This window comes from Moschus berezovskii, chromosome 12 (genome assembly GCF_049115385.1).
Source record: "Moschus berezovskii isolate FMDL1 chromosome 12, NW_MosBer_1.0, whole genome shotgun sequence".
Taxonomy (NCBI): domain Eukaryota; kingdom Metazoa; phylum Chordata; class Mammalia; order Artiodactyla; family Moschidae; genus Moschus; species Moschus berezovskii.
In genome coordinates this window covers 97,845,645-97,909,249 of record NC_142471.1, presented here as the reverse complement: position 1 = coordinate 97,909,249, position 63,605 = coordinate 97,845,645, and the positions used below count along the sequence as shown (strand labels likewise).

Below are 63,605 nucleotides of genomic sequence, written 5' to 3'. Positions count from 1 at the left end.
TATTGTGTTACTGTTCATTTCTCCTTTTATGTCTGTTAGTGTTTGTCTTATGTGTTGAGGTACTCCTATGTAGGGTGCATAGGTATTAACAATTGTCATGTCTTCCTCTTGGATTGACCCCTGGGTCATTATGTAGTGTCCTTCCTTATCTCTTGTAATCTTTATTTTAAGGTCCATTTTGTCTGATATGAGGACTGCTACTCCAGCTTTCTTTTGCTTCCCATTTGCAAGGAATATATTTTTCCATCCTCTCACTTTCAATCTATATGTGTCTTTAGGTCTGAGGTGGGCTTCTTGTAGACAGCATGTATAGGGGTCTTGTTTTTGTATCCATTCGGCCAGTCTGTGTCTTTTGGTTGGAACATTTAATACATTTACATTTAAAGTTATTATTGACATATGTGTTCCTATTGCCATTTTCTCAGTTGTTTGCAGTTGATTTTGTAGATCTTTTTTTTTCTCTTGTAGTTCTTGACTATATAAATCCCTTTAAGATTTGTTGTAAAGCTGCTTTGGTGGTACTGAATTTTCTTAAATTTTGCTTGTCTGAAAAGCTTTTTATTTCTCCATCAGTTTTGAATGAAATCCTTGCTGGGTACTATCATCTTGGTTGTAGATTTTTCCCTTTCAACACTTAAAATATATCCTGCCATTCCCTTCTGGCCTGCAGAGTTTCTGCTCAAAGATCAGCTGTTAAGCGTATGAGGTTTTCATTATGTGTTACTTGTTGCTTCTCCCTTGCTGCTTTTAATATTCTTTCTGTGTGTTTAGTCTTTGTTCGTTTGATTAGTATGTGTCTTGGCATGTTTCTCCTTAGGTTTATCCTGTATGGGACTCTTTGTGCCTCTTGGACTTGATTGACTATTTCCTTTTCCACGTTGAGGAAATTTTCAACTATAATCTCTTCAAAAATTTTCTTATACGCTTTCACTTTATATTCTTCTTCTGGGACCCCTATAATTCAAACATTGGTGTGTTTGATATTGTCCCAGAGATCTCTGAGAATATCCTCAGTTCTTTTCACTCTTTTTACTTTATACTGCTCTTCAGACGTTATTTCCACCATTCTATCTTCCGGCTCACTGATTCTTTCTTCTGCTTCAGATATTCTGCTATTGATCCCTTCTAGGGCATTTTTAATTTCAGTAATTGTGTTGTTTGTCACTGTATGTTTATTCTTTAATTCTTCTAGTTCAGTTCAGTCACTCAGTCGTGGCCAACTCTTTGTGACCCCATGAATTACAGCACGCCAGGCCTCCCTATCCATCATCAACTCCCGGAGTCTACCCAAACCCATGTCCATTGAGTCGGTGATGCCATCCAGCCACCTCATCCTCTGTCATTCCCTTCTCCTCCTGCCCACAATCCCTCCAAGCATCAGGGTCTTTTCCAATGAGTCAACTCTTCACATGAGGTCTTTATTAATTGATTCTTTCATTTTCTCCATTTTGTTTTCAAGGTTTGCTATCATCTTTACTATCATTATTCTGAATTATTTTTCAGGTAATTTGTCTATTTCCTCTTTATTTATTTGGACTTCTGTGTTTCTAGTTTGTTCCTCCATTTGTATAGTATTTCTCTGCCTTTTCATTATTTTTTTAACTTTATTGTGCTTGAGGTCTCCTTTTCCCAGGCTTCAAGGTTGAAGTCTTTCTTCCTTTTGGTTTCTGCCCTCCTAAGGTTGGCCCAGTGGTTTGTGTAAGCTTTTTGTAGGTGAGATTTGTGCTGAGTTTTTGTTTGTTTGTTTTTCCTCTGATTGGAAAAGCTAAGTGAGGTGGTAATCCTGTCTGCTGATGACTGGGTTTGTAATTTTGTTTTGTTTGTTGTTTAGATGAGGTATCCTGCACAGGGTGCTACTGGTAGTTGGGTGATGCCAGGTCTTATATTCAGGTGGTTTCCTTTGTTTTAGTTCTCACTATTTGATACTCCCTAGGGTTAGTTCTGGTCCCATCAATTCATGGCAAATAGATGGGGAAACAGTGGAAACAGTGACAGACTTTATTTTGGGGGCTCCAAAATCACTGCAGATGGTGACTGCAGTCATGAAATTAAAAGACGCTTGCTCCTTGGAAGAAAAGTTATAACCAACCTTGATAGCATATTAAAAAGCAAAGACATTACTTTACCAACAGAGGTCCATTTAGTCAAAGCTATGGTTTTTCCAATAGTCATGTATGGATGTGAGAGTTGGACTATAAAGAAAGCTGAATGCCAAAGAATTGATGCTTTTGAACTGTGGTGTTGGAGAAGACTCTTGAGAGTCCCTTAGACCTGAAGGAGATCCAACCAGTCCATCCTAAAGGAAATCAGTTCTGAATATTCACTGGAAGGACTGACGCTGAAGCTGAAACTCCAATACTTTGGCCACCTGATGCAAAGAACTGACTCATTTGATAAGACCTTTATGCTGGGAAAGATTGAAGGCAGGAAGAGAAGGGGACAACAGAGGATGAGATGGTTGGATGATATCACTGACTCAATGGACATGAGTTTGAGTAAACTCCAGGGGATGGTGATGGACAGGGAAGCCTGGCGTGCTGAAGTCCATGGGGTGGCAGGGAGTCAGACACGACTGAGTGGCTGAGCTGAACTGAAGGTTAATTCTCTGGTTGTCTAGGGTCTTGGAGTCAGTGCTCCCACTCAGGGCTTGATCTCTCTTCAAAGACCAGGCTAGGTTCAATCTACCATGAGGAATTACACCCGAAATGAAAGGGCCTTTATTTGAGTTCCAAAAGCCAGTGCACAAAAACACTACAGAGATCTCTGGCTCAGAAGAAACTCTGTATTGTCTGCCACATGGACAGGCCTCCTTGGATTGCAACAGATGACTAGACGGTCTGTCCTTGGCTGTGGTCAGCAGAACTAATAAAGTCAATTTTTTAAAAAATGATAGACATATAAATAAACACTGAACTTAAGAAACAAGAAAAATATCAAAAAGAAAGAAAGAAACTGAAAGGAAATAGGAGACAGCATTTGATGGAGATAAAAAAGCAAAGCAGGAACAGTGATCACAGTGAGGCTTGCCTTAAACCATCATCTGTCTGAGGAAACATCCTGATGCTCACTCAATCCAGGGAAACACAAATCAAAGCCTCATTGGGACACAACTGTACAGCCTAGAATAGCTGACGTTGAAAAGACTGACATCATCAAGTGTTGGAAAGGATGTGGAGCAACTTGACCTCTCACTTGTTGTTGGTGGGGGTGAAATCCAGTAGAATAACTTTGGAATAAGGACTGGAAGTATCTTATAAAACTAAATATATGCCAGTTCTATTTATGGTATATATGTATAAATATATGCCCAAAAAGACTTGTACAAGAATTTTGGAGTGGCTTTATTCATTCACCCAAAAAGCAAACATAGCCCAGTAAGAAAACTGAAAAAACAAACTATTGTGTAGTCATGTCATAGAAGGCTCCTCAGCAATATAAAGAAACAGACTTTAGATGAACACAACAACAGATCTCAAAAACATTTTGATAGATGAAAGAGGCTTTACATCAAAGAATATATGTTGTATGATTCCACTTTATGTGAAATTCTAGAAAATGCAAAACTATCTTATTGTAGAAAAAATGAGAACTGTGGTTCTGTCAGGGGAAGGTATGCGATCTTCCTGTGAAAGAACATGAAGGGACCCTCTGGAGGTGATGGTAACATTCCACAACTTGATAGGTATTGGGTTACACAGCTTTATGCATTTTCAAAGTTCAATGAATATGTTAGATTTTATTATATGCAAATTACACAACAAAAGAAAAATGAATTTTGAATTCTAATTAACACATGTTGAGATACTTAGGAGGAAGTATACTGAAATTTGTAATGTATTTTGAAATGCATCCAAAAAATATAAATTCATGGGTGAATAGACAGAGGGATATAGAAGGTCTGACATGCTAATATAAGTATGGAGTAGGTAACCATTCCCTTCTCCAAGAGACCTTCCCAACCCGGGATCAAACCTGGGTCTCCTGCTTGCAGGCAGATTCTTTACCATCTGAGCCACCAAGGAAGCCTCAGTCTCACTTTACTTCAAAGTAAGTGTAAGTAAACATTAAAGACAAAATCTAACAGTGGATACATGGGTGTTTATTACAAATTCTTTCAACTCTGCTGTATGTTTGAAATTTTCCACAATAAAATTTTGGAAAAAGACAAGTAAAAGCTTCAATATATCTGGTGATTTTTAAATGTATGGAAAAAAAGAAGAACCTGAAAGACAAAGTAATTTTGAAAAAGGAAAATGGAGCTAGAAGAATCGGACGCCCTGACTTTAAGACTATATTACAAAGCTACAGTAATAAAAAATAGTATAGTATGGGCACAAAAACAGAAATATAGATCAATGAAACAGGATAAAAGCTCCATAAGTTAACTCACACACCTATAGTCAACTAATCTATGGTAAGGGAGAAAAGAATATGCCGTGGAGAAAAGATATCCTCTTCAATAAGTTTTGCTGGGAAAACTGGAAAGCTACATGGAAAAGAATAAAATTAGAACATTCTCTAACACTATACACAAAAATAAACTTGAAATGGATCAAAGACTTAAATGTAAGGCCGGACATTATAAAACTTGTAGAGGAAAACATACGCAGAGCACTTGACACAAATCACAGCAATATCTTTTTTGACTCGCCTACCTTAGAGTAATGAAAATAAAAACAAAAATAAAAATGGGGCCTAGTTAAACCTAAAAGTTTCTACACAGCAAAGGAGATCATCAATATAATGAAAAGACAACCAAAGAATGGGAGAAAATATTTGCAAATGATGAAGCCATTTGCAAGGGATTGATCTCCAAAATATACAGCTCTTGCCGCTCTATTAAAAAAAAAATCAAAAAATGGGCAGACGATCTAAACAGACAGCTCTCCAAAGAAGACATGAAAATGAAAGTGCTACTTGCTCAGTTTGACTCTTTGTGACCCCATGGACTGCAGCCCACCAGGATCCTCTGTCCATGGGATTTCCCAGGCAAGAATCCTGGAGTGAGTTGCCATTTCCTTCTCCAGGGGATCTTCCCAACCCGGGGATTGAACCCAGGTCTGTTGCACTGCAGGCAGATTCTTTACCATCTGAGCCACCAGGGAGCCCCATACAGATGGCAAAAAGGCACGTGAAAAGATGCTCAATAGCACTATCAGAGAAATGCAGATCAAAACGACAGTGAGCTCGCCTCACACCAGTCAGAATGGCCGTCATCTAAAGGTTCACAAACAATAAGCGTTGAGGAGGGTGTGAAGAAAAAGGGAACCCTCCTGCACGGTTGGTGGGAATGTCAGTTGGTACTGCCGGTGTGGAGAAGAGTATGAGTGCTTCAGTTATGTCTGACTCTGCAACTCTACAGACTGTCGCCAACCAGGCTCCTCTGTCCATGGGATTCTCCAGGAAAGGATACTGGAGTGGGTTGCCATGCCCTCCTCCAAGGGATCTTCCCAACCCAGGGACTGAACCCATGTCTCCCATGTCTCCTGCATTGCAGGCAGATTCTTTACCACTGAGCCACCAGGGAAGCCCCTGGATAACAGTATGGGGGTTCCTTAAAAAAACTAGAAATAAAACTACTATGTGAGTCAGCAGTCCTGCTAATGGGTACATACCCAGTGAAAACCATAATTCAAAAGGGTACATGCACCCCTGTGTTCATTGCCGCACTATTGACATAGTCAGGACACGGAATCCAAGAGGAAAAGATAAAGAAGATGTGGTATATATGGACACAACGGACTATTACTCAGCCATAAAAAGGAATGACATGTGCTATCTGCAGCAACATGGTTGAACCTAGAGATTATCAGGCACAGACAAATACCACGTGGTATCACTCATGTGTGAAATCTAATTTTTTAAAAAAATACAAATGAACTTATTTACTAAACAGAAGTAGACTTGAAGATATTGAAAACAGACTTCTGGTTACCAAAGGGGAAGTAAGGGGTGATGGGGAGGATAAACCAGGAGCTTGGGATGGGACTCAGGAGATGTCTGAGGAGCCTCACAGCCAAGTTGCCACAGGGGTGGGGGTGTTAGAAGGAAAGGAAGCCACAGCTAAGTAAACAAGCTGTGGAAATAAAAACCATTCGTCTAAAGGACACTGAGAAGGATAAAATGGGTAAAATGAAGCATGAAACAGAGTTCCTGAAATACAAGAGAAACGATGCTTCCACAACTAAATAAGCTCTGACCTCTGAAAACTGATGAACTGCTCCCGATGCTAAGTATTCATGAGCGTTTTTCTTTATTTTCTGTAAGAAGAGGAGGGCAAATACAAGGACCCTTCCCCCAAACACACACACACACACTGGCTCACTGTATCTCACTGTAAGCAGTGAACCCATAGTAGGCAGGGGACGAGCTAAAAGGCTGGAAGAAAATGTGAGGAGCTGTAGGAGCTGCAGATGCATTTATTCTCTCCTGGCTGGTGCAGCCGACGCAGCAGCAGACATAACATAACACAACACACACACCCTCCGGGCCTTTCCAAGTGGAAGTTATATACGCTTACAGAACAAAAGTAGCCCGTGGCCAAGCACATACCTCGTGACACTCATGTGCAGTGCTATAAGTGGCGTCAGCTGTTACGTAATCATTATTTACAATACACGGGGTGAGATCAGAGGACACAGGTTAGGCTGCCTGACTACAGCCGTCTCGGCTAATTTGCTCTTTCCCTACGTTCCACCCCTTCAGGGGTTTCCTGCCTCACAGTCTGCATGATATCCATCTTCTGCTGTACGCCCTCGGCGAGTAACACTGACCTTCGAACCCACAGCCCGCAACAGCAATAGATGCTACAGCAACAAACAGCTACATTCCCAACACAGAGCAAAACCCAACGCCAGGTAGCACCTGGAACTCATGGTGCAGTCCTTGCCCTCAGGGGGCTACAAGAGCCACCCACCGCACAGGAGTACCTTTTCTTCCACGGCCAAGTCTAGTCCACTGTCTGTCCTTGCACAAATCAGCCCACATTTGCATCTTTGTCACCCGGATGGGACCTGCCAACTCGGGCCCCCTTCAGGATCTTCACACTTTCAAAATGGCATCTCACATGCCATCCCTGAGCTTCTCTCAGTAAGGATCCATAAAACCCCCATAGGTGCCAGGCCCACCCCCGTATCCCAGAGTTGCAAAAGCCAAACTGCCAAGGTCTCCCCTTGCTTTTGCCAAAACTGCTTATTCAAGTCGACAAACTCCACCCGAGTATATGGTTGATACATCGTGAACCCAGTCACACTGGGAGCCCCTTGAGGATGTCCCCGCAGGTCACAGGCTACTCACGCTTCCTACCTGCTGCACATCGGGGCTTGCGGCCAGTGGGGACCTGCAGTCTCACAGTGTTCATCATCATCATCCGTCACTGACAGTCTCACTGTCAGAGGTGCTGGGTTCTTGCTCTAACTCCAAGATACGTTGCCCTAGCTCTGCCAAGCGCCTCTGCACACTGCGCACCAGCACAGCATCGCGTAGGGCACGATCCACATTCGCCTTCAGGGCAGTCAGGAAAATCCACCCCACGGTGCCAGAAACAGTCCGTGCCGCCTTGTTCAAGCAGACGACTTTCAGTGCTAGCCGGTGACCCGTCCATCGCCTCTCTGTCTTCCACTGGAGCCCACACCGAGAGGATCGCAGCCACATGGTACCACATGCTATATGGTGGCCCCTGGCTTCCTCCATCCAGTGAAGCCTCAGGCCCTTCTACCTGCTGGGTATCCTGCTGGCTACACCAACTGTCTCACTGTACCTCACTGTGTGCACTGTTACTAAACCCCTGGTAGGCAAGGGACAAGCTAAAAGGCTGGGAGAAAATGGGAGGAGCCGTAGGCGCTGCAGACACGCTTATTTTCTCCCGGCTGGCGCAGCAGCCATTAGCAGCAGACATAATATAACACAACACCACACACCTGCCAGGGTTTTGCAGGTGGAAATTATATATGCTTTCAGAACAAAAGTAGGCTGTGGCCAAGCAAGTACCTGGTGACGCATGTGTACTGTGCTGAAGTGATCTCAGCTGTTATATAATCATTATTTACAAAATGTGGGGTGACAGCAAGAGGGTGTGGAGCGAGAGAGCTTGACCACCACCATCTTTCCCTACACACTCGCACGCACACACACACACACACACGCACACACCCAGGAGCTGGCCTCAGTGTTGAGGCCACATGGTCCCAATAAAAGCATCCCTCCTCCCTACCAGGAAAAAAGGAACTGAGATCTGGAAGAGGACCAAAGCAAATGGAAACCAAAACAGCAGGTCTGCTGCCTGCAAAACATGTCATGGAGGAGGGGATCTCGCCCAGGGCCTGGGGGCATGAGCACGCAGGCCTGGCCCAGAACCTAGTGAGGCAGGGGCCCACGTGTGCAGCGTACGTGTGTGCACGTGTGTTCACAGTGCCCTCACAGCTCTGAGGTATGTGAAGGCTGTCCATTCTGGGCCCGGCGGGGCCCAGTCATCCCGCTACAGGCTTCATACCCTCCCTCGTCGCTGCTGCGTTCCTGTCTGTATCCTGTCGGCACACGGACTAGAGACGAATATATACCTCAGTGCTTCCGCATGTCTTTTAGAGATGTTTATTCTTACATTTCATCTGTTAGCTATTTTGGGCTGTGCTGAGTCTGGCAGAGGCGCGGACTGGGCATCTGCACTATCCAGGGATTCTGTGGTTAATGAACCCATTCCCACGAGCGCAAGGCGGGACTATTAAATCGAGGAAGTTTGATTAACATCAGGAGAGGAGGGGACTGTTAAGGAAGCTTCCAAAGACAAATCTGTCAAAACCAGGAAAACACAGGCTCAACCTGGAGGCGCCCCCGGGCAGAAGAGCCGGTGGAGGAGCGGTGGGCTCCCTCACAGCCCTGTGCATGCCGCACCCACATCGTCGTAGCTGGAGCCCAAGGACGCCTGTAAGGGGGGCTCCTGTCCCACCTGCGGGGGGCCATCTCCCTGCAGCATGACGGGCATGTCCTCTGCAGGCGGGTCACCTGAGGGCCAGAAGAAGCGTGGGTTACCAGGGTCATCAGGTCCCAGGGGCTCCCACACTATGTGCCTGGGCAGGGCCCACCCAGTGGCACAGGGGCGTTGCCCAGGACACCCCGGTCCAGTCTGTCCAAAAGACTCGCTGGAGAAGTTCAGGCCATGTCCTGGAGGGAGAGAGCAAGGCAGGGGCTGCCTGGCTTGTAATGACTGCTCACCAGTCCTCCTGCCCCTGACCCAGTGCATCCTTGGCGGTGGGCTCTGTGCTGGGCTTCTCTGACCCACCCCAGGGGCCTCGGTTCAGGTGCTTAACTCCCCTAGGTTGATTCCAGGTATGCTCAGCCCCCCACCCCTTAGCCACCAGAGCAGAGTGTGTGGGACCCCAGGGATGGCTCAAGACTTGTTGACCTGTTGGCACCTTCTATCACTCCTCCTCATGGGCCAGGAGACTGGCTGGCTTGACTGGGTCTCCTTAGGGCAAAGGAACCCGGGGGCACCCTGGACAGCTAAGAGGGTGTGCAGCCAGCAAACACTGCATGGGCACGGGGAGGGGTGCACACTTGTGTGTCCATGAGTCCTGGAGCCCAGCCCTGCTGCAGCCTGTCCGAACATCCCCCCACAGGCTGCCTGCCACCCTGGGAGCACAAGGCTCCTCCCTGTTGCTCGCAAATTGGTCCCCACCTGCCCCTGAGGACCTGCCCTAGTGTCACCTGGGGGCTGAGGCAGGACCCACCCATCACATCTCTGTACTTTATCTCTGCTCAGCATTTATCCTTGTCTGACCCCAGAGACCTCGTCCTCCTTGCAGCCTTGACAAGACAACCAGGCTGCCAGCACCTGCCAGACACTCACACGCCATCTGTTCATGACAAGCTCTGCCCACCTGCTGCATCATGGACGTGAGTCTCATCAGAAGTGTCTGAGGGCTTTGGGGAAGGTCGTGGTGGCTATGCCTGCCCATCCTGATGGCAGCCTAAAATAGAGGTACAAAGCGCACACACTCACCAGTCAGGGAGGGCCCAGGCCTCAGGTTTGCACCACGTGAGTCCACCCGTTCCTCAAGGATCTGCTCATAGATGACCTCAGAGACTTCCTCGTGCCCTTGGGATTCTGCAAAGGAGCACACTGAGAGACCCCGCCCTGGGAGGTCCTGGAAAAAGAAAAACAGCCTCTATACGGGTGGGGAGCAGCCCAGCCTGCCAGGGCTGCCTCGTGATTAAGGCGGATGTTTGCAGGTAACAGTGTCCTCGAATCAGTCTCCAATTCCAGGCTCAGTGCTCTGGACCCTTGCGACCCTGGAGCTAAGGACACCTGTCTCAGGCCAGGGGCTCACAGTGTCCTCACCTCACGGCACCCAGCACCTCTCCTGTCTGTCCCGGCCCTTCTATCCCAGGCCCCTTCTATCCCAGGCCCCTGTCTATCCCAGGCCCCTGTCTGTCTATCCCAGGCCCCTTCTATCCCAGGCCCCTTCTATCCAAGGTCCCTGTCTATCCCAGGCCCCTGTCTGTCTATCCCAGGCCCCTGTCTGTCTATCCCAGGCCCCTTCTATCCCAGGCCACTTCTATCCAAGGTCCCTGTCTATCCCAGGCCCCTGTCTGTCTATCCCAGGCCCCTGTCTGTCTATCCCAGGCCCCTTCTATCCCAGGCCCCTGTCTATCCCAGGCCCCTGTCTGTCTATCCCAGGCCCCTGTCTGTCTATCCCAGGCCCCTTCTATCCCAGGCCGGGGGCTCACGGTGTCCTCACCGGCCCCAGCACCTCTCCTTTTTGTCCCAGCCCCTTCACAGCTCCAGCTCTGACTCCAAATGGAGGTGTGAACTCCAGTCATGTCCCAGGTCAGCAGCTCTCTGCACCTATGAGTCTGCAATGGCAGCTGGGTGCCCACATAGGGTCAGACAACTCAGAGAGATGGGTTCAGGGTGACAGTGTGGAATCCAGGTCAGATCCATGACAGGGGGCTTGCACAGCCAACGTACAATCCACTGCTTGTCTTTGGGAGCATCAGCCTAAACCCAGACAGCAATAAATAAAACTACCTCTTGCTTCAAATATCAGAAGATTTGCAACAGGAATTTGCCTGCCTCCATCCATCTGTCCTTAAATGTAAAAGGATTCCCAGTGCTGATGGTTATATTTTTAATAGCTTGCTGGACAACTTGTGAGGTCAGCGATTAAGTAACAATTTCCTTTCTAAGCATTTGCCTACTTCTTGATAAGTCTCTGAAAGTGTCCATGACAGCACTACCGTACAAGTTTCAAATAATCACATTCTGAGACTCTCCTCCTTAGACTGTCGATCAATTACAAAGGATGGTGAACACTTGCAGTGTCATCATACCATAGTTACCAGTAGTATAGTGAAGGGCCCAGTAATAACACCTCACGCACTGATCGCCTACACATTTGAACACTGTCTGACTTAACTCTGCAATGGCACTGTGAGGGTGAGGGAGCCACAAGGCCCTGGCGGGGCGGGGCTGGGACTCAGCCCCACACCGTTAGTTTAATGCATCTCTGGTTGAAGCCGGGGTGCTCTGATTCTGCTAATGGCTGAACAGGGGCTGAGACACAGCAGACCTGATATCACGCCCATGCACACCCCCTGTCAGAACCTGAGGGACAGGGACACGTCCTGAGGGGCTGCATCCAGCTGAACCCTTACAGCTGCTAACAGGAGGCTTCAAGTCACCTCTACCCGCCTGGCCTCCTAACAGAACAGTCAGGCAACGTTCTTCCTCTTTTTTGTAGTCCAATCTCTATAATGAATACTGTTCCCTAAACTACACTTTAATGGAAATTCACGAAATGAACAAGGATAAGCATAACAGTTGATAACACAAAGGAGAATTCCTATCACAAGGATGCAAATATTTAAAGTATAGCAAAACTGTCTGAATCATCCTCCAATGCTGCCACTGAAAATCTCAAAAGTGGACAATTTTAGATGAGTGAAATCATCAGTGAACAGAGTGTAAATGCAGCACGAACAGACTTGCCACCGACAGGGTGACCAGAGTCACAATTACTGAGGGAGCTGAGTCACCACCCAGGCTCCACGTTAGCAAAGCCTTCCCCATGTTACAATTTTGCTAAAATTTATTTTTTCTATGTAGTGTTCTTCTCTATAGACGACTCATTATATGTTTAATTACTAAGGAATTAATACCTTTGTATTTTACACAAATAAATTCATAAACAAGGAAACTTCCTTTGTCAGATCCTACAGGCTGGTGGCGGTTTGGAAGAACACTCCTCATCCTATCAAACCTGCCTTTGATCCTGGGGTTCCCGACCCAGGCAGCTTTGCCCCCAGCAGACAGCTGGTCGTGTCTGGAGACACTTCTGGTTGTCATAGCATGGGGGAAGGTGCTGCTCGGCACCCCACAGCACCCAGGATGCCTATGGCAGAGAGTTACTGGCTCCAGACCTCAGTGGTGAAGCCCTGGTCAGCGGGCACACAAACCTCTGGGATTACTGAAGGGGCTCCACACCCTCCCCCTGTCCCCCCACACTGTGTGGGGCACATATGCGACCATCTCCTGCTTTCTCCACTGGGTCTCCTTTCTCACCGGCCTGGGTCCCCAGTGCGCTCCTGAATTCCCAGGACACTTACCCCTGCCCCTCAGCTTCCCAAGCAGGATCCTAGCCACCAGCCCACTGAAGACAAGACCAAGCAGTGACCCCAGGATGATGGTGGCCATGGTGGTAGGCAGGGTCCCCTGTGATCCTGGCAGGGGTGCCAGGCTGGGCTCCACAGGTCCTGCAGGGAGATGACCAGAGGGGAGGAGCATGCTCAGTATGGTGTTCAACTGAAGGCCCTCTTGTGTTCGTGCTGTGGGTGAAGTCCCGGGTGAGAGAGGCACAGAGCTCTGAGGGCCCTGCCTGGGGGGAGCTTAGGGGGCTCAGCTAGGCAGCAGTGATGCCCATGGGAGAGCAGCTTAGAGGTGTGTGTGCATGTGTGTATGTTGTGGGGTGTGTACGCACGTGTGTGTATGTTGTGAGGGTGTGCACGCACGTGTGTGTATGTTGTGAGGGGGTGTGTGCACACATGTATACCTTGTGAGGGGATGTGTGTATGTGTATGTTGTGGGTATGTGTGTGTGTGTATATGTTGTGGGGGTGTGTGTGCGTGTGTATATGTTGCAGGGGTGTTTGGGCATGTGTGTATGTTGTGAGGGTGTATGTGTGTGTATGTCTTGTGGAGGTGTGTGTGCATGTGTGTATGTTGTGGGGTGTGTATGCACGTGTGTGTATGTTGTGAGGGTGTGTGTGCACACATGTATACCTTGTGAGGGGATGTGTGTATGTGCATGTTGTGGGTGTGTGTGTGTGTGTATATGTTGTGAGGGTGTGTGTGTGTATGTGCATGTTGTGGGTGTGTGTGCATGTGTGTATATGTTACAGGGGTGTGTGCATGTGTGTATATGTTACAGGGGTGTGTGCATGTGTTGGGGGGGGTGTGCACATGTGTATGTGTTGTGAGGGTGTGTGTGCACGTGTGTATATGTTGTAGGGGGTTGTGTGCACGTGTGTGACTGGCGTGAAAACTCTACAGATCACTTTGGAGCAAAGGTGAGGTGCAGCTGGTTCTGCTGGAGTTGGAGAAAGGTTTGTGCCAAGATGAGGCAGAGGCCCTGGGTCAGTGCCAGGAAGAGTCCAGAAAGGCAGGCTGACCCCTGGACATCAGCCCAGCTCCAGCGGAAGAGCCACAGAGCAACAGGGCATGACCCCACATGGGCCCTGAGGACGTGCTTCAGGGGAGGGCTGAAGGTAGGAAGACCAGCTAAGAGACTGCGGAAGGTGTCCAGCCAGGGCCGGCTCTGGCCTGACCCTCCTTGAGATCAGGCTTTCCTAAGCCACTCCTCTCCCATCCACTTTTGCAGTAACAAAGAGGGAGTCACACAGGCCTCCAGGTGAAGGCAGATGGGGCAGCCCACCTGTCCTTGGGCCTCTGAGCCACTGGTATTGCCCCAGCAAGACCACTCTGAGGATGGGCAGAGGGAACCTCTCCACAGTGGGCTGCAGCCACACTCCAGCAGGGACAGGAGGGGCATGATGACAGCGGGGCTGCAGCCCCTGCCTGAGCCAGTCCTGAGCTGCCCGGCAACGCCAGGAGCCCACCTGCCAGCGCTCAGGTTTGCAAAGTCCTCAGCCCTGGAACCAGCCCCAAGGTTCCTGCACGGCTACCTTTATCCCCAGAGCAAGTCGGGAATGCCCCCATGGGACATGGACCAACCAGGCCACATGGTTGGCAGCTCAAGAATCCAGCACACACATGCATACACACACAATTTACACACAGACACAGGCACACAGCGCTCACACATTCACACCTTCACCCATCACACTCACACTCACAAGTATATCAAACAGACCCCATGTGTGCCACACTGCCTGGTCCAGGAAAGGCTGCAGGAAAAGGGCCTGGTGAGTTCCCAAGCCCTGCACTGTGGAACTCATGTGCTCTAGAGACCCCACTTGGAAGCCACTTGGAAGCTTCCTAGGAACAGGGGCACAGAACAGTGGGAAGGATCGCTGGCCAGGGTAACAGTCCCACCTGGGTAGGACACTCCCACCCACCGGGTCCCCCTTTCCTCAACTGGTTCCCATCCTTCCCACCTGTCCACTCACCCCATGGAGGGGCAGACGGAGCCCCCCGCCCGGACCACTCACCCCATGGAGGGGCAGATGGAGCACCACCCCCCGCGGACGACTCACCCCATGGAGGGGCAGACGGAGCCCCCCGCCCGGACCACTCACCCCATGGAGGGGCAGATGGAGCCCTCCCCGCCGCGGACCACTCACCCCATGGAGGGGCAGACGGAGCCCACCCCGGACCACTCACCCCATGGAGGGGCAGACGGAGCCCCCCGCGGACCACTCACCCCCATGGAGGGGCAGACGGAGCCCCCCGCGGACCACTCACACCATGGAGGGGCAGACGGAGCCCCCCGCGGACCACTCACCCGCACAGCGCACGCCCGCGTCCTCCTTGTGCGTGCAGTCTCCACGGCCCCACGGCTCCGCCGGGCAGCCCCACAGGGAGGCCTCGCTACCCCAGCACCGCACCTCATCCAGCCACACGGGCCCCGAGCCTGGTCCGAAGGCGGCCCCCGCCAGGGCGTCCACAGCCCGGCCACACCCCAGCTGCCGGCACACGACTTCGGCGTCGGCCAGGTCCCAGGAGTCATCACACACGGTGCCCCAGGAGCCCGAGCGCCAGAGCTCCACGCGGCCCGAGCAGTGGTCCGCACCCCCGCGCAGGCGCAGCTCGCCCTCCTCTGCAAGAGGGGCCTGTGGTCACCGGGAGGCAGGACCCAGATGGGAGAGGATGCGGAGCCAGTGGGCAGGGGGGGAGAGGGGTACCTGGGCAGCTGCCCATCGAGGAGCAATTGAGGGCCTCCCCGGAATCCTGTGTCGTTGTCCCTGATGATCCTGTTGGATTTAAATAGCGGCTCACCAGGTGTAAATGCTCAGAGAAGCTTTAGAACGGAACCTGTGGAGCCCAGTGACCCCACCACCCCCAGCCATGGGTGAATGGCAGCCCCTGTGGATGACCTGTCAGGACACTGAAGCTGCCTCGAGGGCCCCAGAGTCTGCCCGCCTGCAGTAGGTGGCAGGGCCTACCTGCACAGGTGATCCAGACCTCCTCTTCATGGGGGCAAGAGTGCGGGTGCCAGGGGGCTGAGGGGCACTGCCATAGCATGGAGCTCCGCAGCCGGCGGCACTGGATGTTGTCCACCCAGGAGGTGCCCAGGCTAGTGTGCACCGGCCTGTTCTCCAGCCAGCCCTGCTCCCCACAGTCCAGCTGCTGGCAGATGACGGACAAGGAGGCGTCCTTCAGGGCGTGACTGCACACGGCCCCCCACGTTCCATTGTGGAACACGTCCAACCAGCCAGCACAGGGCCCAGCGCCACCTCGCAGCCTCAGGGCCACTGACTCTGGAAGACAAGCCACTCGGGTCAGAGAATCTCTGAACAAGGAGGCCACAACCAGGGGCTCCAGCACCAAGACCCACGCCAAGCTAGGGCATCTGACATCCAGCTCACATCCCCATCCATCCCCACCCAAAGACGGGAGCAGCTGCCCACAGGGAGCCAATTTAAGCCCCAGCTCCAACACTGCAGTCCCCAGTAACTCCACTGACTGTAGAAATCTGTCCCTGGAAATCACTCAACTACAGAATAACCCTTTAAACAACTGCAAAAATCCAGCAACATAAAAGGAATCAGCCTGATCTCCGAGTCTGTCACTGGCCCTGGCTGGTCAGCGCCCAGGTAGTGGCTCGTCATCCTGTAACGGCGAGAGCCCAGGAACAAGGGGTGTGTTCAGCTGACTATAACATGACCACACAGTGGAGCAGGACACAACCTTCTAAAAATAAGTCAAAAGGGCCCGTGATACATCAAATATACATACCTGGGATAAACCGAGGAGTTGCGACATGAATTTCATCTGACAGGATCGTAACTAAGTAAAATAAGCTTAGAAAATAAATGGCAGGAATTACATCTGTGACAGAATAAAAGCGGCCAGTCAGATCCCCACCTGTCCCTGCCCCCTCACGGAGTCTACTCCCAGCCCTGGATTCGGGCTGACCTCTGACCTTCCACCAACCAAATGCACGGGGCCAGAGTGACCGGTGCCCACTCCACGCCTGGGCCTCATGAGCGCCTGCCTGCCTCTGATCTCCCCTGGGAACCCCGCTGCTGCCAGGCGGAATAGGGACAGCAGAGTCCCCACCCCTGCCAACAGCCAGGCCCCCGGCAGAGGCCTCTCCGCCAGCGAGCACCAGCAGCTGCCTGAGGAGCCCAGAGCACAGAAGAAGGAAGAGCTTCAAGCTGAAAACACAGTGGAAGCTAAACGTACGTCCAAGGACAGAAAGACCAGACATGCCAGCAGAGCTAAGTGTGAAGTGGACAGCGCCTAGAGACCCTCTCCCGGGAAGCAGGAGGAAAGGGCAGAGCCCCCACCCCCGCCAGAAGAGTGACAAGGACGGGGGAGCCAGAACAGCGGGCCTGCTACTTGAAAAGAGACGGTGACTCAAGTGGAAGCAGTCATCTAAACATCCAAGAGAGCTGAAGAAGCCGTTCCTAAAGCAAAAACTGGCACCAAAATCCATCAGAAGAGGCCAAGAGGCCACACGGGGGTGCCCACCCCGCTCCCAAAGGGTTTCCCGGAGATGCCAGAGGAGGAAGGCGGCGCGGCCGCCTCCAGCATGTGACCGAACCCCACCGCGGAGGATACCGGCCCCCAGGCTAGATGCCCAGAAAACGCCTCAGAGATGCATGAGCGAAGAGCAAGCAATCTTCCGGCCCTGCCTGCACAGTCCTGGAAAGAAGCCGTCCAGCACACTGAAATGTGGATCAAAATCAAGAATCCAAGACAGGGAAGCCTCACGTGCCAACGTGAGGTGGGCTTCGGGCAGCTGCGGAGAAAGGCCCCCAGTGCAGCTCCGGGGCCGGCAGGGGCAAAGAAGGGGGCGTCAGTCCCGCAGCATCACCGCAGCAAGAGGGCATTGAGGAGTCAAGTGTGGAGGTCTCCACACCGGCAGGAGAACAGCCCTGGACGTTTCAGTGCGATCCCAGGAAAGCACTGGCCATGACGTTACCCACAAACACAGCGAGACCCCTGGGGACCCAGCGGCCCTGGGAGGGCACTCGGGTCTCAGCACCCACCTGAGCAGAGGACACCCGCGTCCTCCTTGTGGCCGCAGTCGTGTCGGCCCCAGCCCCGCGACGGGCACCGCCACAGCGCGGCCTCGTGGCCCTCACAGGCCAGCTCGTCCATCCAGATGCGCCCGGCCCCGGCCCCGAAGTGCGCGGCCCCCGGGGCGCCGAGCGCGCGCCCGCAGCCCAGCTGCCGGCACACCACCTGCGCGTCCCGCAGGTCCCAGCCGTCGTCACACACGGTGCCCCACTCGCCCGCGTGGAGCAGCTCCACGCGCCCCGCACAGCGGCCCGGCCCCGCGGCCAGACGCACCTGGAGGCTCCCTGCGGAGGGAGAGGCCCAGTCAGGGCGCGGGGCCCCTGGAGGGGGTCCCGGGGGCTGGGTCCGCACTCACCCGAGCACACGACGCCCGCGTCCCGCGACGCCCCCGCCGACACCAGCGGGGCGGCGGACACGCTGCAGCGGGTCAGGCGGGGTTCGCTGCCCGCACAGCGCACGCGGCTCAGCCCCAGGGGCGCCGCCCCGCGCGCGGGCGCCGCCGCCTCGTAGGCTCGCTCCGCCGCTCCGCAGCCCAGCTGCCTGCACACGACGGCCGCGCCGCGCAGGTCCCAGGCCTCGTCCAGGACGCGGCCCCACACCCCGTCCAGGGCCACCTCCACGCGGCCATCGCAGCGGCTCTGCCCGTCCCGCAGCCGCAGGGCGTCGGGGAGACCTGGGGGCGGGGGCGGGACACTGCAGGGCGGCGGGGGGACCCGGCCTGTCCCGGGCCGAGGACACTGCCTCCCGGCGCAGCCCTGTCTGCTCCCGCCTCCCCTCCGGCCGCGCTCGCGCTGACCCACCTGAGCAGACGGCGGCGGCGGCATCGCCGGGGCCACAGGCGGGCGCCCCCAGGGTGCTCACGGGGCAGCGCCACAGGTAGGGCTCTGTCCCCGCGCAGTGCACCTGGTCCGGCCAGATGGCTGCGGCCCCGCCCCCAAAGTGACCCCCCGGGGGTGTGGCCACCGCGTTCCCACAGTTGAGCTGGTGGCAGAGGACCGTGGCGTCTGCCAAGTCCCAGTGGGCAGCACAGAGGGGCGCCCAGGACCCCTGGACCTGGAGTTCCACACGCCCCTCACAGGCGCTGCTGCCGTTGACCAGCCGGAACTCTGCAGGGGGAGAGGGTGGCCCTGCTCCTGGCTGTTTCTTCCCTTCACACCCAGGGTGGGGCTCCCGGGGCCCCTTCTCTGCCAGCTCCCCACCCGCCTCAGCAGATACATGTGTGCAGGGCTCTGTGCCAGCCTTGGGGTCACATCCTTCTGTCCCCAAAGCCTGCCCGCAGCCCGCAGAAGCAGCACTTCCTCAAGCGGAAGGGCTCCCCTCCCCGCAGGAGGCCCCTTGGAGCTAGGCCTTCTGCACCCTGAGAGGGTGGGGGCGGCACAGAGGGGGCTGTCAGGGAGGGGCGGGCCCAGCCTCGGAGCTCCCCGGCCTCACCTGAGCACCTGAGCCCCGCATCCTGGCCGTGTCCACACTGGTGCCCCAGCCCCCGAGGGCAGTGGAACAGCAGGGACTCGTTGCCCGCACAGCGGAAGGCCTCGGTCCACACGAGCCCTGAGCCCTGGCCGAAGTGGGCGCCCTTGGGTGTGGACACGGCTGCGCCGCACTGCAGCTCCCGGCACACCACGTGGGCCGTGGCCAGGTCCAGGTCAGCGTCACAGACGGTGCCCCAAGTCAGGCCACGCCTCACCTCCAGGCGCCCAGCACAGGAGTGCTCGCCACCAACCAGCCGGGCCTCCGTGTGTCCTGTAGGCACAGAGAGTTCACACCATCCTTCCCTCCTCAGTGGGCTCATGAGTACTCTCCCTCCCACTCAGGGACCGCCCCCCGGGGGCTCCCCACACCCACAGTGGTCGCTTCCTGCATCCAGTCCCTCTTACAACTTCCTGGGGCCGTTGGAGCCCCTCACTTGCCACACCATTGGTCCGCAGTGGTCTGTGCCCGTCCCTCCTGGATGGCCGTCTTCATGTTCCTCCCCCCACAGCCAGGCTGCCTCTAAGCTCTGCATGGTGGCAAGTGCCTGTGACCCTGAGGTGGCAGGTGGAGACGGGGAAGCCCAGCAGGCCTCCCAAGGAGCATGGGACCTGAGCTGCCAGCTTCTCATCCTATCCAGACCAGGGAGCCCTGTGCTGTTTTGTTGGCTCAGGCAGTTGACTGAACTCTGAAGCTGTCTGGTGTGTTTCCAATAAGCCCCAATTACAACTGAAGTTAGCCCAGAGATTCTCAAAGCTGGCTGAACCTTACTCATGCAGGGGTGTGCTGGAAAATCCCCTAAAGGTTCTGATGGATTCTCCCCATGAAGGGCCCATTGAACCCCCGGAGGCAGTGACCCCTGAGCACCATGGCACTGGTCGCTGTTGCCCCTCCTGGAGAGAAGGCCAGAGAAAGGCTCCAGCCGGCTGCCCTGCACCCACTCCTCCTGCTGCTCCTGTGGCTGAGGCTCTGGATGCCAAGAGCCATGAGCATAGACCCACCATGCCCAGACACTCACTGTGCCCAGTGGGTGAGCCTGGACATGCTTTCTCATCCCTCCCGCCCCTGTCTTTATTGAGGTCACTGGGGCTGAGCTTCTGTCCCTGACAAGCAGGACCTGGGCCATCGCTTGAGGTCAAGGCTGGGCACAGGCCAGCCTCCTCCCACCCCACCTCACCTCCCAAAGCAGCACCCTAAACCATCCAGCTCTTCCTTGAGACACAAAACTAGCACTTTCAAAGTTCCAACCTGCACTGATTCCCTGATGGCAAGGCCTTCAAGCGTGTGCATGCAGCAGGAGAGCGACCACTTACGTGGCTCAGGAGCCTCTCGGAGGAAAGTGCTACCTCTGTTAGAGAACCCTGGAAAGGCCAATCCAAGGGGGAGGACTATGGCATCTCTGGGGAGAGTCCTCTTCCTCCCCCAACCTCCAGGAAGCATTCCTAAAATCATGAAACGCTGGGCACCAGTTCTTCATCGAGAGGTCACCCAGCTGACCCCACAAGGGGACACAGAGACCAAGAATCTCAAAAGTTATGGGCAGCCCCAGGTCAACGGGGGTGAGGCTGTGGACGCCGGATCTAAAGGGTCACAGGGGCCCTGAAGGGCGGGGCCACGGCCTTCTCACCTGAGCAGACCACCTCACCGTTCGAGACACAAGGCTTGAAGTTCGCCCAGTTGATCTTGCAGTTCAGGATGGTTGGCTCAGAGCCCTCACAGATAACAAACTGCTGCCCCTTTCTGGGGCCTTCTGTCTCTGGTGGGGGGCCGGGGGCCTGGAGCATCGAGCCACACCCCAGCTCCTTGCAGAGGACGGTGCCGGCCTCGACTGACTGCGGGTCACAGGAGGTTAGTGTCTGGTTGGAGTGCTCCAGCCCCGGGATGCCAGCGCAGGGGCTCCTTCCACCCACCAGCTTTATTGCCACCTCCAGACCCCCTGCAAAGAAGGAGTGAGTGTCAGAGGAGAAAGGCAGCCATGACACTGGCCGTGCAGGCACACCTCTCAGGCTGCGGGCTTCCTGCCTGCTCCCTGGGGAGTGGGGCCTCCCCGTTCCTCATGGCCAAGCTCGCAGGTCCCCCTGCCTGGCTCCTACATTCTGTCCAGAACAGTCCCGGGGAGTCCTGGCTTCGCCTCCGAGATCCTGCACCGGCCTTTCAGCACCCACCCCTGCCCTGCACCTGAACATTCTACCAGAGGGGGAGAGGAGGCTCACCTCCACTTGCCACTCCCGACCCCCACCTCGTCCAGGATCCCAGACCCACCTCAGCCTTGGGCACAGAGAACCCCACCACCCTCCCCCTCACTCCCGTGCCCCCCAGCCCCCCTCACCCAGCTCCCACCCCCACTTCCTGTTGATTATTACTCTTTTCTGAAAGTCTGCACTCTCACTACCATCCCTGACCCCACAACCCTGACTGACCGAAGTGTTGCCAGGTCTGCATGCAATTCCTTGCAACCCACCCACCTCCAAGTGCGGGTCTTCCTCCACGCACACATTCCGAGCCTACAGCTTGATGGGTGTAGGCAAATGCATCCGCGTGTAACCACCACTCAACCAAGACCCAGCCTTCCCACTCCCCGAGGGGTCAGGAGCCTGGCAAGAATCGCCCGCCCACTGAGAGTGTCAGGCTCAGTTCCCTGCTGAAACTTTGGGTGCCTCTGAGCACCCCTCCACCAGCCAAGCCGGACTAGCATCTCCCTGACTCCCCGACCTGTGGAGCAGGAATCTCATCACCACCCTTGAGTCATCGGCCTGCAGGCCAAACAGATGCGATTTGCCCAGACAGATGCTGCTCAGAGGACTGGGAAGCTTCTGAGCTCGGTCCCCAGGCCACAGGCCCTTCCTGTGCTTCTGTGATAGCTGCATACCCATAGCTGGTGGTCCCTGAGGCCATGGCACTGGGGCCTCTTCCCTGCCAGCTAAGAGCAGGACTGCGGGGTCACCTCTTATTCCCAGGTCCAGCACAGGCCCCACTGCAGGCGTCAGAGGGAATGGGGGAGGGGCAGCCCTTACCCCTGCACATCACAGCTGGCACCCAGTCGTGCGGACAGGGCTGAGGGCCCCAGGCACCCAGAGCGCACTCCTGGATGGAGGACTCGTTGCCCTGGCAGGTCAGGCCGTGCAGCCAGGGCTGAGCCATGATCTCAGGGCCCGGGACCTCCCTGGGGGCACCCAAGGGGGCCCCACAGCCCAGCTCCCTGCAGACCACCGCGGCCTCTGGGAAGCCCCAGGCGTCTGTGCACACGGTGCCCAGCTGGCCCTGGTGTCGGAGCAGGAGGATCCCGTTGCAGCGGGTGACGTGAAGGAAGATGGTCAGCTGCTCCTCAGGGGTCGCTCCTGTGGGAGATGCAGGCTCCACTCAAAGAGCGCCGTGCAGACTCTGTCCCCAGACCAGAGGGGTCTTTCCAGGAGCCCAGGAACAGGCCCCCCAGAGGCCCAAGCTCCTTTCATGGGCCAAGTACACACCTGTTCTGAGTGAGGCCCTAACACCCACAGCAGCACTGGCCGTTCAGGGCCTCTGGGCTGGCCATGCTGGGGTTCTCCTGCCCCACCCCCGATGCCTGGGTCTTCATCATGAAGCTGCTGCAGAAGGAGCCCCAGGGCATCTGCCCCAACTCGGGCCGGATCCCTGGGGCCTTGGGCCTCTGAAGCAGCATCCAGGCCCTTCTCTCCAAACCTCAAGGCTGCCACCTCCACCCCCAGAGGGCAAGGGGGCTCTGAGAGCCCACCACGGGGCAGGCAAGCACCAGGCCACCGTGGCCACCCCCCCAGGGCTTTCCCAGCAGGAGAGGGGAGGGACTCATGGTTCCTGATCCTCCTGGAAGGCAGGACATGGCTCAAGGGGGCCGGGGGAAGCACGGGGACCTCATGAGGGCAGGCTGGAGTGGCTTGTGGGATGGTGCTTAGGCCCAGACGAGGGTCAGGGAGAGGGAGCAGGTAGGTGAGCATCCAGGGACCTCAGGTGTGGAAGGGACCAGCAGCAAGGGGCCAGAGTAGGACACAGCACCGTCTACACTGCCCCGAGGGTGGAGGGCCCATCCTCCCTGCCTGCCCATCCAGGTCACCAAAAATCTGCTCACGCTCCCTCACCCAGCTCTCCAGAGACGGCAGGTGCACACTCGCACGCTCACACACGTGTGCACAATCGCTTGCACACTTGAGAGGATTCAGAACCCCTCTGACCCTGTCCTGACTCGGAGGATAAAATCCCTCCCGAGGGGTTCGCTGCCTGACCCATCTGCTGCAAGGCCAGAGTGACGGCCAGCCCCACCCTGGATCTGGTGACAGGAAGGCCCAGCAGTGGCGACAGCTGGAGGAATGCTCGCCTCTCCCGGGCGGTGTGTTGGGGCACCTGTGTGTCTCCTAACAAGGCCGTAGCCAGAAGATCGGGCTGGGACACACAGCTTGTACAGGACACCGCTATGGGCAGGAGCATACCCCCACAGTCCCAGCCCAGAGAAGGGTAGGGAGAGTCAGCCAGGTCAGGATGTGGGGTCAAGGCAAAGCTGGCTGGGGCCACTGCTTGGCACCATGGAGGCCTTAGGGGACTTCCTTGAGATGAGAGGAGACTGGCAATCAGTCTGAGACTCAGAGAAGGAAGACTGAAGGGCTCCTGGGAGACCAGAGAGGCCAAGAGAGAAAGGTTAGGAACGGAGGGAAGCAAAGCTAAACCCAACCCCCTTCCCCACCTCGCAGACCCTCCATGACTCCAGGCCCCCGCACAGAGGGAGGAGGGGCGCTCCTGAGCTCCATGGACCAGATGTTGGAAGCCTTGCGGGGGTGGCAGGGTGTGCGTGGGGGCGACAGGCAAAGCGGGGCACCGGGGAGGTGGCGAGATGAACAGTGTTGGAAGAGATCCCAGACAAAGCGCCCACGGTGGTATTTTTACCAACAAACTGTATTTTTAAATCATTCCACATTGTAAAACATCTTCTCAAGAATCATGATTAGTCACAAATGTCAGAACTGAGGCTGGACCCCTGCACAAGGCATGGGAGCCCATTCCAGCCATACCCAGGGCCAAGCAAGGCCCACCCTTCCCGAGCCAGCCCATCTGCGCTGCTCCTGGAGCAGGAGCAAGACACTCACCTGGGGGAGCAGCCTGGAGGGTGAGCACAAGGGGCCCAAGGCCCAGGAGGCAGAGAGGGAGCCTCATGGAGCCGCCTGCCCAGCTGCCAAAGCGAACACCCCGGGGCTGGGCCACTGCAGTGCAGGCAGAGGCTGAGGCCAAGGGGCCAATGAGGGCTCAGAACCCATCAGGCTGCACCTGTGATGCTGCACACACAGGCACCCAGTGGGCTGCAGGGCCCGGCACACCCCCTTCCCTGTACGTGCAAGGAGGGCAGCCCTGGGTGGTGCCTCCATCTGAACAAGCACGCCTCGAGGCAGAAGGTGCGGCTGCATAGGCCTCAGGGGGCCGCCCCCCGCCGCCTGCAGCCCTGAGCCCTGGTCACTGGGAGGCGTGCAGCTCTGAGGCCTGGCACCACTAGGGTGCAGGCGGGCAGGTCCCTGTGCCCAGGACGACACCAAGCCGCAACCTGGAAAGGCAGCTCCGTGCCCAGCGAGTTACCTGAAGTGGGCATTCCTCGGCCCAGGTGGCGCGAGGCCTGCCCGGTGCGGACGGCTGAGTGCCGGGAGGGGAGAGCAGGAGTATTTCTGTGCCGGGAGTGAAGGGACGGAAATGCTGAGCCCGAGGCCGTGGCAAAGCGGAGAAACCAGCCCGAGGCCGAGAAGGTAGGCCCCGCGGGGGAGGGCGGCGCAGCCCAGGCAGCGCGCACAGGCTGACAGTGGGGGCAGAGGGGAGACAGCGCACCTCCAGGCGGGGACACTGGGAGTGGGCATTGGACCAGTGGGAGGAGGGGCTTTGGGAGACTCAGGGAGGCTGCCACCCTAAGTCAAGTAGTCAGGGAAGGCTCGGGAATAAGGACCTGAAGAACGAGCTGGGGCATGTCACGGGGAAAAGCTTCTGGGGCAGAGGGAGCCAGTGTCAAGGCCCTGGGGTGGGAGAACCTTGCCTGGTCCTGCAGCAGCCGGGGTCCCTGGAGCTGGGGCAGAGCAGGGGCAGGAGAAGGCACTCGGAGATGACTGACCTCCACCCGGGGGACAGGAGCCCCGGGGGGCCTGAGAAGGCATGAACAGTGTGACCCTCACTCTTGGGCTGGCAGGGGAGAAACTGCAGGGAGACTGTCTAGGAGGGCAGGCAGGGACCCTGGCCAGGGCTGGGCAAGGTCATGGCAGGAAGAGCCCTTTTGCAAGTGAAACTGACCACATCCACCAGACGTGACGGGAAGCATCGCAGGGCCCGGGACTGAAGGAGCAGAGGTGAACTACAGCCGAGACAGGCTGCTTCCGACAGGAGGCTGGGTTTTTCAAAGATCACTTGTGTTTGCACTTCGCTCAGTCACTTCAGTGTCGGATTCTTCCCGACCCCGTGGACTCACGAAGATCCATCTGGCTGCGCGACCATTCTGCCTGAGTCCCTCCTGGAGGCGCAAGCATCACTCAGGCAGGATGGGTGCTAGGGAGAGGGACTCTGCGAAGTGGACGGACACACGGGTGTCTCCTTTTGACTTTTCCCGAACTCTCCTGGTTGGTGGTGGCTTATCATTTCCGTGTTCCTCACCAGGACCTCCTGTCATAAAACAACTCATACAAAGGTTACCAGAGAGCCTGGCCAGGGTGGGCGGTTCCAGTCGTGTGCTTCCCCTAACACTCTTAGCCAAGGACCCCGACCCGTTTTTTTGTGAAAACCTTATTATATACCTAAGTGTATGCGCCCAAACCCACCTCCCCAAATTCCCGGAAACTAGTCTGAACAAAGGAAGAGAAAGATGCAATCAAAGTTAACCCGTGATTCGTATGCCTTAAGCCTAGGTAGTTAGCAGTGGACAATTATCAGTAGGCCTGCGGTCATACCCCAATAAGCACAATAGAATGTATGATTCTATTCAGTTACACAGATAATTAGGGTACTCTTTTGGGATGGAGAGTCTAGGCACGAGCCCTGGGGGCTCTCCTTCTGGGGGCCTGGTTTTCCAGGTGGTATGTCGTTTCCATAGATGCTGGGCATAGAGCTCAAAGTCCACAGTCAGGCCCAAGGAGCCCTGCTTTAGGATGGAGCCAGTTCTCTCTGTTTCCTCCTTCACCATGTCTGCCTCCTGAGTGTGAGGGCTCCGATTTCTCCCTCTCCTCACTAACATGTTCGTGTCCGTGCCTTTTACAACAGCCGCCAAGTGGGTGTGCAGTGGAGTCTCCCTGGTTTTGACGTGCTTTTCTGACAGCCCCTGAGTGGGTGTGCAGCGGAGTCTCCCTGTGGGCTTGCATTTCCTCTCTGGCTGATGACGCTGAGCATATCTGCATGTTCTTGTTGCCCACCGGCTCATCTCCTTTGGAGAAATGTCTATTCAGATCTTCCACCTAACTTTGAATGGGGTTATCTTTTCATTGATGTCTTGTAAGAGTTCTTTACATTTTCTGGACACTTGACTCACATTAGGTGTATAATTTTCAGATATTTTCTTCTATTTCAAAGTTTGCCTTTTCACTTTCTTGATATTGTCCTTTGATGCATAAAAGGTTTTAATTTTGATGAAACTCAATACACCTTTTTTCTTAGTTGTTTATTCTTTGGGTGTCATTTCTAAGAAACCATTAAGTCAAGGTCATGAAGATTTATCCCTATGTTTTCCCTAAGAGTTTTATGATTTAACTTTTAAATTTAAGTCTTTGATGTGTTTTTTCTTTTTCCTTAAATTTATTTATTTTAAATGAAACAAAGATGAATATTCTTAATGATAAGAGGCACAAGTCACAAAGAAGACAGACATCATAAGCCATCCCCTCACCTTAACAAAGAAGCAAAGATACATGAGGAGAAGTCAGAAGAAATCTCACCTTAACAAAGAAGCAAAGATACATGAGCAGAAGTCAGAAGAAATCTCACCTTAACAAAGAAGTGTTAGGAGCCCTAACATCTGAGTAGCCAGGATAGGCCTGAGACCTTGCTTAGGCCTAAGTTTTGATTTCCTGGAGAGAGGGTGGAGGCTAAGTCCACAGAAACTCCTCCCTAAGAAGATCCCGCCGGCGCCAAAATTAAGAAACTCCTCCCTAGAAAAGTCCCGCTGGCGCCAAAAGTCGGGCCAATCAGAGTAAAAAGGGAAATCCCCCAGAAAAACCCCGCGCGCGTATAAACTGGCCAATGAGCTTCCGTGCGTGCATGAACTGGCCAATGAGCTTCTGCCAGCTTGATGTTTTGAACAGAAATAGGTGCTTATGTAACCTGAGATTATAAAAACCGCTGTGACCTGGGCTCGGGGCTCTTGTCCCACTCCACTGCGCTGGAGGAGGCATGAGCCCTAGCTCGAGCTAGAAATAAACCCCATTCTTGTTTTTGCATTGCTGCGAGTGTCTTATTCTACCAGTATGGGGGGACCGGACTCAGGGCATAACAGAAGCAAAGATACATGAGCAGAAGTCAGAAGAAATCTCACCTTAACAAAGAAGCAAAGATACATGAAGCAGAAGTCAGAAGAAATCTCACCTTAACAAAGAAGCAAAGATACATGAAGCAGAAGTCAGAAGAAATACAAGGGAAAAGAGAACTACACGGTCATAGTGAAACATATTCACGCTTCCCTGAGAATATTTTATCAAGCACAGGAAAGATAAGAATAGGAGCATCTTGAATGATGCTGAGAGGGTAGCAGGCAGGAAGGCAGGGGTCTCCAAGGGGAGGAGATGGGCTGAGAGCGTCAGCCGTTCTCATCTCTCTTAAGTGGCAGGAGGAAACAGTGTTAGATTTTTTCCTCTTCTCAATACACATTTAAAAAGAGGTTTCTCTTAAAATTCTGTGTTGCCAAAACAACACCTGGTTCCACCTGAACTTAACTTTTCTCAAACCTTGAGGTAACCAATACGTTCTTCTTGTGGAAATGTTTGTCTTCAACTATGTCACTGAACTATGTGTTCTGTCTTCAAGTCGTTTCCGCCTAAGACTCAGAACCGACTTGACAAACCAGTATGTTTTACTCATGCAAATATTCTCTTAAGCTAGGTTAATGAGACTGTTTGATTCAGAGATCAAATTGCCAACATCTGTTGGATCATCGAAAAAGCAAGCGAGTTCCAGAAAAACATCTATTTCTGCTTTATTGACTATGCCAAAACTTTTGACTGTGTAGATCACCACAAACTGTGGAAAATATTCTTCAAGAGATGGGAATACCAGACCATCTGAACTGCCTCTTGAGAAATCTGTATTCAGGTCAGGAAGTAACAGTTAGAACTGGACTTGGAACAATAGACTGGTTCCAAATAATGAAAGGTTGTTGTGGAATGACACAAGTTCAGTTCAGTTCAGTTGCTCAGTCGTGTCCGACTCTCCGCGACCCCATGAATCACAGCACGCCAGGCCTCCCTGTCCATCACCAACTCCCGGAGTTCACTCAAACTCATGTCCACAGAGTCGGTGATGCCATCCAGCCATCTCATTCTCGGTCGTCCCCTTCTCCTCCAGCCCCCAACCTTTCTCAGCATCAGAGTCTTTTCCAGTGAGTCAACTCGTCACATGAGGTGGCCAAAGTATTGGAGTTTCAGCTTTAGCATCAGTCCTTCCAATGAACACCCAGGATGGATCTCCCTTAGAATGGACTGGTTGGATCTCCTTGCAGTACAAGGGACTCTCAAGAGTCTTCTCCAGCACCACAGTTCAAAAGCATCAATTCTTCGGCGATCAGCTTTCTTCACAGTCCAACTCTCACATCCATACATGACCACGGGAAAAACCATAGCCTTGACTAGACGGACCTTGGTTGGCAAAGTAATGTCTCTGCTTTTTAATATATTATCAAGGTTGGTCATAACTTTCCTTCCAAGGAGTAAGCATCTTTTAATTTCATGGCTGCAGTCAGCATCTGCAGTGATTTTGGAGCCCAAAAAAATAAAGTCTGACACTGTTTCCACTGTTTCCCCCTCTATTTCCCATGAAGTGATGGGACCAGATGCCATGATCTTTGTTTTCTGAATGTTGAGCTTCAAGCCACCCTTTTCACTCTCCTCTTTCACTTTCATCAAGAGGCCTTTGAGTTCCTCTTCACTTTCTGCCATAAGGGTAGTGTCATCTGCATATCTGAGATTATTGATATTTCTCCCAGCAATCTTGATTCCAGCTTGTGCTTCTTCCAGCCCAGCGTTCCTCACGATGTACTCTGCATATAAGTTAAATAAGCAGGGTGACAATATACAGCCTTGACGTACTCCTTTTCCTATTTGGAACCAGTCTGTTGTTCCACGTACAGTTCTGACTGTTGCTCCCTGACCTGCATACAGGTTTCTCAAGAGGCAAGTCAGGTGGTCTGGTATTCCCATCTCTGTCAGAATTTTCCACAGTTCATTGTGATCCACACAGTCAAAAGCTTTGGCATAGTTAATGAAGCAGAGCTTTTGTGTAATAAAGTTTTATTAAAGTATAAAGGAGATAGAGAAAGCTTCTGACATAGACATCAGAAGGGGGCAGAAAGAGTAGCCCCCTGCTAGTCTTCAGCTGGATGTTATACAGTCACTAACAGTCTGTTAATGAAAGAAAGGAATGTCTTAAGGCTCAGAATGACACCAGGCCCCTCACCCATAAGATGCATTTTGGGATAATTTTGACACCAGACGATTCATCCCGGGCCATAAAATGATTAACTTGAATCGTGTAGAAGGGCAGGTTACCATATAAATAGTTTCGTTTTACATAGATTAAGGGAACAATCTCTGAGTATAACATACAGGTTTGTCAAGTAGGTTCTGAGCCATTTGGCGGAACCGACTTGAAGATAGAGTCTGGGGCAAATGCCTAGTACATTAACATAGCTTAAGACCAACATTTCCATAAGAAAAGTGCATTGGTTAACTCAAGATTTGAGAATAGTTAACTTCAGGTGAAACCAGGTGTCATTATGGCAACACAGTATTTTAAGAGAAACTTCCTTTTAAATTTGTAAAGAGAAGAAAAAAATATCGCTAGTTCATTTCCTCCTGCCGCTTCAGTTCAGTTCAGTTCAGTCGCTCAGTCAAATGTCTGACACGTGCAGGCTATTTCCTCCGCTTGGAGACCCCTGGCCTTCCTGCCTGTTACCCTCTCACTAGGAAAAGGAGTACGTCAAGGCTGTCACCCTGCTTATTTAACTTATACGCAGAGTATATCATGATGAACGCTGGGCTGGAGGAAGCACAAGCTGGAATCAAGATTGCTGGGAGAAATATCAGTAACCTCAGATATGCAGATGACACCACCCTTATGGCAGAAAGTGAAGAACTAAACAGCCTCTAGATGAGAGTGAAAGAGGAGAGTGAAAGAGTTGGCTTAAAGCTCAACATTCAGAAAACTAAGATCATGGCATCCGGTCCCATCACTTCATGGCAAACAGATGGGGAAACAGTGGCAGACTTTATTTTTTGGGGCTCCAAAATCACTGCAGATAGTGATTGCAGCCATGAAATTAAAGGACGCTTACTCCTTAGAAGAAAAGTTGTGACCAACCTAGATAGCATATTAAAAAGCAGAGACGTTACTTTGCCAACAAAGCTCCATCTAGTCAAGGCTATGGTTTTTCCAATAGTCATATAAGGATATGAGAGTTGGACTATAAAGAAAGCTGAGCGCTGAAGAATTGATGTTTTGAACTGTGGTGTTGAAGAAGACTCTCGAGAGTCCCCTGGGCTGCAAGGAGATCCAACCAGTCCATCCTAAAGGAAATCAGTCCTGAATATTCATTGGAAAGACTGATGCTGAAGCTGAAACTCCAATACTTTGGCCACCAGATGCAAAGAAATGACTCATAGGAAAAGACTCTGAAGCTGGGAAAGATTGAAGGCGGGAGAAGGGAATGACAGAGGATGAGGTGGTTGGATGGCATCACTGACTCAATGGACATGAGTTTGAGTGAACCCCGGGAGTTGGTGATGGACAGGGAGGCTTGTGCTACAGTCCATGGGGTCACAAAGAGTCAGACATGATGGAGCGACTGAACTGAACTGAAATGAATGAGACTGTATTTGCTTGGAACCCGGCCTTTCTTCAAGATTCACGTCAGTCATTTCATGGCCCGGGACAACTCACCCTGTGCCAACGTTATCTCAAAGTGCCCGTTGTGGGTGATGGGTCTGGTGCCAGGCTCTGAGTTTTGAGACGTTTTCTGTCTCTAATCAGCAGCCTGCTAGTAGCTCTGAAACATCCAGCTAAAGACTAGCAGGGGGCTCTCTTTCTGCCCCCTCTGACGTCTATATCAGACGCTGTCTCTATGTCTTTTACACTTTAAACTTTAATAAAACTTTATCACACAAAAGCTCCAAGCGATCAAGCCTCATCACTGGCCCCAGATTGAATTCTTCTCCTCCAGAGGCCAAGAACCCTGGCATCTTTCAAGGTTCAGCAATAATTTTTCAATGTCACTAACAATTCAAATATAATAGATTTATATTTAATTAATTTATATCAATCATATCCTGCAGAAATCCATTTAAAATTTTGTATCTCATGTGTCATTATTAAATGTCCATAGGACATTTAGAAAAACTGGCAAAAATATAAAGCATTACTAAATTTCAAAAAGTAGAATTCTTTTTTGTGTGATTTAGTTATACATATACACATGTATTATTTTTTTAATTATTTTTCACTATAGGTTATTATAAGATATTGACCATAGTTTTCTGTGCTACACAGTAAGCTTGTTGTTCACTGCATATCTATTTTTTAAAGTTAGAAATCTAACATTCTATTTATACTAAGTCAAACACGTGCAATCAAAATGTCATAAATGTTTTGGTTAGGCAAAAATTCATAAGTTTTCTAAAATATATATATTATACATATTATTTATACATAGGCATACAAAAGCTTTTCTACTGTGCTTAACAAAGGCTTGAGAAAGAACATAAAACAGAAGAAGAGATGGAGAAATGGGGGACATGAACTAAATGAAATGGGAGCGCTGGTTACGAAACAGAAAGTGAAACAAACCGGAAAAAAGCAAACGCGCCTCACACAGCCCAGGTGGTTTTACACTCAGCTGCTCGTTGGAAACCTATCTGGAGCTCTGGCATAAAAGGAAAAGCAATACCTGGGCAGCTGTGTGTTTCAAAAAGTTCCAAGATAATTTTAAGTTTTGTTTCTTGCGAGCTAGGGGTCCAACTTTATTTTTTGTATGAGTATGTCCAGTATGTCCAGGGCTTCCCGGGTGGGACTGGTAGTACAGAACACGCCTGCCAATGCAGAAGACATAAGAGACTTGGGTTTGATCCCTGGGCAGGAAGATCCCCTGGAGGAGGGCATGGCCACCCACTCCAGTGTTCTTGCCTGGAGAATCCCATGGGCAGAGGAGCCTGGAGGGCTACAGTCCATGGAGTCACAGAGTCGGGCTTGACTGAAGTGACTGAGCATTCATGCAGTCCAATTGTCCCAGCATCATCTGTTGAAGCAATTGTCTTCTCCTCATTGGTCTCGGCACCTTTGTCAAAAATCAGCCAGCCATAGGTGTGAGGGTTTATGTCTGGACTCTCAGTTCAACTCTATATGTATCCTGATGCCAGGGTCACACTATCTTGGTTACTGTCAGTTTGAATTAAGTTTTGGAATCAAGTGTGATTCTTCCATATTTTTTTTTTTTCCTTTTGAAGACTCTTGGCTATTCTGGATCCCTGCTTTTCCCTATGAATTTTAGGATCAGCTGGTCAATTTCTGCACAAAGTCAGTCGGAATTTTTGTTAGGGTTAGGGTTAGAATTTTTATAAGGATTGCATTGAATCTGCAGGTCACAGAATTTGGGGATGAGGTGTCTGTTACACATCCACATGGAGACAGCCTGCTGGCAGCTGACCGTGAGGCGAGAGTCCAGGGGAAGGCGGGCGGCAGGGCTGACTCTGGGAGCCTCAGTTCAGTTCAGTTCAGTCGTTCAGTCGTGTCCGACTCTCCGCGACCCCATGAATCACAGCACGCCAGGCCTCCCTGTCCATCACCAACCCCCGGAGTACACTCAAATTCATGTCCACAGAGTCGGTGATGCCATCCAGCCATCTCATTCTCCGTCGTCCCCTTCTCCTCCCGCCCCCAACCTTTCCCAGCATCACAGTCTTTTCCAGTGAGTCAACTCGTCGCATGAGGTGGCCAAAGTATTGCAGTTTCAGCTTTAGCATCAGTCCCTCCAATGAACATCCAGGGTTGATCTCCTTTAGAATGGACTGGTTGGATCTCCTTGCAGTATAAGGGACTCTCAAGAGTCTTCTCCAACACCACAGTTCAAAAGCATCGATTCTTCGGCGATCAGCCTTCTTCACAGTCCAACTCTCACATCCATACATGACCACGGGAAAAACCATTGCCTTGACTAGACGGACCTTGGTTGGCAAAGTAATGTCTCTGCTTTTTAATATACTATCTAGGTTGGTCATAATTTTCCTTCCAAGGAGCAAGCGTCTTTTAATTTCATGGCTGCATTCAGCATCTGCAGTGATTTTGGAGCCCAAAAAAATAAAGTCTGACACTGTTTCCACTGTTTTTCCATCTATCTCCCATGAAGTGATGGGACCAGATGCCATGATCTTTGTTTTCTGAATGTTGAGCTTCAAGCCAACCTTTTCACTCTCCTCTTTCACTTTCATCAAGAGGCTTTTGAGTTCCTCTTCACTTTCTGCCATAAGGGTAGTGTCATCTGCATATCTGAGGTTATTGATATTTCTCCCAGCAATCTTGGTTCCAGCTTGTGCTTCTTCCAGCCCAGCGTTCCTCATGATGTACTCTGGGAGCCTGGGTGCCATCAATGAGGAGAGAGAGAAGGTCGTCTCAACCACGAGATCTGGAAAAGCTCTACCTCCAAAGATTTGAGGGGAAAGAGCAAAGCAGCCCGGGAGGACTGAGGAGAGAAAGGCGGAAGGTTTCCACCAGGAGCATGGGGTTAACTGGCCAAATGCTGCTGTTGGTCACACAGGCTGTGACAGGATGCAGCAGGAGGCGGTGACGGTGACCTAAAGGGCGTCAGGCCAGACCCAACCGTGTCGGTTCGGCAGGTGCCCGAGAGGGACCAGCAGGGCCACTGCCCAGGGACCCGAGAAATGAAGTGTCGGGCTCAGGGGAGTGAGTCAGGGAGGACCCGGCGACAGGGAGCACGGAGGCTCTGGGAAGGGCTGGAGGCGGCTGGAGCCAGGCCTTCACCAGCAGGAGGCCAGGCTGCGCTGCAGCCAGGGGCTGCCCTGCTGGAAGCACAGAGCATGCAGAAGCTGCGGTGCAGAGCCTTCATCTTACTCACTGAGATTTTTCAGTGACAGGGAAGCAAAGTCATCAGCTGAGAGCAGGACCCAGAGGCTCAGGGCCGAGAGGGGGCTGTGACATCATGGCAGCAGAAGACTCCCAAACTGCGGCCCTTCACATTCACACGGCCCCAAGCCCACCTCTGATCCCTTTCATCTGCATGGTAACAGCAAACAGAAAGTTGTCAAGAGATAAGGGCTAATTTACTCCAGCCTGACCCCTCAGAGTTGGCCTCCATGGAGATGCTACAACCCAGGGCTTTGTCAGGAATTTATCTCCATCAACCATGAGGCATCGACCCAACCCTGAGCATCCCACGGCTGCAATCTCTGATGTGCTGGGTACCACTCACAGCTGCAGACAGGAGTCTTGGATGCTGGCCCTGAGGCTCCCGGAGGGTCGACACTCACACTATGTGTCCACTGTCCAGTTCAGCCGCAGCCTTTGGATGAAGCCTCAGCCCTGGGAGGCGGGTGCTGCCTGGTGGACAGGACAGGGAGAACTCACCTCTGCATGGCCACGCGCTCTTGCCTGCATCTCAGTCACTCACGGGGCTGTGACGGCGTTCCTGCTCTCTAACTGCTGAGAAGCCACCGTGTACGATCATCTTCCAGAACTCAGCGAGGGGCTAACCAGGCAGTTCCTGCCTGGGGTTTTTCACGTGGCTGCAGTCAGACGAGGCCTTGGCTGGGCTGCAGTCCACAGCCACTCGCCCACCTGGCTGTCAGCTGGGGGCCAGCCGGCAGCACGAGCACGTCTGAGTGGCATCTTCCTGCACCTTGAGTGACTCACCCTGTAGCAGCTGGGTACCCACAGGGGCCGTTCTGAGGCCCAGCAGAAGCTTCGAGGCTCGCTGTGACCCGCCTCAGAGTCTCAGAACACCACTTCTGCTCCCGCACCCATCAGTCGGACCCAGACGGAAGGGAGGGTCAGCCTGCCCTCTCTGTGGGTGCAGCCTCCTCCTGAGGGTTCCACAGGCCCCACAGGGTCAAGCACTGCGTCCCCTTCTTGAAGTGGCAGATTAATGACTTCAGTTTTTCCTGTAAGAACCTAGAAAAAGAATAGGAAATTAAACTCAGAGTAAACAGAAGGAAGGAAATAATAGAAATCAGTATGGTAATAAAAGGGAGGACAAAGTAATAAAAAATCAGCAGCACATTAAAGGAAACAATAAACAAAATGAAAAGACAACCCACACGTTGAGAATATTTGCATCTGATGTGACCGATAAGGGGTAGTCTCTAAAGTTTACAAACAGCTCATGAGCGCCGAAGAATTGAGGCTTTCAAACTGTGGTGCTGGAGAAGACTCTTGAGAGTCCCTTGGACTGCAAGGAGATCCAACCAGTCCATTCTAAAGGAGATCAATCCTGAATATTCATTGGAAAGACTGATGCTGAAGCTGAAGCTCCGGCACTTTGGCCATCTGATACAAATACTGACTCACTGGAAAAGACCCTGATGCTGGGAAAGACTGAGGGCAGGAGGAGAAGGGGACGACAGGGGGTGAGATGGTTGGATGGCATCACCGACTCAATGGACATGAGTTTGAGCAAGCTCTGCGAGTTGGTGATGGACAGAAAGCCTGGCGTGCTGTGGTCCATGGGGTCACAAAGAGTCGGACACGACTGAACGACTGAACTGGACTGAGCATGACACTTAACAGCATCAAAACAAAAAACCATTAAAAAAAAATGGGCAGAAGGGTTTCCCTTGTGGCTCAGTAGTAAAGAATCCATCTGCTAACGCAGGGTTCAGTCCCTGCTCCAGGAAGATCCCACAAGCCACAGAGCAACTAAGCCCATGCACGACAACTACTGAGCCTGTGCCCTAGAGCCTGAGAGCCACAGCTGCGGAGCCCACATGCTGCAGCTACCAGAGCCCGTGCTCTGAAACAAGAGGAGCAAGCACAGTGAGAAGCCCAAGCACCACAGCTGGAGAGGAGCCCCCACGCGTTGCAACTAGAGAAAAAACCCTCAAAGCAACGAAGAACCAGCACAGCCAAAATAAATAAACAGAATTATTTCTTTTAAAAATGGGCAGAAGACCTAAACAGACATGTCTCCAAAGAAGACACTTCCCAAGTGGCACTAGTGGTAAAGAATCTGCCCGCCAAAGCAGGAGACACAAGAAATACAGGTTCAATCCCTGGGTCAAGAAGTTCCCCTGGAAAAGGAAATGGCAACCCACTCCAGCATTCTTGCCTTGAGAATCCCATGGACAGAGGAGCCTGGCAGGCTACAGTCCATGGGGTCGTCAAAGAGTCAGACACAACTCGGCAACTAAACTATCACCATTACAACCCCGTAAGAACTTACTTTCCCCTGAGCACCTGAGCTCCATATCCTGGCCGTGCCCACAGTGGTGCCCCAGCCCCCGAGGGCAGTAGAACAGCAGGGACTCCTTGCCCGCACAGTGGAAGGCCTTGGACCACACGAGCCCTGAGCCCTGGACGAAGTGAGCGCCCCCAGTAGTGGACACAACCACACCACACTGCAGCTCCTGGCACAACACGTGGGCCACGGCCCTTGGTCCAGGTCAGCATCGCAGACGGCGGCCCAGGTCAGGCCATGCCTCACCTCCAGGCGCCCAGTGCAGGAGGGCTCACCACCCACCAGCCGGGCTTCCGAGTGTCCTGGGGGCAGACACTAGGCTGAAGCAGGCCCCTACCTGAGGGGTAGGCAGGCCTCTGGGCAAGTCCCACAGGGAGGAAGGACACAGGAGAAACCGGACCACCTGGCCTGTCACAGCCCCCAGGGGCCCCCCGTGGCCGGACGCCGCTCAGACTCTGAGAGCAGTGCTCACGTCCTGCCCCTCAGGCCCCACAAGGGCCACCTGGGCTGCGTGCGTGCCGGGCACTTTAATATTCTGGCCAGTTAAACCCTGGTGCCTGTCCCCACTTGGCTGGTGCAGCAGAACCCTGTGGGGGAAGCTGGCAAAGTGGAGTCATCTCTCCAGGTGACTTCAGGGCCGCCAAGGAGAGAAGCAGAGTCCCAGGGAGGCTCCCAGGTGCTCTCCCTCCCAGGGCGTGGAGACAGGCTGGCCAAGCTGGAGAGCGCCCTGCCCCTCCTCCAGGCAGTGGCCGTCCCCTCGGCGCACCGAGCATGGCTGGAGTGGACGCCTCTGTCTCAGAGATCCCTGGGCTCTGTCCCCTACCTGTGAGCGTCGCTTCATTCTGTCTGCCCTCGGATGGAAAAGGGTACACTGTGGTTACCCGCCTAGTCACAGCTATGGATTTTCCCGTGGTCATGTGTGGATGTGAGAGTTGAACTGTGAAGAAAGCTGAACGCCAAAGAATGGATGCTTTTGAACTGTGGTGTTGGAGAAGACTCTTGAGAGTCCCTTGGACCGCAAGAAGATCCAACCAGTGCATCCTAAAGGAAATCAGTCCTGAATATTCATTGGAAGGACTGATGCTGAAGCTGAAACTCCAATAGTTTGGCCATCTGATGCAAAGAACTGACTCATGTGAAAAGACCCTGATGCTGGGAAAGATTGAAGGCGGGAGGAGAAAGGGACAACAGAGGATGAGATGGTTGGATGGCATCACCGACTTAATGGACATGAGTTTGAGCAAACTCCAGGACTTGGCAACGGACAGGGAGGCCTGGCGTGCTGCAGTCCATTGGGTCACAAAGAGTCGGACACGACTGAGCGACTCAACTCCCTACCTGAACACAGCACCTGGGAGTCTGTAGGCAGCTTGCACATGTCCAGGAAGTTCAGATTGAACCTGTAGCTGGAGATGCTGGACTGTTTCCTTACAGTTCATGACCTTAGGCACTCAGCCCTCAGGGACCCCAAAGAGGTGGGGTCTGGATGCCTGGAGCGCAGAGCCGCACCCCAGCCTCCTGCAGAAGACACCCGCCTCCCCTGTATGCAAGCCACCCTTCAAGCAGGTCATCCCGTCTGCGGCTCTCAAAGGTCCCAGCACAGGGCTGCCCACCACTCAGTCCCTGGGTGGCCAGCATCCCACCTACACAGCAGCCCAGGAGCCCGCCTTCCTCACCTGAGCCCCGCGGCCATGAGGGCCCCACTCCACACACAGGGATCAGGGCACTAGGGCAGAAAGGCCCTTCCCTCCCTCCCAGGACCCCGGGGAGGGAGGAGGCCAGCAGGTACCTCGAGCTCTTCCAGCCAGGTGCCCAGCAGCGTGGCAGGAAAGTGCCCCTTGCCCTCCAGCTTCCAGAGCTTCGGTGGGCTCCCCGCCAGAGCAGAGAGGGCCAGATGCAAGCCTCGCTCAGCCACAGGGCAGGTGGTGGGGTTGGCCTGAGGGTGGGGGCGGACGGTCGGGCGGACGGTCCTGAAGGTGAAAGTCCCCTGAACCCTTAAAGGGCTGGGGAGTGAAAAGCAGCTGGGGAAGTGCCGCCCGGCCTTCGGAGAGGACACACAGCTCAAGAAGTTGCCCTGTGTAGGGTCATCATAACAGGGGGAGGGCGGAGCGTCACAGCCCAGGGCTCCTGGGCTTCCACCGTGGGGGCTGCCTCAGGCGGGAGTGGGGCATGGCGGGGAGAGTGGCGCATCCCACCTGGGCTGCGGTGCTCATGCATCCACATGGGCAACCCCAGCGCGCAGCCCCGAGCGAGGCCCATCCGCCCTGGAGCAGCGAGCGCGGACTCTCCCGGGGCCACTGCGGAGGTGGGGGCGTGGCCGCCTGCAGACACCCCTGTTTCCCGCCCCACCCCAGCCCAGCTGTCTCTGCTCAGCAGGCCCTGGCTGGGGGCCCACCCTACAGCAGACAGGGACTCGACGGCTAGGCCTTCCAGACAAGAACGTGCAGGAACTTCGTGGATGGTGGGAAGGTGCTTCTTGTCCAGGATTTTCAAAACTTAAAAATCTAATTTCCTCTTCCATTCCAATTTGTGCCTTTAATTTCAACTTTCCCAAGTTTTCTCCTGCTGTATTTTGATGCATCAACATTAACAAAGTAAAAGGTTAACACAAATGAACATCCAAGGACCACGTTCGGTGGAATCTCTGGAGTTGGGGCCCCGCCTTTGACATGCCTGTGGTCACATCCCCTCAGGTGGCCCTGCATGGCTAAGCCAGCACCCCCGGTGGGCCCTCATGGGACATCCTCCCAGCCCAGGGCCCGCAGGGCACCCTCCCTGGGAGGGAGGGTCACAGCCGGGGAGGGAACAGCACCAGCCCGGCCCCTCAGCCCCTGCAGCCGCCCAAGCACAGGCCAGCATGTGGCCCTCAGGTGCAGGAGGTCGCCTCCCACTTGATGGGAGCCGGTCCGAGGAGTTCAGCCCATGAGCCCCACCCTGTCTCCCCAGCGCATCCGCCAGCCGGACACATGAAATGGAGCCGCCTGTGCTGAGACCCAGGCTTGGCTTTCTGCAGAGCTGGGGCCCCGTGGAGGCCAGGCTGGAGCCAGGGGCCAGGCTCGGTGGGAGGCACGCCTTTCTGCCTACACACAGAGGTATGCTGCAGAATGAGTCCAAGCCCCAGCGTGTCATGGAGAGCAGTCTGATACAAACCCTTAAAAACATGACTCCCAGAGGGTGGTGTCCTTGGGAAGCAGCCAAAGGTGTGACGGCAGATGAGTAAATGACAGAGCATCAGCAGCCCCTGAACGTGCAGCGCGGGCCGGGCAGCGCGTTAGCTGCGCGCTCCAGTGGGAAACAGGAACACAGAACGTGCTGCTGGCGATCATGCTCGGGTCTGTGCATCTTTGAAAAGAAAAGTTCTCAGTGGATCTAAGCCAAGATGCTGAGGCATTCTTTTCTGAGTGACAGAATACATGTTTTTCATTGTCTCTCTTGCTTACATGAGTTTTTGAATGTGCATTATGTTCTAAGCAGAATAAGATCAATAAAGGCTACTTTCCAAAAGATATGCCAGAGAACCCGTTTTACAAAGAGCAGCCTGGGTTGTCAGACGAGTGTGGAGAAGACGAGGGCTTTCTAGAGAAGTCAGGGGCCCGTGAGCAGGCCCCTCTGTGCAGCAGCCCCAGCGCCTCCAAACCGCAGCCTGCACCACGCACTGAGCCGCACCCCAGCTAGGACCTCAGGGGTGCGTGGACCTGCAGCAGCCTCAGTGGGGTCCCCAGTGGGTTCTACTCATAAGGTGCCTGATCAGTACCCCCAGGTGGACTGAGAGGGCCGTGAGTCTGTGGGGAAGAGCTCACACTCCACTCTGAAGGGGGTGTAACCAGAATGTCGGGGGCAGGAGAAGGGAGAGGCATGCAGAGAAGGGCAGGTGCAAACTTCCCGAAGTCCCCACCCTCTGACTGCTGGGCTGGCACCTTACTCTGTCAGGCCTCACCCCACTTCCTGCCAGCTCACTTTCCTCCAACCCAGGGACCTTCTCCCCGTGCACACCTTCTCCCACTCCCAGGACCCCCAGATGTCCAGTGCACACCATTAAGCTAGGCTGGTCAACTCTCTGGGCCAGCAGACAGGCCATGAACATGCACAGGGGTGCCAGGTGGGCTCAGACACCCAGGAAACCCCTGTGGGTCCCCCAAAGCTCTGTGAGGAGCTGCCCTGGGACCTGGTGACTTGCTCTCCTCACTGCACCCAAGGCTCTGCCCAGTCCCTCTGGACATTAGCCTGATCATCTTCTTCATCAGGGCTCCCATCCAAGAGAGACCTTTATGCTCACGTTCTCCAGCACCGTGGTCCCTGAGATCACAGCAGCATCTCTCTTACAGCCCAAGGGTGGGGCACAGGAGAAGGGCCGGGAGGTGGGAGGCAGCAGACAGAGACGCTCCAAGAGCCCAGCGTCAGTGGTGGCCACCAGAGGTTGGGCAGACCCTGAAGTTAAACATGGAGGGTAGGTGGTAACCAGTGGCAGTGCTGGACAGACCCTGCAAGGGAGGGATCACAGAAGCAAGCCTGGTCTTTCCCAGGGTGCTGAGATGGGAGGTGGGGGTCCAGAAAGGTCTACACATGGCGGGGGGGCGGGGGTCCTGGTCATTTGCAAACTGATACCAGACCCATACAGGGAAGAAGACACAGGGCAACGAGTTTCCCAAAGAGGGTGTGGTCAGGGAGCTGCAGCCACAGGGGGCGCGGCGGGGGCATCAGGGCTGGACACATGCGAATGCTGGGGACCCTGGCACAACACCTGAGCCAGGTCAAGCTTGTTCATCTCACACACACACACACACGCACACACGCCCCTCAGGAGAACTGTGAGGGCACACACACACACATAACTCAGGAGAACTGTGAGGGCAAGAGTACACGACCGCTAAAGACCCTCAGAGCCGACCACTAAAGACCGTCGGAGCCCACCGCAGACCAGGGCGAGACAGAGAGGGGGCCAGAAACAGACCCCGGGCTGTGGTGGGCATCTGAGGGATGTATTGTTAGCAGCCCTAACATCTGAGTAGCCAGGATAGGCCTGAGACCTTGCTTAGGCCTAAGTTTTGATTTCCTGGAGAGAGGGTGGAGGCTAAGTCCACAGAAACTCCTCCCTAAGAAGATCCCGCCGGCGCCAAAATTAAGAAACTCCTCCCTAGAAAAGTCCCGCCGGCGCCAAAAGTCGGGCCAATCAGAGTGAAAAGGGAAATCCCCCAGAAAAACCCCGCGCGCATATAAACTGGCCAATGAGCTTCCGTGCATGCATGAACTGGCCAATGAGCTTCTGCCAGCTTGATCTTTTGAACAGAAATAGGTGCTTATGTAACCTGAGATTATAAAAACTGTGCTCGGGGCTCTTGTCCCACTCCACTGCGCTGGAGGAGGCGTGAGCCCTAGCTCGAGCTAGAAATAAACCCCATTCTTGCTTTTGCATTGCTGCGAGTGTCTTATTCTACCAGTATGGGGGGACCGGACTCAGGGCATAACATTTGGGGGCTCGTCCGGGATCCCTCTGACTGGGGAGAATAACGCTCTCCCGGCAGAAGGGGTTCATCAGCCTGGAGGAGGGCTGATTATAGCACCGGTGCAAGGTCTGTTCAGGGGCGATCGCCGTAGCCAGCGTAAGGCCGAGGCCCAGCATTAGCGCTGGAAGGCAGCTGGATCTGCAAGGTCTGTTCAGGGGCGAATTGGTCGCCGTAGCCAGCGTAAGGCCGAGGCCCAGCATTCGCGCTGGAAGGCAGCTGGATCTGCAAGGTCAGGGGCGAATTGATCGCCATAGCCGGCATAAGGCCGAGGCCCAGCATTCGCGCTGGAAGGCAGCTGGCTCTGTGGGAGAGAGGAGGTCTCTCCCGATCCGGAATCTGGTGGGCAGTGGACGCCCTTCGGTAAGGTTACTTTAAACTGCAGGAAGCCTCAGATGTCTCAGAGACCTAGTAGTGTGTTTTCGGCGGACGTTTGTCTGTCCTCCGTTTGTCGTGTTATCGTGTGTGCCGGCATTGTCTCCGTCTCTCTCCTGTGTCTGTTCTCTGCCGTAATCTGTTCTGTGGTCATGGGTCAAGGAAGCTCTACCCCGCTCTCCCTCATGATGGATCATTTCTCTGACTTTAAATCTAGGGCGCGAGACTTGTCTCTGCTAGTGAAGAGGAATAAGCTGGTGACGCTCTGCTCCTCGGAGTGGCCCACTTTTAATGTCGGGTGGCCGAGGGAGGGAACCTTCAGCCTGCCCACCATCCGGGCTCTTGGGGGAAGGTTCTCATGCCCGGCCCTTCCGGCCACCCGGACCAGATGCCCTATATCCTGGTCTGGCAAGATCTGGTGGAAAACCCACCAGCATGGATAAAGCCTTTTGTTTCTATCCTTTTCATTCATAATCCCACCTGGGATGACTGTCAGTAGCTGTTACAGGTGCTCTTCACCACGGAGGAACGGGAGCGGATTCTATCGGAAGCTCGGAAACATGTCCGGGGTGTGGACGGGAGGCCCACCCTGCAGCCGAACCTAATTGATGAGGGATTTCCATTGACCCGGCCCCAGTGGGACTTTGAGCGCGCAGAAGGTAGGGAGCATCTCCGAGTGTACCGCCAGACTCTTATGGCAGGCCTCCGAGCAGCTGCCCAGAGACCAAGGGATTTGGCTAAAATAAAGTTGTTCAGGGATTGGTTTTGGCTATGGAGATTAAATGAAAATTACGCTGTGAATACAATCCCCAGAGCTCGGGTCAAGTAAAAAAGGATGAATCGGACCCTAAAGGAAACACTGGCAAAACTGGCAATAGAGACTGGCGGGGACTGGGTGACTCTCCTTCCTTATGCCCTTTTATTGTTTATAGGGTCCCTCCGCCGACCCCCTATAGAATTGGTCCAACTGTTTTATAAACTAGTAAATTTTATATTGTAATGTCTAATTCATGACTGAAGACTCACACTGTGTCTGTCTTAATATGTCTTGGTATGGCTTTGTCTCTGGGTAATATTTTTGAAGTTAATTTGTAAATGAGCTCTATTTAATTGGCTTAAAGGGTAAGCGCTTACAAATCAGATAACTCTAAATTAATAAATTCCAGGTTCAAGTAAAGTGGAAAATTTCAGTATTAAATACCTGATATTAATGTTTGTTGATCTATCTAATATAGACATGTCTTAGAGTAATTAACGTTAAGTAGAATATTTTCATTGTACCTAGGTTCAATATAAATTAAATACATCTGTTACAAGTTTGTCGACAAAGAAATTACCTTGAGTGAAAAAAAAGACACAAAAACTTCTAAGAAATGTAAATGAGACAAGAGCTTTTAGATAAACTCTATTAAGATTAAAATGTCTGTCTAAAACAGTTTCTCTAGATTTTGGTAACCTGAATTTCTAAGGTTGTGCTAAATTAAGTAACAAAATTTTATTGAATAGCTAGGTCATTTCCAAATAAAATAAGGTTCTGAAACATTAACTACTGAATACTAACTTATAGAAAAACTAAAGATTTTAGACTATTAACAAATAATGTTTGATGCCATCCTGAGATGTTTGCTAAAATTTTTAAGTTATCACTGGTGTTTATGTTCACCAATCTATAGAATGCTAATATAAAGGTCAAGTCTTGGTTGCTTAAGGGAAGTAAGATGTGTGTGTTCAGTAAAGAAGGTATGAATAATGAAGTTACATTTATGAAGGAAAAAGGTAGTAGGTCTGACTTACAGTTGGCTGTTTCAGGATGGGAGAACAAATGGGTACAGAAAGTGATAAAATGGTTTTGTGGAAAGTGGACCCCAAGGAAAGAGTTTTGTGTATAAACAAACAAAGTTTTCTTGAGATGTTAGACTGCATTTGACAATAGATTTAAGATTATTTGCCTCTTAAATGGTCTGTTCTATATTTGCCTCTGAAATCCTATATTGTTACTATGGCTGAGTGACTAGCTATTGTTTCAGTGACCTATAATCCCATCTGAGTGAGTGTTCTAAACCTTTCTGATATTTGTTGACAAAACTTCCTAAATCAATCTGATAAAGCACTTTTGGCTTCTAGCTGACTTTGGGATGCTTCAGAGGGCCCCTGAAACATCCCAAAGGGAGATGTTACACTAACTGGGTTCAACTTCCATGTTAAATTACATGGGAAGTACTGTCAAGTGAATAATAAGTCTTGGGTATATTGCATGGTAAATGTTACTAATACAGATATCCTAGAAACAATTTATATATAAATTCTGATATATTCAGGTAAAGTGTTGCCGTAATTCTGCTTACTATCTTAAAAGTGTTGTCACAGCACTAACCAAGTTTCTTGTGAAAATGCTTCCTCTTCCAGAAGATTTATAAAAAGGACTTTTGGATAAATACAAGTTTCTGAACTGGGTAAGAAATTAAAAGATTCTAGTGAGAAACCTGATGACTGTACAAAGGTTAACAAAAGGACCGAATGAACTGGCAAATATGCTTATAACTTTTATGGTTTCTGAAAAATTACTGGTTTGAATCTGTGTTTTAATTATGACTTAATAGTAATTTGGTAAAATGGTATTTAATAGACAAATTGAAGCATTTAACATTTTTCTCTGTCTGACCCCTTCAGAGACTGGAAACTCTTAGGCTTCCAGTAACTTTATCAGATAAACTAAGAAGGTTATCTCACTAACAGGTACAGAAATCTCAGTTTGGGAGACCTTAAGAAAGGGAGGAATTCACTCACATCTGTTACGCAAAATCTGTGATAAGCCTTTGAGATGACTTTCTCTAACCCTGAAAGGTCTTAAAGTTAAGTTTGAGACTCCATAAAAGTTTCAGAAAAAAAAAAGAAAAGTCTATGGTTATATAAATAATCAGGTCAAGTTTATTGAGAACAGATTTATTTTGTAAACAAGTCTTAATTTGGTTATATTTGGTAAAAATGAGAGTAATTTTAGGGAAAAAAATGATGTTTCAATGAGTGTTAAATCCCAGTTTGTTAATGGAAGTCTGTATCTACTAAGACTCATTTCCTGAATGGATCTTTGCTGTTATGTGATATTAATATAGGATTTGGTTGAGTTCTTGAAGAGCACCCTAGGTTTGTTTCTGAAGCTTGTCTCAGTGATCTATCTTTGGATGAAGATCAGATGCCTCATGACCTGCAACCAGGACTAGAAAAAGACGTAATTTAAGGGACTGTCTCCAACCTGGATGGTAGGACTTTTTTCAGAAGAAACTACACTACACCAGGATGAGAAGACGACGACATCAGAGGTAGACAGCTTGCCCAAGATGCTGGACCTGATTCGTATGATTATTTATGATGTTTTCTTGACTTCTTAGATCTCTGCATATAAATCAAATGCTTTTCTACCATAGGCCTGATCCTATGCTAGTTTTAGAAATTAATCCAGTTGTCGGGTTTGTAGACATGTAAAAGCTCATTCTGCTTATATAAAAACTCTGTTAGACTTGTGCCATCCTAATGTCCTTAAACCATGGCAAAAGTCTGCTTCTCAATTGGAAAATGAAAAACAATAGCTGGAAATCAGAGTCAGGGCTATGGGAAATCCAAGATGGCTGCTTGGCTTTTCTCAGCTCCCTGACAAACCTCATTTTTTATTTGATGGGTTAAAGCCTTCCTGGCTACAGGGTTAATGCCTCCATAATGAAAAATCATGGAATATTAAGTTTGTAAATTGTTAAATTAAGTTTCTAGTTTTGTTAATGTCTAGTGTTTACTAAGACTCACGGCTAAACAGTCCCTTGTTACGTGATACTGCTAAAAGATTTAATTAAGTTATTAAAAAGGACACTCTAGGTTAGTTTCTAAGGCTTATCTCAGTAACCAATCTTCAGATAAAGGTCAGATGCTCCATAATGTACAACCAGGAGATTAACACCAGGCTATAGTCATTTAACAAATGAAGTCAGGTGACTTGGGGTATACCAGGCTTTACCTAAGAAAAGTTCTTGACTTATAATTCTTATTTTACTCTTAAGTGCTAGCTATGGCTATATTATTTTCTATGTCACTTGTTTCACTGAGCCTGTGATATAATGCTGATATGCAGTTCCATATGAGATCAATAATTGTAATAATGTGACTCTGGGTATGAGAAAAAGCAACAAGAGGGAATATTTTCCTGGACCAGGAGGCTAGTAAGACAGTGGTCCAGAGACTTTTGCTACTTGCAAGGCCTGGTCCAATTTTAGCACACTGAGTGGCCCATTGCTTTCCTAGACCTGGGAATGAGCCTTCCCAGCAACGCGGGACACAATGGCCATGAAATGGTGTCACATGGTCAGATATGTGGCTATGAAGGGACCCTGCTGACTGGAAGTTGGTACTTGCCAGCTGCCTCTACAAAGATTATGTCACGACCATTGCAAGCTGCTGCAACACCCCCTGAAAGAAGTTCAGGGTGAAAATCCGGAATGAGGCACTCTGTGCTCTGAAAAAACTGGCAGAACAGGCCTTCAGATAGTCAGATCTTTTCAGAAAAAGGTTTTATGAGTTCCCATTCTTGCATCTTCTCATACCTAGAAAAACACTGACGTCATTAATGGTGACATCTGCTTTGGCTATTAAAAAAATTTTACTATTAAAAGTCAAAATAGAGTAGCTATGGTTCAGACATCCTGGGAAATAGCTATTTCCCAGATATCCTGAAAAATGATATTATGGGTGTGATTTCAGACTGGATGCTGTGACCTAATGTAGAACTTGATGTTCCTGTAATGCATTTTTGCTTCTGTACTTTGCTTGCTGCTCATAGAACTAAAGATCCCTGGATCAAACTCTACCCACAGAGGAAGATTCCTCCGTTTGAACAACAGAAAAGGGGGGAGATGTTAGGAGCCCTAACATCTGAGTAGCCAGGATAGGCCTGAGACCTTGCTTAGGCCTAAGTTTTGATTTCCTGGAGAGAGGGTGGAGGCTAAGTCCACAGAAACTCCTCCCTAAGAAGATCCCGCCGGCGCCAAAATTAAGAAACTCCTCCCTAGAAAAGTCCCGCCGGCGCCAAAAGTCGGGCCAATCAGAGTGAAAAGGGAAATCCCCCAGAAAAACCCCGCGCGCATATAAACTGGCCAATGAGCTTCCGTGCATGCATGAACTGGCCAATGAGCTTCTGCCAGCTTGATCTTTTGAACAGAAATAGGTGCTTATGTAACCTGAGATTATAAAAACTGTGCTCGGGGCTCTTGTCCCACTCCACTGCGCTGGAGGAGGCGTGAGCCCTAGCTCGAGCTAGAAATAAACCCCATTCTTGCTTTTGCATTGCTGCGAGTGTCTTATTCTACCAGTATGGGGGGACCGGACTCAGGGCATAACAGTATGAGATGAATTATGGATGAGACATTTAATAAAACTCTTTAAGAAACAAGGAGGATGAAAGCCCCAGGCACGCTGGCCTCTCCCCTGCCCTGGTCTCGCTGATGTCCCCTGGAGCCTGCTCGTGGTCAGCACGTCCCAGGGCAGAGGCCGCTGGGGTCTTCCTTCCCAGCCTGAGGTGTGAGAAGGCCCGGGCTATGAAGAGCCCTATCTGCAGTGAAAGAGAAAAGACACCGTTGGGGACCCTCAGCAATTCCTCAGAGACCCAGGACTCCTGGGCCCTGGCTTCCTGCTCACCATGAGGCCAGAGGGCGGGGCAGGGGCTCCTCCCACCACGTGCTCAGCCCCTACTGAGCTGAGCCTGAGCCCTACTGAGCCCCTACTGAGCTGCTGGGCGAGAGGAAACCCAAAGAGAAGCCCAGGCCCCTCACTAAACCCCAAGTCTATCCCTGAGAAGATTCAAGTCTAAGGGACAACTTGGAGGGGGAACCAAGTGTCCGTGCACCAAGCCTGTGGTGGGAGAGTCACACACACGGAGGATTCCCAGGGCCTTTAGATGTAGGGGCTGGCCTGAGCTGAGCCCTGGGCGTAGCAGCAGTAGAGCAGGAGAAGCACCATGGCCGTCACGGCACAGATCTGCAAGCCCGTGGGGTTCAGGGGGGCCCCCTCCTCCGCGCTGCCCTCCTCGGGCTCAAGCTCGGGCTCCACCGCATAGCCGTACTCCTCCTCCAGCACCATGGCCCCGGACGCTCCAGCAGCCTCGTCTTCCTCCCCCGTGGGGGCAGCTCCAATGTCCTCATAAACACCTTCTGAGGACAGACTCCCCGACATTCCAGAACCTGCAGGGGTCACACCAGAGCCCTTTAGCTGAGATACTCCTAGCAGTTAAGCCTGCCCATGGGGCCCCTGCGGGGTGGACCCTGGGCTCCTCTGCCGCAGCTCCCCACCGGCGGCCACAGGCTTCCCCAGGCACAGCATGTGGGAGCCGTCCCCGGCTGCATGGAGGACAGAGGGGTCCAAGAACCCTTGGAGGCTTCTGTCCCACCCAGGGAGCCCCGGGACTGCAGATTCCCCCATCTGGCCCCTCTCAGAAGTGGGGCAGGGCCCAGCGTCTCCAATTACCAACAACTGATGGATTTACTTGGCAGGAAGTTGCCACAGGCTGTGGCAGAGGGGCAGGGACAGACAGAACTTGAGATGGGCTAGGGTCTCAAGGCACCCCCCCAGCCTTCCCACCCCAAGGGACCAGGGTCAACCCCACCCACCACGCCCACCTACCCCTGCATGCGCCTCTGCCCCAGAACCACTGTGCCCCCAGGACCAGTGAGATGATGACCAGCAGGGTGCCGAGGTCCAGGCCGAGGGTCATGGGCAGAGTCCCAGCCTCAAGGGCAGGCGCCAGGACCAGAGGACTGCCTGGGAAGACAGGGAGAGGAGGGTCTCCCCTGTGTGCCTGCTCCTCCTGGGGCATTGTGACGCTCGGCCTGGACCACCGGAGCCCCTGGGGGGGCACCCAGAGGAGAGGTGGGCCCTGCAGTCACAGCCCTAAATCCAGGAGGCGGGCCAGGCGGGAGGGGCCGGGAGGGCAGCGCTTAGCATGCTGAAGGTGTCGGACTCAGTGTCTAAGAGGACACAGTGTGCCGGAACCGAACCCCGCAGCTGGCAAGAGAAAGACCCCAAGGAGAGGCCCAGCAGGGCCTGGGCTGGCCGACCCTCCCTGGGCTCTCTGCCCGCCTGGCCCAGGGCACCTGCAGAGACTAGCGTCTCCAGCACAGCAGTCCTGGGATCCGGACCTCCACACACCAGCCAGGTGGATGTGGGAAAGTCCACAACACCTCTGAGGCAGAGCCCCTCCAGGAGGGCCCCTCAGGGTGGGGCAGAGCCCCTCCGGGTGGGGCAGGGCCCCCATGCAGAGCCCCTCGGGTGAGGCAGGGCCCATCTGGGTGGGGCAGAGCCCCATGCAGGGCCCCTCCAGTTGGGTTGAGGCAGCGGGGCCAGAGCTGAGGCCTGAGAAGTGCTCACCCACCTGATGCCGAATGTAGGGTGACAGCCCCTCTGTCACTTGCAGGAGAAGTGGGTAGGATCCAAGTGGGAGCCTGGGCTGCGGCCAGCCAATGCCCCAGATCAGCACACCAGCCCCCTCAGGCTGAAACAGAGCTCATGGAGACAGCCTCCGCCCCAGTATCCAAGGGACCAGCACGGAGCAGCCTCAGAGCCAGATTCTGCAGCACCCAGGGCTGAGGGGGCCGCCAAAGGAACCCACCAGGCACTCCATCCCCAAGCCCTTGCAAGGCCTCACCTACCCATCCACCCCAAGGAGGGGGCAGACAGAGCCCCGCCCCGGACCATTCACTCCATGGAGGGCCAGACGGAGCCCCCCGGACCACTCACTCCATGCAGGGCCAGACGGAGGCCCCTGGACCACTCACCCCATGGAGGGGCAGACGGAGCCCCCCTGGACCACATACCCCATGGAGGGGCAGATGGAGGGCCTGTGGTCACCGGGGGGCAGGACCCAGATGGGAGAGGATGGGGAGCCAGTTGGCAGGGGGGGAGAGGGGTACCTGGGCAGCTGCCCATCGAGGAGCAATTGAGGGCCTCCCCGGAATCCTGCGTCATTGTCCCTGATGATCCTGTTGGACTTAAATAGCAGTTCACCAGGTGTAAATGCTCAAAAAAGTTTTAGAACGGAACCTGTGGAGCCCAGTGCAGTGACCCCACCACCCCCAGCCATGGGTGAATGGCAGCCCCTGTGGATGACCTGTCAGGACACTGAAGCTGCCTCGAGGGCCCCAGAGTCTGCCCGCCTGCAGTAGGTGGCAGGGCCTACCTGCACAGGTGATCCAGACCTCCTCTTCATGGGGGCAAGAGTGCGGGTGCCAGGGGGCTGAGGGGCACTGCCATAGCATGGAGCTCCGCAGCCGGCGGCACTGGATGTTGTCCACCCAGGAGGTGCCCAGGCTAGTGTGCACCGGCCTGTTCTCCAGCCAGCCCTGCTCCCCACAGTCCAGCTGCTGGCAGATGACGGACAAGGAGGCGTCCTTCAGGGCGTGACTGCACACGGCCCCCCACGTTCCATTGTGGAACACGTCCAACCAGCCAGCACAGGGCCCAGCGCCACCTCGCAGCCTCAGGGCCACTGACTCTGGAAGACAAGCCACTCGGGTCAGAGAATCTCTGAACAAGGAGGCCACAACCAGGGGCTCCAGCACCAAGACCCACGCCAAGCTAGGGCATCTGACATCCAGCTCACATCCCCATCCATCCCCACCCAAAGACGGGAGCAGCTGCCCACAGGGAGCCAATTTAAGCCCCAGCTCCAACACTGCAGTCCCCAGTAACTCCACTGACTGTAGAAATCTGTCCCTGGAAATCACTCAACTACAGAATAACCCTTTTAAACAACTGCAAAAATCCAACAACATAAAAGGAATCAGCCTGATCTCCGAGTCTGTCACTGGCCCTGGCTGGTCAGCGCCCAGGTAGTGGCTCGTCACCCTGTAACGGCGAGAGCCCAGGAACAAGGGGTGTGTTCAGCTGACTATAACATGACCACACAGTGGAGTAGGACACAACCTTCTAAAAATAAGTCAAAAGGGCCCGTGATACATCAAATATACATACCTGGGATAAACCGAGGAGTTGCGACATGAATTTCATCTGACAGGATCGTAACTAAGTAAAATAAGCTTAGAAAATAAATGGCAGGAATTACATCTGTGACAGAATAAAAGCGGCCAGTCAGATCCCCGCATGTCCCTGCCCCCTCACGGAGTCTACTCCCAGCCCTGGATTCGGGCTGACCTCTGACCTTCCACCAACCAAATGCACGGGGCCAGAGTGACCGGTGCCCACTCCACGCCTGGGCCTCATGAGCGCCTGCCTGCCTCTGATCTCCCCTGGGAACCCCGCTGCTGCCAGGCGGAATAGGGACAGCAGAGTCCCCACCCCTGCCAACAGCCAGGCCCCCGGCAGAGGCCTCTCCGCCAGCGAGCACCAGCAGCTGCCTGAGGAGCCCAGAGCACAGAAGAAGGAAGAGCTTCAAGCTGAAAACACAGTGGAAGCTAAACGTACGTCCAAGGACAGAAAGACCAGACATGCCAGCAGAGCTAAGTGTGAAGTGGACAGCGCCTAGAGACCCTCTCCCGGGAAGCAGGAGGAAAGGGCAGAGCCCCCACCCCCGCCAGAAGAGTGACAAGGACGGGGGAGCCAGAACAGCGGGCCTGCTACTTGAAAAGAGACGGTGACTCAAGTGGAAGCAGTCATCTAAACATCCAAGAGAGCTGAAGAAGCCGTTCCTAAAGCAAAAACTGGCACCAAAATCCATCAGAAGAGGCCAAGAGGCCACACGGGGGTGCCCACCCCGCTCCCAAAGGGTTTCCCGGAGATGCCAGAGGAGGAAGGCGGCGCGGCCGCCTCCAGCATGTGACCGAACCCCACCGCGGAGGATACCGGCCCCCAGGCTAGATGCCCAGAAAACGCCTCAGAGATGCATGAGCGAAGAGCAAGCAATCTTCCGGCCCTGCCTGCACAGTCCTGGAAAGAAGCCGTCCAGCACACTGAAATGTGGATCAAAATCAAGAATCCAAGACAGGGAAGCCTCACGTGCCAACGTGAGGTGGGCTTCGGGCAGCTGCGGAGAAAGGCCCCCAGTGCAGCTCCGGGGCCGGCAGGGGCAAAGAAGGGGGCGTCAGTCCCGCAGCATCACCGCAGCAAGAGGGCATTGAGGAGTCAAGTGTGGAGGTCTCCACACCGGCAGGAGAACAGCCCTGGACGTTTCAGTGCGATCCCAGGAAAGCACTGGCCATGACGTTACCCACAAACACAGCGAGACCCCTGGGGACCCAGCGGCCCTGGGAGGGCACTCGGGTCTCAGCACCCACCTGAGCAGAGGACACCCGCGTCCTCCTTGTGGCCGCAGTCGTGTCGGCCCCAGCCCCGCGACGGGCACCGCCACAGCGCGGCCTCGTGGCCCTCACAGGCCAGCTCGTCCATCCAGATGCGCCCGGCCCCGGCCCCGAAGTGCGCGGCCCCCGGGGCGCCGAGCGCGCGCCCGCAGCCCAGCTGCCGGCACACCACCTGCGCGTCCCGCAGGTCCCAGCCGTCGTCACACACGGTGCCCCACTCGCCCGCGTGGAGCAGCTCCACGCGCCCCGCACAGCGGCCCGGCCCCGCGGCCAGACGCACCTGGAGGCTCCCTGCGGAGGGAGAGGCCCAGTCAGGGCGCGGGGCCCCTGGAGGGGGTCCCGGGGGCTGGGTCCGCACTCACCCGAGCACACGACGCCCGCGTCCCGCGACGCCCCCGCCGACACCAGCGGGGCGGCGGACACGCTGCAGCGGGTCAGGCGGGGTTCGCTGCCCGCACAGCGCACGCGGCTCAGCCCCAGGGGCGCCGCCCCGCGCGCGGGCGCCGCCGCCTCGTAGGCTCGCTCCGCCGCTCCGCAGCCCAGCTGCCTGCACACGACGGCCGCGCCGCGCAGGTCCCAGGCCTCGTCCAGGACGCGGCCCCACACCCCGTCCAGGGCCACCTCCACGCGGCCATCGCAGCGGCTCTGCCCGTCCCGCAGCCGCAGGGCGTCGGGGAGACCTGGGGGCGGGGGCGGGACACTGCAGGGCGGCGGGGGGACCCGGCCTGTCCCGGGCCGAGGACACTGCCTCCCGGCGCAGCCCTGTCTGCTCCCGCCTCCCCTCCAGCCGCGCTCGCGCTGACCCACCGGACACTTGACCTCACTTCCACCCAGAATGTGCCGGCATCTAAGAGAGCAGATTACTCCCGCCACCGACCCTGACTTGTGTGAGCCCCACAGCGAGTGCAGTGCCGACCGGCGCACGGCCGGGGCTGCTGCAGCCCCGGCTCCGCCGCACCTCTCCTGGGCCGCCCTGCACTCCTGCAGCGGCTCCCGAGGCACCGGCTCCATGTGCCCACGGCTCCATCCTGTGCCCGCACCTCTAGGTCTCTGTCCAAAGCGAGGAGGAGCTACAGAGTCCGCTCTCAAGACTTTCCTGCCTGCCTTCGCTCACCTTCCCCAGCCTCCTCTTGCCTCTCCCACAACAGGTGGGCTGCACAAGGGCCATCCCCCCGACGTTGGCACCCCAGGCCTCAGACAGGACTGGGCCAGTGGGAAGCACCCAGGGCGCACTCTGCGGCAGCCCACTCGGAGCATGGAGGGACAGCCAGCCCACAACCAGCTCCCTGCTGTCCCCACCCCACCCCACGCCAGGGTGGAGGGTCCACCTCACCTGAGCAGACCACCTAGGCATCTCGCGAGAAGTCGCAGCCGCTGCGGAATTTGTGGTTCAGCCTGCAGTTCTGGATGGTCAGCTCGTCGCCCCCACAGGTCATATACTTCCTGGTGACGCTGCCATCTTGGTGGGGGACCTTCAGGGCAGGGCCACACCCCAGCTCCCAGCAGAACACCGTGGCCTCCTCCCAGTTCAGGCCACAGAGGCGGTCCACCCCGTTCACATTCCCGATCTCAGGGAGCCCCGCACAGGGGCTCTGGCCCTTCACAGGGCGTTGCGCACAGTGCATGCTCTGCTGACTGGGCAACCTCAGGCCTCGATGACAGACAGCCGTCCCCAGCAGGGCCCTGCCTGGGCCAGACCAGCCCTGCGCCTCGCTGAGGGGTCAGCGCGGGGCCGCTCAGAGGCCCTCCTGGCTCAACGATCTCTGGACACCCTCGTTGAACTTTCAACACAGACGCCTGCGTTCTCCCTTTGCTCTGGGCCCCACAAACCGCCCTGTGGGTCAGCTCAGACAGGACGTGAAGTGCCGGACACAGCCCTAGACCCTCCAGACAGACCTCCAGGGAGAACACTGGAACTGGCAACGGTGCTAAGATGCCTGCTCGGTCCGGGCGCCCCCTCGAGTGTCGCCCCCACCCCTGCCTGCTCTTCTGTTTGTGCATCCCTCTCGGTCTCTCCCTGGACAGCAGGCTTGGTGCAGCCAATTTCACCGTTTACCCATGGCTGCATCCCCAGCTCCCAGAACACTGCCGCTGCCTTGTAAAGAAGGGGTTTGTTAAGCAGAGCACTAGGGCTGCTGACACGGGAGGAAGGGAGAGCTGGAGAGCCTGCCCGTCTCAGATGGCTCTGGGGCCCCTCCCCCCCATACCCCAACCCAGGACTAACGGGAACACGGAGCCGCCGCCACCCACTCATGGGGGCACTCGCTCTCCGTCCAGGCCCCTAGGCTGCACCCCCAGAGGGAGGCATCATCTCCCCTGCAGGACACATGGCAGAGCCAGGGCCACACCGCCTCTCCGGGCAGCAGGACGTACTTGGGGGCGCCCACGGCCCGGCTGCGGCCCAGCTGCCTGCAGACCACAGATGCCTCCTTCAGCGTCCACTCCCGGTCGCACACGTGTCCCCAGGCCCCTTTGTGCCGGACCAGCACCACCCTGTCACATGGACTGGGCCAGCAGGCCAATCACAGGTCGTCGGGTCCGCCTGCAGATGGAACAGGCTAGTGACTGTGGGCGACAGCAGAGTCAGTAGTGGTGACAACAGTGTCTGGGGCCCCTGCCAAGGCCCGGCTCTGAGGCCTCCGTGCAAAGCCAAGTCCCGCGCCCCGCGGAGCAGTCCAGGCAGGTGGTGGGGCAGGGGCCCTGAGTGCCGTCCTTGACCCTCCGGAGCCCCCACATCCTGGGTGACCGCAGGCCTGAGGCATGGAAGCCCACTGCCCTCTACCTGAAGTGGGAGGCTCCTTCCACCACCCACCCCAGCCTCCAGCCGAAGGTCATTTCCCAGCAGCCCCGCAGCCCCCCATCTTCCTGCTCACCCCCGCCTCACCCCCAACTGCCCACCACCTGACCCCCAGCTCACTTTCCTGGGGGCTGCCTCTTGGGTCTCCGAGAGTCTCAGCCGCCCCCTAACCTTCCAACCCCACCAGGAGCAGGGCTGCACCCCTCACCAGGCCCCTCACCCCAGTCTTTCGGGCACAGCCCCCCTCGCCTCAGGCCCTGGACCGTCCATCCTCCCACCAAGCCCTGGGCTGACGCAGGAGGGTGAGATGGCCTCCACAGGGACAGAATGCCCCGCTTGGGCCAGATCACCTCCAGGGCCTGTCCCGGACTCGTGGGGTGGGAGAGAGTCCAGGACTCACCAGGGAGGAGAGGGGAGATCCCCCAGCCCTGAGTCCAGAAGCAGGCACACGGCGCCCACCGCCTGCCAGGCCTCACCCACCGCGCCCACCCCTTCTCCTCTGGACACACGCGTGCACAGTGTGCGCCTTTTTTAACACCAACCAGCACCCCTCCCGCCAGCCGACCTCTGCGCTTCAGAACCCAGTCCCCTGCCCTTCATGCCCTCCAGCATCACCACCCAGACCCTACCCCACCCAGTGTGTCCCTCTGTCTGGTTTTCTGTCACCTCCTGCTGGACCCTGGATCAACCTGCTCAGTGACCCTTCCTCCCATCAGCCCCCAGGGCACCGCCCAGGGCCACCCTCACCCCCTCCCCAGCCCTAAGACACACTTACACGCTGGGCACACAGCTGCCCAGCCTTCTCTCAGATGCGTCCCTGCCTGCACGCGGCATTCACACTCTCCACGGGGCCCACAAGCAGACCGCACGGCACGCTCTCACCCCAGCAGGACACCTGTCCACAGCTCCTGCCATGACTTAGCCTCTTGGCTTCTGGACTCAGCAGCCCCCACCCCCACCTTGATGTGGTGTCTCTCTGGGGCTGGCTCTCCTCCGTGGCCCAGCACCTAACCACGCTCACCATCACGGCTGGGAGCCCCCAGCTTGCCTACACCCACCCACCACCTGCCTGCCCCGAGGGAAGGAGACGGAGCAGCTCCCTGCAGAACCCATCAGCATCCCCTGTCCATCTGGGTCACTGTGGCCAGACACCAGCCGTGTCCCTCACTCCAACTGCACTCTGGCCAGCCCTGCACCCTGGACTCCGAGTGGCGGGGGCCTGGGGCTCTGGGCTCACCCCGGGTGGAACCTGCTCAGTCAGCGCAGGGACTAGCGTGTCTGGGTGTCTGCACTTTGGAGCCCCATGTGTTCTCTGCCCTAGGAAGTGCCCCCACTTGGGCTGAACAAGACCCCAGCAGACAGCTGATCACAACAGGGGACCCTCACACCCCAGGGCCTCGGCCTCTGTGGAGAAGAGCCTCCAGAAGTTTCCATGGATGGAGGAAGAAAACTCTTACCAGTGGGGGCGGCCCTGGTCCTAAGGAGGACGATGCTGAGTCCCAAGGCCCAGAGAGCCACCCTCACGGCCCCGCAGCTGCGAGCCTCAGTCAGCTTCCACAGCTCAGCCTGCGCAAAGGCAGGGATCACAGTCCAAGGCAACACACAGAAGCAGAGCCGTCAGCGGCCCCTCAGGACCAATGCTACCGTGAGGGCCTTTCCAGAGCCTATCAGTGGCTCTGTCTCTCCATCTGTGGTCGGAGCAGCCAGTGGCCTGGCGGCCCTGAGCTTCACGAGACCGAGCGGGGGCCCGGCCTTGAGGTTTCCTCCTCTGCTGATCACGCTGACAGGGAGCTGCACTCAGACCCCACAGACAGGCGGGTGCTCCAATGGGCTCACAGCCACAGCAGCAGCCAAGCCCTGCCCTCCACCCAGGCTTCAGCGCCCCATCATGGGTGGTGACACAGTGACCCCAGACCCTGGGGACCAGCAGGGACACAGCAGGAGCCCCAAAGCACAGAAGAACAAGACAGGCCATGACAGCTTTGCAAGGGCCCTGAGACCTAAACTATCATTGGAACCAAGGCCACACAAGAAGACCGGAACCTACACACTGAGTCTAAGCAGAACGGCCGCCTGCTGAAATAGAAGGTTTAAACAGAAGCCAGCGTGTCCGACATCACAACCAGCGTGCCTGGGGTACAACTGAAAATCACTCACCATGAGAAGAGCCGGGGAAACCACAGCTGATGGTAAAAGACAATCAGCTGCCAATACTCGTCAGAATTATCTGATGAGGACTTTCAAACAGTCACCGTAAAGATGCTTCTATTATAAATGGCAAATTCTTTTTAAATAAATGAAAAAAATTCCAGCAAAGAAATAGAAGTTATAAAAATGAAACTGGAACACTCATACTTTGCAGTCAGAATGGTAAGAGAGTGCAACCACTTTGGGCAACAATCTGGCAGCTCTTCCAAATGTTAAACACAGTTTCCCTAGGGCTTCTCTGGTGGCTCAGATGGTAAAGAATCTGCCTGCAATACGGGAGACCTGGGTACGATCCCTGGGTTGGGAACATCCCCTGGAGGAGGGCCTGATAACCCACTCCAGTATTCTTGCCTGGAGAATCCCCATAGACAGAGGAGCCTGGCAGGCTACAAGTCTGTGGGGTCACAAACAGTCAGACATCATTGAGTGACTAACAGATACACCTGAGACTAATATAAAACTGAAAATCAACTATACTCAAATATTGTAAAGACACGTTCACATTAAAACCTGTGCATAAATGTTCATAGTAATTATTCATAATAGAAAAAATAGAAACAACCTAATGCCCTGCAGTCACTCAGTGGATGAGCAGAGCGCCATCTGCCGTGAGACTTCAGCGCAGAGCAGTCGCTCACTCGGGTCCGACACACTGCAGCCCCGCAGACCGCAGCACGCCAGGCCTCCCCGTCCATCACCAACTCCCAGAGCTCACCCAAACTCATGTCCATCGAGGCAGTGATGCCATCCAACCATCTCATGCTCTTTTGTCCCCTTCTCCTCCCGCCTTCAATCTTTCCCAGCATCAGGGGCTTTTCCAATGAGTCAGTTCTTCACATGAGGTGGCCAAGGATTGGAGTTTCAGCTTCAGCATCAGTCCTTCCAATGAATATTCAGGACTGGTTTCCTTTAGGTTGGACTACTTGAATCTCCTTGCAGTCCAAGGGACTCTCAAGAATCTTCTCCAACACCACAGTTCAACAGCGTCAATTCTTCAGTGCTCAGCATTCTTTATGGAGAAGGCAATGGCAAGCCACTCCAGTACTCTTGCCTAGAAAATCCCATGGATGGAGGAGCCTGGTAGGCGGCAGTCCGTGGGGTCGCTAAGGGTCGGACACGACTGAGCGACTTCACTTTCACTTTTCACTTTCCACTTTCACACATTGGAGAAGGAAATGGCAACCCACTCCAGTGTTCTTGCCTGGAGAATCCCAGGGACAGGGGAGCCTGGTGGGCTTCCGTCTATGGGGTCACACAGTCGGACACGACTGAAGTGACTTAGCAGCAGCAGTAGCAACAGCATTCTTTATGGTCCAACTCTCACATCCAAACATGACTACTGTAAAAACCATAGCTTTGACTAGATGGACCTTTATTGGCAAAGTAATGTCTCTACTTTTTAATACACTATCTAGGTTTGTCATAGCTTTTCTTCCAAGGAGCAAGTGTCTTTTAATTTCATGGCTGCATCACCATCTGATTTTGGAGCCCAGAAAAATAAAGTCTCACTGTTTCCATTGTGTCCCCATCTATTTGCCATAAGTGATGGGCCCAGATGCCATGATCTTAGCTTTCTGAAGGTTGAGTTTTAAGCCAGCTTTTAAACTCTCCTCTTTCCCTTTCATCAAGAGGCTCTTTAGTTCTTCTTCATTTTCGGCCATAAGGGTGGGGTCATCTGCATGTCTGAGGTTGATATTTATCTCAGCAATATTGCTTCCAGCTTGTGCTTCCTCCAGCCTGGCATTTCCCATGATGTACTCTGCATATAAGTTAAATGAGCAGGGTGACAGTACACAGCCTTGATGTACTCCTTTCCTGATTTGGAACCAGTCTGTTGTTCCGTGTCCAGTTCTAACTGCTGCTTCTTGTCCTGCAGACAGATTTCTCAGGAGGCAGGAAAGGTGGTCTGGTATTCCCATCTCTTGAAGAATTTTCCACAGTTAGTTGTAATCCACACAGTCAAAGGCTTTGGCATAGTCAATAAAGCAGAAGTCGATGTTTTCCTGGAACTCTCTTGCATTTTCTAATATTCAGTGGATGTTGGCAATTTGATCTCTGGTTCCTCTGCCTTTTCTAAATCCATCTTGAACATCTGAAAGTTCACGGTTCATGTACAATTGAAGCCTGGCTTGGAGAATTTTGAGCATTACTTTTCTAGCATGTGAGATGAGTACAATTGTGTGGTAGTTTGAACATTCTTTGTCATTGCCTTTCTTTGGAATGAACACTGACCTTTTCCAGTCCTGTGGCCACTGCTGAGTTTTCCAGATTTGCTGGCATATTGAGTGCAGCACTTTCACAGCATCAACTTTCAGGATTTGAAATAGCTCAACTGGAATTCCATCATCTCCACTAGCTTTGTTTGTAGTGATGCTTCCTAAGGCTCACTTGACTTCACATTCCAGGATATCTGGCTCTAGGTGAGTGATCACACCATCTGGTTATCTGGGTCATCAAGATTTTTTGTGTAGTTCTTCTGTGTATCCTTGCCACCTCTTCTGAATATCTTCTGCTTCTGTTAAGTCCATACCATTTCAGTCCTTTACTGTGCCCATATTTGCATGAAGTGTTCCCTTGGTAGCTCTAATTTTCTTGAAGAGATCTCTAGCTTTTCCCATTCTATTGTTTTCCTCTATTTCTTTGCATTGATCACTGAGGAAGGCTTTCTTAACTCTCCTTGCTATTCTTTGGAACTCTGCATTCAAATGAGTGTATCTTTCCTTTTGTCCTTTGCCTTTAGCTTCTCTCTTTTCTCAGCTATTTGTAATGGCCTTCTTTTTCTTGAGGATGGTCTTGATCACTGCCTTCTGTACAGTATCATGAACCTCCGTCCAGAGTTCATCAGGCACTCTATCAGATCTAGACCCTTAAATCTATTTCTCACTTCCACTGTATAATCATAAGGGATTTGATTTAGGTCATACCTGAATGGTCTAGAGGTGTTTTCCCTACTTTCTTCAATTTAAGTCTGAATTTGGCAATAAGGAGTTCATGATCTGAGCCACAGTCAGCTCCCAGTCTTGTTTTTGCTGACTGTATAGGGCTTCTCCATCTTTGGCTGCAAAGAATATAATCAATCTGATTTTGGTGTTGACCATCTGGTGAAGTCCGTGTGTAGAGTCTTCTCTTGTGTTGTTGGAAGAGGGTGTTTGCTATGACCAGTGTGTTCTCCTGGCAAAACTGTTAGCCTTTGCCCTGCTTCATTTTGTACCCCAAAGTCAAACTTGCTTATTACTCTAGGCATCTCTTGACTTCCTACTTTTGCATTCCAGTCCCCTATAATGAAAAGGACATCTTTGGGGAGTGTTAGTTCTAGAAGGTCTTGTAGGTCCTCATAGAACCATTTAACTTTAGCTTCTTCGGCATTACTGGTTGGGGTACAGACTTGGATTACTGTGATACTGAATGACTTGCCTTGGAAATGAACAGAGATCATTCTGTCGTTTTTGAGACTGCACCCAAATACTGCATTTCAGACTCTTTTGTTGACTATGAGAGCTATTCCATTTCTTCTAAAGGATTCTTGCCCACAGTAGTAGATAAAATGATCATCTGAGTGAAATTCGTCCATTCCAGCCCATTTTAGCTCACTGATTCCTAAAACATCGACATTCATTCTTGCCATCTACTGTCTGATCACTTCAATTTGCCCTGATCCATGGACCTAACAGTCCAGGTTCCTACGCAACATTGTTCTTTACAGCATCAGACTTCACTTCCATCACCATCACATCCACAGCTGCGCACTGTTTTCACTTTGGCTCCGTCTCTTCATTCTTTCTGGAGTCATTTCTCCACTCTTCTCCAGCAGCATGTTGGGCACCTAGCAACCTGGGGAGTTCATCTTTCAGTGTCCTATCTTTTTGCCTTTTCATACTTTTCATGGGGTTCTCAAGGCAAGAATACTGAAGTGGTCTGCCATTGCCTTCTCCGGTGGACCACGTTTTTTCAGAACGCTCCACCGTGACCCGGCTTGGGTGGCCCTACAGGGTGTGGCTCATAGTTTCACTGAGTCAGACAAGGCTGTGGTCCATGTGATCAGTTTGATTAGTTTTCTGTGATTGTGGTTTCCATTCTGTCTGCCCCGCTCTGAGGGATAAGGATAGAGGCTTATGGAAGCTTCCTGATGGGAGAGCCTGACTGTGGGGGAAATTGGTTTTTTTCTAAGGGAACAAGATATTCCCATGAGTCAGCCACTAAAAGGTATGAAGTACTGACAAATACCACAGTGGGATGAACCTTGAAAGCACTGTGCTGAGTGAAAGAAGTCAGCCACAAAAGCCTGCATGCACGGTTTCACTTATATGAAGTGTCCGAAATAGGCAGGTCCATAACATAGAAAATGGATCGGCGGTTGCCAGAGGCTGGAAGGAGGAGGAAATGGAAAATGACCACTGATGGGGACAGGATCTCCTTTGGGGCAATCGTGGAATTTTCTGAAATTAGCCAGTGGTGACTGTTGAATGAATCCACTAAAAACCAGTGGATGATACACTTTTAAAGGATGCATTTGTGGTATGTGAATTGTATCTCAATAAAGCTGTTAGGTTTTTTAAAGAACCAAATGGAAATTATAGAACTAAAATACAATAAGTGAACTTTTTTAAAAACTCACTTAGTGGACTCAATAGTAGAATGGACATGACAAATGATAGCATCAGTGAACCTGAAGAAAAAAAAATAGAATTTACTCCGTGTAAACAACAGAAAAAAAAATAAGAAAAAGTTAACAGAGCCTCAGAGACCTCTGGGACAATAACTAAAGATCTAACATTGCTATCATTGGAGATCTGGGGAGGAGAAAAAAGAATGTCAGACTAAAAATGAATCTGAAGATATAACGGCTGAAAACTTCCCAAATTTCATAGAAGATGTAAAGTTAACAGATTCAAGAAACTGAGTAAACCTCGAAGAGAATAAACTCAAAGAAATTCACATGAAAATACGTAACAATTATACATTTGAAAACTAAGGACAAAGAAAACAATCCTAAAAGGATTAGCAGAACTACCCTTAAATAATGGCTGAAGAAAACCCTCCAAACAGAAAGAAAATAATAATAGTAAGATGGGCCTTTCTGAAAGGAAAGAACAGTTAAATAGGTAAAAGTAAAAATGAGCATAATAGACTTTCACTTTGTGAGTTTCTTTAATCACATTTTATGACTGAAGCAACAGTTATAACATCTGAAGTAGTGCTCAGTGTATATAGAAGCCCATATATAGAGCATGACATTTTACCACAGAAGTGAAATATAGAATCTTTATTTATGTTTAGGTTCCTTTACCCTCCCAGTTTACCCTACCTGGGCTTCCCTTGTGGCTCAGCTGGTAAAGAATCCTCTTGCAATTCGGGAGACCTGGATTCAATCCCTGAAGGGAAAGGCTACCCACTCCGGTATTCTGGCCTGGAGAACCTCATGGACAGTCCATGGGGTCGCAAAGAGCTGGACACAACTGAGCGACTTTCACCCTCCCAATTTAAAAATACAATTTCCTAAGTATTTGATCTACATATATGTGCTTCACTTGTAAGTGGTGAAAAGCTACTTATGTGTATCATAGCTAGAGCAACTAATAAGAAAATTATACAAACCTCAGGGGGATCAGTCAAGGTGGTGCATTGAGAGGCGGTGCAGCTCACCT

General features: G+C 53.1%; 2 protein-coding genes and 1 pseudogene across 2 annotated transcripts; all 3 read right to left on the bottom strand.

Annotated features, from left to right (window-relative positions):
* Window positions 1-8,608: 8,608 nt before the first annotated feature.
* On the bottom strand, window positions 8,609-24,324 carry LOC129555924 (scavenger receptor cysteine-rich domain-containing protein SCART1). The gene is made up of 15 exons (XM_088842026.1): window positions 24,258-24,324; window positions 23,403-23,588; window positions 22,721-22,885; window positions 22,182-22,505; window positions 20,795-21,103; window positions 19,132-19,440; window positions 18,501-18,806; window positions 18,056-18,373; window positions 17,670-17,984; window positions 15,618-15,932; window positions 15,357-15,425; window positions 14,957-15,271; window positions 12,604-12,750; window positions 9,998-10,102; window positions 8,609-9,000 (listed from the first exon to the last, which is right to left on the bottom strand). Exons 1-15 carry the CDS (start codon window positions 24,322-24,324, stop codon window positions 8,867-8,869), a joined length of 3,384 nt encoding a protein of 1,127 aa, XP_088698152.1. The 3' UTR covers window positions 8,609-8,866.
* Window positions 24,325-48,061: 23,737 nt separating this feature from the next.
* Window positions 48,062-53,966, bottom strand: LOC148776057 (scavenger receptor cysteine-rich domain-containing protein DMBT1-like). Its single transcript, XM_088842025.1, has 8 exons — window positions 53,318-53,966; window positions 52,932-53,246; window positions 50,820-51,193; window positions 50,613-50,718; window positions 50,075-50,149; window positions 49,327-49,464; window positions 48,581-48,887; window positions 48,062-48,259 (listed from the first exon to the last, which is right to left on the bottom strand). Exons 1-7 carry the CDS (start codon window positions 53,964-53,966, stop codon window positions 48,601-48,603), a joined length of 1,944 nt encoding a protein of 647 aa, XP_088698151.1. The 3' UTR covers window positions 48,062-48,259; window positions 48,581-48,600.
* A 335-nt stretch (window positions 53,967-54,301) lies between these two features.
* LOC148776056 (scavenger receptor cysteine-rich domain-containing protein SCART1 pseudogene) lies at window positions 54,302-56,776 on the bottom strand (annotated as a pseudogene).
* Between the last annotated feature and the right edge of the window lie 6,829 nt (window positions 56,777-63,605).

Excerpts from the sequence above, each read along its gene's own strand:
- LOC129555924 (XM_088842026.1), bottom strand. The coding sequence starts at position 24,324 with ATGAGGCTCCCTCTCTGCCTCCTGGGCCTTGGGCCCCTTGTGCTCACC. Across the intron at positions 19,441-20,794 it reads CGGTGAGGTGGTCTGCTCAG|GACACACGGAGGCCCGGCTG; the intron begins GTGAGAAGGCCG and ends CTGTGCCTACAG. Across the intron at positions 15,426-15,617 it reads GGTCTGGATCACCTGTGCAG|GATCATCAGGGACAACGACA; the intron begins GTAGGCCCTGCC and ends TAAATCCAACAG.
- LOC148776057 (XM_088842025.1), bottom strand. The coding sequence starts at position 53,966 with ATGGAGCCGGTGCCTCGGGAGCCGCTGCAGGAGTGCAGGGCGGCCCAG. Across the intron at positions 49,465-50,074 it reads CACCCTACATTCGGCATCAG|GCAGTCCTCTGGTCCTGGCG; the intron begins GTGGGTGAGCAC and ends CTGTCTTCCCAG. Across the intron at positions 48,888-49,326 it reads GGGCAGAGGCGCATGCAGGG|GTTCTGGAATGTCGGGGAGT; the intron begins GTAGGTGGGCGT and ends TGACCCCTGCAG.